The sequence below is a fragment of the Lathyrus oleraceus genome, chromosome 1 (assembly GCF_024323335.1).
Source record: "Lathyrus oleraceus cultivar Zhongwan6 chromosome 1, CAAS_Psat_ZW6_1.0, whole genome shotgun sequence".
Taxonomy (NCBI): domain Eukaryota; kingdom Viridiplantae; phylum Streptophyta; class Magnoliopsida; order Fabales; family Fabaceae; genus Lathyrus; species Lathyrus oleraceus.
Window position 1 is genome coordinate 380,467,502 of NC_066579.1, and position 72,089 is coordinate 380,539,590.

Genomic DNA, 72,089 nt, shown 5'->3' on the forward strand with positions numbered 1-72,089 from the left:
ATCTTTCTTTTGTTTTTTTTTTCTTTTGATTTTGCTTTTGACTTTGCTTTCTTTTGATTTCTTTTGATTTCTTTTGATTTTGCACCCTCCTCTTTCTTTTTCTTTTTTCTCTTTTTTTTTTCTTCTTCTTTTTTTTTTGATAATGCCTCAGCTGGCTGTTCTGCTGATTCTCGAGATGCAGCTGAGTGTGATCTTCTTTTCTCGCTCAAGAAGTCGGGAAATCTCGTCAGGAATCCCTTCAACATCATCTTCTTCCGCTTCGAATACAGGGATTCAAAATTGGGAGATGACGTCCGATCACTATGTTTAATGGGTTTAAGAAACAACCTGCATAATGATTTTGATATGAAAAGCTTTTTGAAAATCAAACAAGACAATCGTTATGCAGATGAAAAGATTGCTTTTATTCTTGTTTTTTAAAGGTTTTTTGTGATCACCAATTTCATGCAAAAAAGCAAAAAGGGAAAACAAATGGAAAAACAAATGTTTAACATGAATTTATTTGAATGAAAATATCATTGCACAAAATGTTGCCAACAATGTCATCACTTCTCCTTTGGCATGGGAGAAGGGTTTTTAAACAAAGTGATTGTTACTCTGACCTAATGAACAACTGTAGGAAAGCCCACAGTGACCCAATTGTGATAGATCCCATCGGGGATGACAACTGTCAGTATCTTTTGCATCAGCAGCTTCTGTTTTCTGAACAACCCTCTTTATTGAAGACCTCAGAAGAAAAGTCAATGCCGGCCCAGGATCGGCTAACCAGGAATAAATCCATCAACAGTGTTTTCTGAACAACCCTCTTTATTGAAGACCTCAGAAGAAAAGTCAATGCCGGCCCAGGATCGGCTAACCAGGAATAAATCCATCAACAGTACAAAGTCTGGCAAATATCTCTCTGAGTTCACAATTCTCTTGCTCGGGATGATCCATCAATCTGGCAGAGATGGCTCTGGTATAACACTGGCAAAGTGCGTCTTCAAAATAAATGAAGATCGCAGGGTCAGACCACAGGACGGGAGACCGGAACAAAACACCCGCTGATGCAAATGATGCATGAAGTGTTTATGCATATGCTTGTTTTTTGTTTCAAAGGAACTCGAGGGTTTTATTTGCAAACTTTGAAATATTTAGCATTTTGATCATATATGAGAATATCTCATCATATATATCAGGTGAAAAAATTTTCCCGGTTTTTTCATGTTTTGAAAATTTTTGCAAATAAACTCCTTTGAGTTCCTTGAAAATTTTCTTTTTTTCTGATGATATGGATGCAGATGAATGCATGAATGCATGAATGCAACAAACACACTCAAGGATCAAACAAGGCACACCAAACAAAGGTCGTGGGAAAGCTCTATGTATCCCTAATATCAATCATCCATTTTGGTGGATTTAGGTTTTCACCTTATCGACACCCAAGTTCCATTGATATTAACGGTACATGAACCGGCTCAAACATCCTTAATATCAACCAGCCGCTTTGGTGGATTTTAGGTTTTACCCCTGATCCGGGATCCATTGATATTAACAATGTTTGAACGACTCAACCACGAATCATGGGTTTGTTGAGAGTCACGAGCATGGAGTCTCGGTTAAGAACCACCCAAAGGGAGTGTACTAGGGTTTAAACCTGCCAGACATGTTCTACCAGAGGTTCCCATAATCATCGTTCCATCTTTCGAATATTATCGGAGGAACGAATACTCGCATTCCAAAAATATTCTCAAGAGAAACTCTTATGAGTGTAGTATCGCGTAACAATCGTATCAGAACTGACATCTGAACGACCTCCGCACTACGGTCCTAAAAATAGGCCAAGATGGGTTTGGTAAACTAAGGTCCTTGGCTTCTGCGGCACATGATTGAAAGAATAATGCCTAACCACAAATAACTTGTGTGGCATTATTAGTTCAACATGACCTCCACCAAGTGAATGGTCTCGCAAGTCAACTGGCTAAGGAATACTCCACACCAGTCAACAAGACTATGCCATTCTCCTATCCTAGAGTGCACTCGAGTTCGGGTATAGAACTCATCTCAACTGACTCCCACCCCACAAAGAAAAACAGACAACCAGCCAGGCAGAATGAATAATGAATATGAATGCAAACATAAGTGTACACAATAAATGCAAACAATAAATGCACATATATACAATGAATGCAATAAATAACAACACAAAGCAACCAAAACCCTAACCTAGAGAGCGCTAGGAGAGACTCGCTCAGGGAAGATGGACCAGCATAGGTCAACTTCTCTAGTATCCCCAGCAGAGTCGCCAGCTGTCACATCACGCGAAAAACCGGCGGGAAAAGAAAGAAACAACAGAGCCGCCACCGTGCGTTATTTATCCCAAAAGAGGGAAAGGAAACGCTCGAAGTAAACCTAGGAAAGAACATGGTCTCGCGACCAAAGAGGATGGGTTCGGGAGTCGGTTATGCGAAGGGAAGGTATTAGCACCCCTACGCATCCGTAGTACTCTACGGGATCCACGCACAAAAGGAAGGAGAAATTGGTTGCTAAAACACTGCTCAAACACACACACACTGGCTGAAAGAGACAAAAGAGACTGACTGAAACTGACTCGGCAGGATGTCGCATCCTGGGCCTACTTAGTCTATCAGGCATAGACATCAGAGTCGAAGTAGTTCGGACCGGGGAAACGACACATGCTCGCTAGGATATCGCATCCTATGCATACGTATCTTCTCGGACGAGAGAAGAATCAGAGCATTCGTAGCTCGGCTGACACGCACACAAACAAACGCAAACAAAGGCAAACGTGGAGCCTGAATGCCAATCGATGGACTTACATCAGCATCCGAACCTAAACACACACTGGAACCCAAATGCCACTCGATGGACTTACATCGGCTTCCAAGCACACAACAACATAACAAGTTAATAGGGAGTCGGGGACTCGAGCCTATAACTGTCAAGCACACACTCAAACAAACAGACAACAAATTGCTAAGGAGTCAGGCACTCGAGCCTAGCAACTGTCAGACAACTCACACAAAAAGAAAAAAAAGGCGCCCGGAGAGATCAGCTCAATCTCCTGCCTACATACTTCATCTGGTATGAAGATCAGGGCGATGTAGTTCCCCTACGCAGGGACAAAGGATCTAGCCTAACCAGATAACAGAGGGAGACACAACTCTAGGGAGACTACGACTCGAGCCTAGATGTTGTCATGCAAAAGTCAACCCTAAGTTAAGGTTTCTAGCTAAATGGCACAAGGGCCAACCTATCCTAGACAAGGCTTGCACAGGAAGCAAGGGTCTCGATTGCAACTAGGGCAAGAGAAAGGGGAGGTCTCAATCGCAACGCGGGCGAGAGAAAAGAATTAGTGTTAGTGGTTAGTCAAACTCGACAAGACATCGCATCTCGTGCCTACGTATCTCATCTGGACATGAGAATCAGAGTTGCCGTAGTTCGGCTAAACAACTCTAAGCATGGCTCACACAGGATGTAAGCCACACAGACCTGACTTGCACAGGAAGCAAATCAAGCACAACCTACCTTGCACAAGGGCAAGTCCAAGCTACACCTAAAGAGGCAAAGCAAACCAGCAATCACAGGAAGTACACTCTATATGCATACAAGAGGCTCACACAAGGGTTAGGCACTAGGGCCAACTGGAATAGGGTAAGTGTGCTCTTAACCTTGCCATTGAGAGGCTAAGGTGAAGCAGATGAAAGGAGATGAGGGGTGTGCCTCATTGCTTCTATCCCTGGCCTGGGAGAGCATTTGACAAGAATGTGTGGGTTCAGAAAGTGGGAACCCTTCTACACATTTGATACTGACTCAACTGTGCAATTGCACAAGATCTTGGGTTTTTATCTGAAATGCATCAACACAGTAGTGTGAGCAAGACAGAAGACACACTGAATAGCAGGGGATAGATTGCATATCCCTTGGTTCTGCCAATTGCCTCTTCACTTAGGAGGTCTTTGACTTTGTACAAGGACAAATTAAACATACACAAGCATTGCCTCTTAAGGAGGACTTCAGACAGTTTGCCCGGCCAAGTAACAGACCGGGTCTCCAGACTACATGAAGAAGAAGTAATTATACCTCAAGCAATTTGCTAAATAGCAAAGCAAAACAAGTTCAGAGAACTTAAGCAACTAAGGGTACCTGAAATAGTCAAACCAATCAGTAAACAGTTCAACAGTTTAAAGCAAAAAGAATTGGTACACAACAGTCAAAACCAATAACCAACTGTGCCAAGCACAAGACTCAAGCACATGAGTCAAGCCACCTACAAAACAAGGGTTAGCTTAATGACACATAACCAAACTCAACCAAATTAAAATGATCTCAATGGTCATTTAGTGCCCAACCTGAAAACACAAACTCAACAGTAAGTAACTGGACCACTAGGGCAAGCCTAGGGTCAAAAGTGAATGAAAAAGTCAAAACAGCAAACCGTATTCAATCAAAATCAAATTCAATCAATCAAGAAGTAATTCCAATTGGGTTCACATGCATATCAATCACTATCATCATTTCATGAACATTTGAAGTCAAAGTAAGGCAAATGAAAGCACAAAAAGTCAACAGAATGACTTGCATCAAAAGTCAACTCAAACAATTTCAAAAATCACCAAATAAATCACACTCAATCCTAACATCTAGCATGGTAAGCATGTCAAATTTCATGGCATTTGGATGAGAGGAAGGCAGTCAATGAAAATCAAGAAGTCAAACCAAATTTAAGCATGCACAATGAAGGTCAACAAACATGAGTCAACTTCAAAAAATCATAACAAAATGAAAACAGATGAGAAATGAATGAGATTAACACCAATGCAAAGCTTGAGATGTCTAGTATGCATATGCAAAATTTCATGATCATACAATAAGGCATGAGGATTTCCCAAAGGATTTGGCAACATGTATCACATAAAGTCAACAATTGACTAGGCAGGGAAGAAAAATCTCAAATAAATGGAAAGCAGCACAATTAATTCCAAGAAAACTCACACATGAACTAGACATATGAAATGAGGTTCATGCAAAATTTGGGGTCAATTGGAGGCCAAGAAGCAAGTTAACAAAATTCATGAAAATGCACATTCATGTTGTGACACCAAATGTCACACCCTAGTTCAAAAATTCATACCCCGCAAACCACATATGATAAATGCACAAACTTTATATCAAAATGAAGATAAATGAGTCTAATTTCACCACAAAAAATTTCAGGGGCAATGGATGCATCATCATTATTTCACAATTGTTTTGGCAACATGTACAAGATATGGTCACATTTCACAAACTCTAAGGCCATTTGAAAACCAATGATCAGAAAAAAATATATTAAAAATAATGATAAAAAACTAGACAATCTCATGATCATAATGCAAAAATTCCCACTGGATTTGGAATTGAGATGAGTGAAACATGATTTTTGTAAATTGAGGTAACAATTTGAATGATTATTGAAGAAATGAATAAAATAGCATATAATTAAATGAAAACAAATAAACACGGTGGCATTTTGGTAATTGTTGAAGAAAAATAAATGAAACGGTGCGTGTAATCAAAGGCGTGGCAAGTGATAAGTGGAACATGGCAATCACTCAGTAACAATTCCATGCAATATACAAAACCACAACAGCCAACGCGTTTCCAATGTTCTGGGAATTTTCTAGGGTTTTCTAAACAACAACAGTATTCATCATCCCTTCATCCAAACCGAAAAATCCAATACACCCAGAAACAACAATTGAGCACGGCATTTGAAACAGCAAGCAACAAACATCAAACATCCAGCATCCATTATCGTTAAAACAAACTAAATAAGGAGCAACAAACAAGAACAACCATGAACATCAACTTTCAAATCGAAATATCTTCACCCATATCCAACCATTTTCAAGGACTCATAGCTCAAAACAATCAGTGAAGGAAGACCTACGTGGTATATAGCATGGTTTGAAAAAACAAAGAGGTCGAAAAAACTCACTTGATTTGAAGAAATCTATGAAACGGTGTTATTCGGATGATGCAGGCCTAAACAGATCTCCACAATGCTTTAAGATGATGGATTCTTGAGGGAACTTGGCTCAGCACGGCTTAGAGTTCTTCAAATCTCCATTTACCATTGTTGGTGCATGAAGAAAAACAGAACATGGAATGTTGTTCCAGCAAGGATTTGATGCTTGAAATGAGTTTAATATTGATGATGGATGATGAAACAGCAAAGGGCAGCTTGAATCCTTAGAGTTTGTGAGCAGAAATTGCAATATGGCCAAAATGCAAGATGAGAGCATGAGATGTATTCTGATGTTTTTAGGCTGTGGCTAGGGTTCATTTGTGCAGGAAATTGGTTATATATACTCTGTTTAAGTAGTGCTAAGTGAATGGTAAACATGTTTAACTCCAATCAATCAAAAATGCCATTTTGCTAATTTTGTCCAAGTGGAAAGGAGGTGTATGGTCTGCCACGATTTGGGCCTTTGGACAGGCTGTAAATGACCTATATGCTTGCTGTTTTCTGTCTGTTCATGAAATGCTAAACATTGTTTTCACTTATGAAGCCATTTGCAAAAATTACCAAGTTTGCACCTTTGGCCAAAATGGTGATATGATGGTATCATGAGCATGAATTAGGGCTTGGAACATGTTGCAAACATCATTTAAAACAGGTCCCAAATGGCCAAAGTAAGTGAAAATGTATATTTCAAAAAGTCAAACTTGAATTTTAAATGGAATAAGTCCAAAAATGCCATTTTGATTGGCAAGGTTTTGGGGCATGAAACTTATATTTTTGGAAAGAGGAGGAAAAATGTGGTTTGTAGGAAAAAACCCCACCAATTTTGGCCAAAGGAATCATGAGATATGGCTTGTTGAAGTTCAAAAAATGGTGAAGATGAAATGATCATATCTTGCAAACCATTCATGGGATTTGAGAGTTCTTGGACTTTTTGAAAATGGGAGAACAAGATCTTCAACTTTCATGTTGGGCAAAAATTCATTTGAAGCTTGTATCATGATGCAAGTTGAGGATCAAGAAGTTTCCATTTTTGGCAGTTGAAATTACAGGTCCACTTTCTATTTTTGGAAATTTTCTGATGGGCTTCAATTTCTTCAATGATGTTGATTGCCATGACACATGAGGCCTATTAGGACATGAATAAACTCTCTCAAACCATTTCCATCCATCAAAACCATAGAATCAAATACAGTTGACCAACTTTGACTTTTCTAGGGTTTTTGGATGACTGAAGCACTTCTGATGAATTCCAAACCCTGATTCCTTGAGACCTTGACTTCAAATGATGTCCCAAGTTGTATGGACTCTTGATTATTGATCATGGTGCCCAAATTCCACAGGAATGGCCACCATCCACTGCTTTGACTGACTGTTGACTGTCTTTGACTTTCTGACTGACTGTGCATGAACTGATGACTTTTGAACATCCAACCCTTGACTTGAACACTTCAAATGGACCTCCAAGTCATGTGAACTTGTTGGACAAACCCTAAGGCCTTTGCTCCTTGAGAAACACCTTTGCTTGATTGGTTGACTGATCTCCTGATCAGTTTGACCTAATTCTTGATTTGCTTGCTCTTGAGGCAAATGGGGACAATGCAATGCTATGCAATGTATCATGATATGCTATGACCTAATATGAGATGGTATGTACAATGATAGGTGCAAATTTGAGGTGCTACAATATTCACGGACGACTTATTATATGGAGGCATTAGATTGTTGTTCATATTTGGGCCGTTAGGCGCAAACGTGATTTCCTTTGAGTCTATCAAATATTGGACTTTATATTTCAAGGCTTTGTAGTTTTTGATGGAATGACCAGAAGCGCCAGAAAGGAACTCGCATCGGGCATTTGCATCATATCCGGGAGGAAGAACCGTAGGTGGAGGTCCCAACTCTCTTAACTGCACCAATGAGCCACGTAACAAGTAAGGAAATATACGACTCTTCGGTATAGGAATTGGATCAAATCTTCTTTTGGGACGTCGTTGTCGTTGTTGTTGTTGTTGATGATAAAGTTGTTGTTGTTTCTGTGGTGGATCATATGAAGCAGGTTATTGTTGTACCTGTTGATCATTTGGAATTGTAAACAATTGTTGTTGTTGAACTGGCACCACGGTGGCCACTTATTGGTAAGGTGCACGGTATGTCAGCGCCCTTCCTCTAACAATGGCGGTTGCATTTGTTTCACCTCCGCGCTTCTTCCCATAAGCTACAAATGGTTTCTTAACAACATCATAGGTGCTTGCAGAGTTTTGAATCTTACCCATCTTGATCATATTTTCTATTCTCTCGTCTGCTAAGACTAAATCAGAGAAACCGAAGGACGTGCTTCCTTCCATCCTGTCCAAGTACGGGCCTTACGAGTTTCCATAAACATGTCTACCAATGCATGCTCCAACAATGGAGGTTGTAGCCTTGTGAAAAGTTCTCTCCACTGTTGTGCATACTCTTTAAAATTATCTTCATACTTTTGAGTTAGATTTTGCAACTGGGTGCAATTGGGTGCCATATCAGTATTGTATTGGTAGTGTTTAAGGAATGCCTCGGACATTTCCCTCCATGTCCGAATATGGGTTCCTTCCAATTGCATATATCAGTCTAGAGACGCCCCACTCAATGAGTCTTGGAAGAAATGCATAAGAAGTCTGTCATCATCGAAGTAAGCAGCCATCTTTTGTCAATAGGCTCGAATATGTGTCCTAGGGTCACTGGCTCCCTTGTACTTTTCAAAGTCGGGGACTTTGAACTTGGTAGGTATGACCACACCAAGGACAAGACACATCTCAGCAGCGTCAGAGCCTTCCATTGCTTTTAACTTCTCTTCAATAGCTTGAACCTTCTTTTCTACCTCATTGGCTGGGGGACCAAAGGCGCCATAGACAGGGGAAACTTGTGGACTAAAGAAGGCATCTTGTTGATCGTTAACTTCAATAACCAGAGGGTTAAGGACAGGTAGAGGGACATCGCCAGTTGCACCCACAGGAATCTGGATAGGGATATTGCCATGAGAAGGCACAAGCTTCTCCGTAGGAATGACAGTAGGAATGGAAGCGGCAACATGGGCCTTTTCATTCACATCTTCTTGTATCTTGGCCATAAGTTCTTGACCACGAGCGACGACTTGGATAGTCTTCATCAGTTATCCCATTTGCGCTCGCACTTGGGATACCTCTTCACGTAGGGCAGCTTGGTTTTTCTCTAACTGGTCCATAATAGCTTGATGATTGCGGCACATGTTGTAGTGGTTCCGGGAAGTCAGTTTGTTGTTGTCGGCTTCTGTTGAAGAAAGGGTGAATTGTGAATTTTTGTTTTTGGTTTTGAAAATGCGAATGATACATGAATGTTTTTTTTTGTTTTATTAATACAAAGCTCTTTAGTTATTCTTGTTTTTTATTGCAAGAAATTCTTAATAATTTACTATTGCAATCAATAATAAAGAAGTACACATAGAGTGAATCATAATGAAACTTCATTCATCCTTTGAAGGGAATAATACAAGTACAAGTACATTGGAAATTGAAAAATACAAGTTGTTGAAACAAAGCATGCAAACTAGATGTCAACCCTAAAAGTAACCCCTTGAGACTTGTGGAGAGCCTCGGTGTTGGTGATAAGCTCCGCCATAGTCTTCTTGTAGAATTTGACGAAGTGATAGACTTCTCCAGGGGTGTTCTCAAGGCACATGATAAAATCAGCCTCTTTTAACTTCTCGAGAAAGTCTTGGAGAGCGTAATTAGTCAGGACAACCATGTTTGCATACTGGGTCTCCACTCGTTGTAGAGGGTTTGGAGGTTTTGGATAATGTCATCCCTTTGAGCCATTGAAGCTTCTGACCCACAATATATCTCCTCCCAATATCAGCAATCATTTGGAAAATTCCAAGTAGGCTTGATCGTAGATCCCCATCTTCAAGTTGTTAATTTGCTCGCAAGCTCTTCCATGGTTGAACTGCTCATGTAAGAAGCTTCGATAGACTTTCCCCCTTTCCAACTGCTCTTGGGCTAACAGATCCTTTCAATATTTGAGGGTGATTCTTAGCTCTAGGATTTAGGCCTCATAATCTTCTCGGGCCTCCTTCTTCATTGCGTTTGACCTCTCAACTATTTTCTCAAGGCCCTTGATAGTTCGGTACGCTTGATCCAACTTATTGTTGCAAGCGTCTAGCTCAGAATTGGCTCCTTGTAGAGCACCACCAACCCAAACTCTTTGGCCTTCTACCTCCCTTAGTCTCTTATTGCTGACCTCAAACTCCTTACAGACTTGCTTACCCTTATCCTCCAAGATGTTATTGTGTTTCTTGGTATGGCCGAGTTGGACTCATAGTTGAGTGTTCTCCAACTCAAGCTCTCGTATCTTGTTGGTAAGTTTTTCCATGTCTTCTTGCAATATGGGCTTGGGTTCATAAACCAAAGGAAATGGTAAAGAGTCATAAAGGAATGGCATCTTGGCAACCCTAGATCTTTCTCTCACCCACAAAAAGTAGGGTTCCTTATCCAAGATGATCTCTTTGCCTCACTCGTGGTCAATTCAGATTAAGTTTGTCTAAGCTTTCTTCACTCTCTTCACGGATGAATTAAGTGGGTCCACGGTGTTGACAACAAAAGGTAAAAGGCTTCGGTCCTCAGGAGGAATCAACATAGCATACCCCAATTGTCTCTTGAGTAATACAAGATTGTAGTTGATGCAATCACGTGTTCCTATTAAGGGGACATTTGGGAACCCTCCGTATCTTGAAACGATGTCCTTAGTCTCCCATTCTCTCTTATATCAAAGGATAGAATTGGCAGAGAGCGATATGAGTCTTTGGGGCCATGAAATATTGATATAGGTAAAGGGTCCTCTTTGAGGCATATGAGTCCTCATCCTTAAATGCAAGAGGAGAGAGCAAAAGAGAAAGGTTCCTCCTCTTTTCTCATACCTTGTATGAAAGGTATGATAGAAATCTGAAAGCAAGAATGACACTGGATTGCTGGTTAGGAAGATCTCCATTGCCAAGTGGTCTGCAAAATTGTCTATGTTAAGGAATAGAACAATTCCGTGGATCAATAGTGCTAAAGTCGTGCTACAGAATTCTACCATATATTCCTTAATCATTTTCCAAGCATGGTTTTCTAGGAATTTTTTCATCAGACCTTTGACCATACCTTTGGGTCCTCAATTGGACACTAGCTTGTTGGTGTTGACACCCAAGACTGAAGATAGTTCGGACAAGCAAAATCCTTCTTCCAACTTGGGGAAGGGGTTGTATTGTTTTATTGATCGGTTGAGAAGCCTCTCAATTTCTTCCAGAGTTGGGGATAGTTGAAAGTCGGGGAATGTAAAAGATCTTAATGGGACGTCATAGTACTGAGCTAGGATGGTAAGTGTTCCATAGTCAACCTTTTCAGTTATGAGGTCCAAGATATTGCCATATGTAGCTCGAAATATGTTATCTTTGACGGATGTTACCCTAGAGCATAAAACCTTCAAAGTGTCAGTTCCTGTACTTTTATATCTGAAGGAGAAAGTGATTTTCCTTGATGTAGGATCCATGATTGTGTTTGCCGACTGTCTTGTATTTCCTATGTTAAACAACGAGATGCTAAGAGATTTTCTTATTGATTAATGGTGTATGAACATTCATGAATGCATTGATAGATTAATGGTTTTTATTGGTTTCCACAGAACTCAGGCACAGGGTTCAAAATCTGGCATCATTGTAACGAGGAATATGGTTTAATAATGATTGCTTTCAAACCAAGGTTCTCACTTTGCAAGATCTAGGGCTTTTGAGAAATTAGGTGTAATACATTGCTCTTAGAGTCATGGATTCCCTTGATTGTCCAATGCTTATGTCAATTTACTTGCCAGGCGACAACTCCATCAAGGAAATCTACTCTAAGCGAGATTTTCGTATCGACCCTCACGAGGAAAGATCCTCAAGAACCTATACTACGCGACCGTCGGTCTAGGCCGACCAAGGTTAAATGTTCTAAAAACGGGGTCTTAGGGTCATGAACTCTAATGAAGATAAGGATGCTTATGGCGAAACTTCGATAATCATCAATACCTTTAAAAGAGTCTACCATTAAGTGAGGTTCTCATATGACCCTTCACAGGGAAACCTCCCCGGGGACCAATACTACTCAACCTCTCCTATCTCAAGCATACTCTCAGACTCGGGAGGAGAGTCTTTTACACAAGGTTTAATTGCAATCATCACGTACCATTTTTGTTCTTCGTCACAAAGTCACAAAAACCAAACAAATATATATACAGTTAGTAACAAAAGAATAAAAGAATAAAGATAGAAAAAATAAATAAGTAGATAAATCCCCACACATGCAAAAGGGACAACCTAAACTAGGCTAGACTTGATTAGGGAAACCGGGTCCCCAACAGAGTCACCAGTTGTCGCCATCGGGGTTTCGAGAGCGAAGAACCAGACGAACTAAACAAAAGAATGCGCCCATCCTAGAGAGAGAAATCACAAAACAAAAGAGTCACCACCAAATTTTATTTATTCCTATAAGAACGAAAGGGGAAATAGTCGATAAAACCCTCGGGAAAAAGAGGTGCACACAGGAAGTGCAATACAGATAAAGAATCGGTATCGCAACCGAGATTGGATTCAGAAGTCAATTACGCAAGGGGAAGGTATTAACACCCCTCACGTCCATGATACTCCATGAGAACCATTTAAGTTGTCTACGTGTGTGGGTATTTATCTCGTTTATTGCTTTATTTTCAAAAGAGTGTGAAAGAATATGATTTTGGGTTTTTTTGTTATTGTGCTTACTAAGGATAGTGGCTCTTGTGCATATGTATCATTCATCGAATGATGAAGAATCAGAGCTCCGTAGTTTGGAGTAAAAAAAATTTGTGGGTTGGTTGATTTTACCTTTGAGAAAAAGGTTTTATGAAAAGAGATGTTTGCGATTAGTTTACACTAAATTCTATGGGCGGAGGTGAATATTCTAGACAAACAAGCCAAGCATCTTGTGTCCAAAATAATCAGAGTAGGGGTAGGAAAGCTCCATTCTTACTCATTCTCTACCACTTAAGGCTCGTGGCACATAATACTAATCGTAGTTTTATTGTTTTTTGTATTTGATTATGAAAATTCCGCTTGACGTTGGATCAAGGGTTTGTTGATTTTGGTTACAAAATTGGTGATGGATAAAGAATATACAAAGTAACCAAGAAAGAAAGTAAAGGGTCTCATTATAAGGTAGCCTAAGAGAAAGCCTTTGTGTGCAAAAGTGACCTAAGCTAACAAAGGGTAGTGGTCTTACAGTCATGTCTCCCTAGGGTAGTGTCATGATGCCATTCTTACAATAAGTATGTAGGTTACAGATGAAATCCAAAGTTTAAACCAAGTGTCACAAGATGAGGGCAAGGTCTTCCAAGCAAATCTCCTAAATGAGATCCTCTAAGTCCAATGCTTGATTACAAGTTGAATGCATCTTTTTGGTCTTATCACTTTATTATGTTTTTGTTATTTTTAATTGTATGATGACAATGAGGTAGATTACAATAATAAATATGCATGATGAGTATATACAATGATTATGATGATGATGAATACTATAAAATAAATTATAACGCAGTGGCATAAAAGTAAATCATAAGGTAATAACATTGACATAAAAATAAACCATAAGACAATAATAATAGAATCACAACAACAAAGGTTAGTGGTAAACAAGGTTAGTGAAGTATAGTTAGTGGTTAGTAAAAATGTACAAGGTAACCACTTGAGGATTATCTATCCATAGGTGAAAAGATTCAAAATATGACACGTCAAGGGATAAATTATCACTGATGCAAAGTATTGGAGATGATCAATGATCAACTAACAATAGATTTGTAAAAATGAAAGTTACACAACCCCAAGTCCATCTATCAATAGTTTGACAAACGGAAGATCGTATCACTCAATGATTAAAGATTAACAAGTAGATCAATGGTTAAGTTAAATAATGATATAATGATTTATGTACAAAGTAAGCAAGGAAACATAATGGTTAGAGGGTTAGTATCCAATGGAATCAAAATAAACAAGATGAAACAACAAGTCATATATACAAACATGGCTTCATCAATGTGTCAAATGACTCAAGCTTGGTTGAAATAGAGGCAACCTATCAATGCCTTAAAGTATCATGAATGATCCCTTGATCATTCATTGATAGATTTGAAATAATGAAGGTTTTATCAACCCTAATCAACCTTAGTCATAACCTAATAGACTTCACCAGCCACTATGATTCAAGACATGAAAAGTCAACCAAAAATACCCAAAATAAATAAACCAAAGGTGTAATAAAATAAAAGGGAGAAAAATAATGAGGGTTTGTTTTGAAAATATTTTAATCAGAATTAAAATAAAGGGTGAAAAAAATAAAATGAAAATGAAAATAAATAGGTTTAAAAATAATAAAAAGAAAAAGGAAAAAAAAAAGAGAAAACATCACATAGGGGGCGTTGGGGTTGAACCCCTGACCTTGGGGTCGTGGGGTCAACCCTCTTACCAACTGAGCCAAGCCCTATTGGTGTCAAGGAAGCGCCTTGATGAAATAAAATGTTAAACTGAATTCTAAAATAAAACACGTGCGCGCTTCGGTCAATCAAAGTGAGACAACAAACATTTTCAAATTTTCAAACGAGCGAAGAAGACTTCGTCCTCAACCTCCAACAATCCAAAATAAAACTTCAAAACTCATGTTTTCAGAGGGATTTAAACATGGAATCATCCTCCCAACACTTTATCATTCTCATGTCCACGCTCATGAGTCGTTGATTGGCTTTGTGTGTGTAGTATTTCTCAAAAGTTCAGAAATTTGATTTGTCCTAAAATAAAAATTAAATGGTTGATGATGGATAATCGAGGTTCAAATCACGGGGTTAAGCTTCAGTGAATGATTTCGAGCAAGAGGGTAACTTGTTTAAGTGAAGGAGATGAGTGGAACTACCTGACTGTAATCAGTTTCAGAAGTGAACTCTGATGGTTATGGTCAGCTCAAGGGAGGTGTTTGTAGGGTGAGTTAGTGTTTTAGAAAGCTTCAATGATGTTCAGGGATAGATTCTGGGTGCTTGGTTTAAACTGAAATAACTTAGAACTTGAAAAGAGGAAATCTGCTCTTAGGGAAGAAACTTGGTTTTGCATTAGGGTGATTTTTACTTTTGAAGCTTGGTTCTCAGATGGAAAACCTTCCCCTATTTATTGGGAAGGGCATATTTAGGTGAGAGAATGAGGGAGATTTAATCAGTGTTTGGATGTGGCTTGAAGAATGCTTGAAAGTGGGATTTTCAGGACAAGACTTAGCATGTTCTAACCTGGTTTTCACTCCCAACCTTCTGGTTTTGCTCCTTAGCATCAAACAAGTGCAACAAAGTGCTTTTATTTAACATGTTATGGCTTTGTCATTTTATCATTTTGGGAATTTTCTAAACTTTGCACATAGCTCGAGTTCCTCATTTTGTGACCTCCTTGCATCCAAGGCGACTTCCAAACATATCACATAATGTTATGCAATGTGTTAGGGGTCAAAAGGAATCAAATCAATGTGGTTAAATGACTTGGTACACAAAAAATGCAAATTCTAACTGGTTTGGTGCATCATGATAAAATCCAAACTTTGAACTTTGGGCAAATGAAATTGGCTCGTACATTTTGCATGAAACTTGTGCCAAATACTCTTTGCCACATCCTTGATTAAATTCGAAAAGAACCAGGTCAAAAGGAGTTGTTGTTTGGAAATAGAAATGTGGTAAAGTGGGGGTCGTGGGCATGATTTTAGGTCTTGCTAGGCATTTGGACCAGCTTGGCCAATGTAAAAAATGAGCTTCTTGCTTAATGAATTAGGTATTAGACCTTGAAAAAAAGTTGAAGAGGGACTCAATTATGACATATTACATGAATGAGATCTTGAAAATCTTGAAAGTTGAAAAAGTTATGGACTTTTGACCAAATGGTAGGCCATTCTTGCCAAAATGTGACTAACCAACATGACCTAGAAATGTCACTTTGTGATTTCTTGATTTTTAAGGTACAATGATGGATGTTTGAAACTCATATAATAATATCATGATTTAAAATGAAGCTTGGAGCTTTTTGAGGTGATTTTAGGTCAAATTCATGGGTGAATTCAAGACATTGAAAGTTCAAAGTTCATGATCAATCCAAGGACTTGCACCATGAATGCAATGGGTGTTTGATTGGTGAATTGTGGTTGAAATTGACTTGAATTTAAGGTGAGTGAAGTGTGTTGTGATGGAATGATCAAATGAGGCAAGGTATGGAATCAAAGGATGCACAAATTAGGGTTTCTTGAATCATAAGTTTCATCAAGAACCATGGCCAGTCAAATTAGGGTTTTGAGGTGCAAGGGATGTATTTAAGTGATTCAAAGGGTTTTGGCATGAACAATATTTGGATATTAGGGGTCCTCAATGGTATGGTCAAGGCTCAAGGTGAACCATGACTCGTACAAGCCATTGACGGTCAAGAACTAGGGTTGAGGTCCTTGGGGTGACCAAATGAATCTTCACATGTCTTCAATGGGGACTTACCATCCAATTAGGGGATTGGAGAGTGAGTGAGATGTCTTGAGTAATGATCCAAGGTTTTGATATGCTTGAGGATGAAGATTAGGGTCAAGGTGACTTGGGCACCTCAACATGATCAATGAGTCTTGAGGCTTCATAGATGAACCCCGTGCCTTAAGTTTATGGAACATTGTGGGAGTAAATGCACATGAGATGATATATAAGGGATGCATGATTATGAATCAAGTTTATAGAGGATGATATAGAGGTAGGATAAATTTGAGGGTGTGACAGGAAGGAATTGACTTCGATGAAGTTTTTGCACCTGTTGCTTAGATCGAAACAATCAAGTTCACTGTGGGTCTAACAAACATGAATAAATGGCACATATGTATGATGGATGTGAAATGTGAATTACTGAATGGCCCCTTAGATGACGAAATATATGTTACACAACCATCTGAATTTGTGAAGCATGGCGAAGAAAGAAAGGTATACATGATGCATAAAGCCCTGTATGGATCTAAGCAAGCTCCAAGAGCTTAGAATAAGAAGATAGACAATTTCCTAAGGTAGAAGGAATTTATGAAGTGCACAAGTGAGCATGAAGTATGTGTAAAAATAAGAAATAGTGAGTGGCTTATACTATATCTCTATATCGATGACATGTTGATAGCTAGAAGTTGCAAGGAGGAGATCGAAGATTTCAAACATGACCTAAGTGAGGAGTTTGAAATGTAAGACTTGGGAAATCTCTCATATTTCATTGGTATCAAATTATACAAGAGTATTAGATATTTGATGATGCACCAAAGAAGATATGCAGGAAAAATACTCAAGAGATTTGAGATGTAAGATTGCAACCCAACTTCGACTCCAGCTGAGCGCAAATTGCAACTATCAAAAGACATAGATGAAGATGATGTTGACCCAACACGGTACAGAAGACTCATTCGATCACTTAGATATCTTTGTCACATAAGGCCTGATGTATCATACAATGTAGGTATGATAAGTAGATTCATGCAGAAGCCAAAGGTATCACACCTAGCAGCGACGAAGAGAATACTAAGGTATCTGAAAGGAACTCTCGACTATGGCATTTTGTTTTCTGTAGGTGATGAAGGAAAATAATGCAAGCTAGTGGGATACACCAACTCAAGTTGGTGTAATGATGATAAGGATAGAAAATCCACAGCTGGTTATGTGTTTATGCTAGGCGGTGCATCAGTTGCTTGGAGTTCGAGAAAAGAACCAGTAGTAGCATTGTCTTTGGGTGAATCAGCGTACATAGATGCTTCACTCTGTGCATGTCAAGCAACATGGATGGTGAATTTGATCAAAGAGATTACAGGGAAGAATCATGGAGCGATTACCATGAAGATAAATAACATGTCTGCTATCAATCCGGGGAAGAATCCGATAGTGCATGGTCGAATCAAGCATATCAAAATGAGGTTCCACTATCTTCGAGAGCAAGTAGAAGAAGCGAAGTTGAACTTGGAGATGTAAAAATGAGAATTAGATTGCAGATATTATGACGAAAGGAGTGCAGGTCGAAGTGTTTAAGAAGTTAAAGTCTACGATGAATGTAGATAGCTTAGACATAATGAATTAGGTGGTGTGTTGAATTGTAAATCCTTGTGTTGAAGCAGGTTGCTCGACATAAGCAAGGATGTGTCGAAACACCTAGGTGTTGAAGTTTCAAAGTGTCCAAGTGTAGAAGTGTCGACCTATTGAAGTTATGTTGAAGCTAGCTGACAAAATGGTGTACGCATCGAACGCATCGTGTAACACCCTTCTAAAATACCCCAAAAGTTTAATTAAAATAACAACATATATCAATCAGAGTAAATATGCAATTAAGGGTGTCACACAATTACTTCACACCATTCACCATGATAGCTGTCATGCTCTTTTATTAATTCAAAACATAAAGCATTTGCACAATACGCAGCGGATAGAGATTAAATCAATCATGCAAAACATGTAGCATATTACATGTAAACTGGTTCACAACTAACAATAAAACATTTAAAACATCCCATCCCGATGTTACATCTACCAGAGCATGACCCATTAAGGAACTACACTAGACTTCAAGCACTAGCTCCTACTCAATCACTGCTCGTTACCTGAAAAATAGTTGTAAGGGTGAGTTCCTCAATCGATATAATAAGCATTATAAAATATCATGCAATGTTAAGTAATTTAACACATTTCATCACCCTAATCATAACACACATTCAGTAACGGCACATCAACTCAAACATCATACTCAACACCAACATAAAGCACACGTATAATCTCAATTCATACTCAACACCAACACAAAACACACGTATAATATTGGAATACATCCATTCATATTATACGCCATACATACATTATGCAATGAGACTCCATGCATGCGGTACCGACTATTCGTGAACATATAGTTCAACTTCACCGACCAAATCCAGGTACGGCTACCAAGCTCACTAGTCCCATTCATTCGAGACCTAGTGACTCACATCACTAATTCCTCACCATGGGAATTAGCTACCACCCCAAGGGCCATGCTATGCACGCTAATCACCTAGCATGCAAACATCAACAACAGTCCAAAATGACTAACATCACTAATTCCTCACCATGGGAATTAGCTACCACCATAAAGGCCACATTATGCTATGCCAAATCACCTAGCATGCAACATCAACAACAATCCACAATGGACATATGCTCACACTCTAAGCCATAAAACAGTCCATCCACAATTACATACATAATATATACATTCACAACATTATGCATATTTTCACACATCATCAGCATATTTATCACATAATCATATTATGTCATGCCAAATAATTCAGTCACAGTATTAGCACACTCTACTAATACCTATCCTACTCAAAACAACGGGAAATAATCCCTACTATATCACACACCGATATAGGCCAATCACCAATTATGTTCAAAACATTAAAATATCAATTTTTCCAATTTCCAACAGTGTTAACCGGTTAACGCCCTGGGTTAACCGGTTAACGCAGGACAGAACACGCTTCCTGGCCAATTTTAACAGTGTTAACCGGTTAACGCCCTGGGTTAACCGGTTAACGCAGACAGAACAGCAATTTCTCAGAAATCACAACAGTGTTAACCGGTTAACGCCCTGGGTTAACCGGTTAACGCAAGCAAAACAGCAATACTTCACAATTCCTAACAGTGTTAACCGGTTAACACCCTGGGTTAACCGGTTAACGCAAGACAGAAAGTTGTTCCCGCGCTAACACGAAGCAGAATGCAGAATTCTCCGCATTTTCCGCCGTTGGAGGACTTCCGGACCTCCGATTCCGATTCCGTAAAAAGCTACACTTTTGGAAAATCAAGACTCATCCAATTACAGATTCAATTTCAGTTTTAACACAACTTATCCAACACAATTTTTCAGCATTCAACATCCCAATTAGGGTCAAATCAACGGTTCATCACTACCCATTACATGTTAACCCATAATACCCATTAAACGACGATAAACCCCCCTTACCTGAGTTAATCCGGCGAATCTTTAAGCTTCAAGCTTTTCTCTTCTCCAACCTTCTTCCTCTTGCTCTGTCTCTTTGCCCTTTTCCTCTTTTCAGCCGCTTCTCTGCTTTTCACGTGAAACCCTTTCTTTACCAAATGGGACTCTTTTTCTTATTTCCAACTTATATATATTTTCCAATAATTATTATTCCAATAATAATAATAATAATAATCCAATAATTCCAATTATTTAATTAAATTAATAAATATAATATTAACTTAAATTAAATAATTATCTTATTTTATCGGGGTGTTACAACTCTCCCCCACTAAAAGAGTTTTCGTCCTCGAAAACATACCTCAAGCGAATAACTCCGGATAAGACTCCTTCATCTGACTCTCAAGTTCCCAAGTCACATTGCCACCTGCTGGTCCTCCCCAAGCTACCTTTACCAAAGCAATCTCTTTACCCCGCAACTGCTTCAACTCTCGATCCTCGATCCTCATAGGTGACGTTTCAACAGTCAGGTTATCTCTCACCTGTACATCATCTACTTGGACCACATACGACGGATCAGGAATGTACCTCCTCAACTGAGACACATGAAAAACCTCATGCAAATTCGCAAGTGACGGCGGTAAAGCGATACGATAGGCTACCTCCCCTATCCTCTCCAAAATCTGATAAGGACCAATAAATCGAGGTGTCAACTTCTTCGACTTCAAAGCTCGACCAACCCCAGTTATCGGAGTAACACGAAGAAACACATGATCTCCCTCTTGAAACTCAAGTGACTTCCTCCTCTTATCGTGATAACTCTTCTGACGACTTTGAGCAATCCTCATCTTCTCCTGAATCATCTTAATCTTTTCCGTAGTTTGTTGAACAATCTCCGGTCCAACCACAGCACTCTCACCGGACTCATACCAACATAAAGGTGTCCGACATCTCCTACCATACAAAGCTTCAAACGGTGCCATACCAATGCTCGAATGAAAACTATTGTTGTAGGTAAACTCAATCAAAGGTAAGTAACAATCCCAAGCACCTCCCTTTTCCAAAACACAAGCCCTCAAAAGATCCTCCAGTGATTGAATTGTCCTCTCAGTCTGACCATCAGTCTGCGGATGATATGCAGAGCTCAATCTCAGCTTAGTTCCCAAAGCCCTCTGCAAACCTTCCCAGAACTTCGATGTAAATCTAGGATCTCTGTCCGAAACAATACTCGACGGAATACCGTGCAAACTCACAATCTTCTCAATATACAACTCAGCTAATCTCTCTAACGGATAATCCATTCTGATCGGAATGAAATGAGCCGATTTTGTCAATCTGTCAACAATCACCCAAATAGCTTCAAAATTCTTAATTGTCCTCGGTAAACCAGAAACAAAATCCATACTGATATTATCCCACTTCCACTCTGGAATAGCCAACGGTTGCATTAGCCCAGACGGCTTCTGATGCTCAATCTTTGACTTCTGACAAGTCAAACAGGAATAAACAAAACTCGCAATTTCTCTTTTCATTCCCGACCACCAAAATAACTTTTTCAAATCATGATACATCTTCGTAGCTCCAAGATGAATACTCAGGCCACTACGATGTCCTTCCTCAAGAATACTCTTCTTAAGTTCGGTAACATCCGGAATACACACCCGATTACCAAATTTCAAAACACCATTCTCATCAACTCTGAATTCACCACCTTGACCTTGATTCACTAGAGTCAACTTATCAACCAAAAGCACATCGGATTTCTGACCCTCTCTAATCTCATCCAGAATACCACTCGTTAACTTCAACATTCCCAATTTAACACTATTGTGAGTACTCTCACACACCAAACTCAAGTCTCTAAACTGCTCAATTAAATCCAATTCCTTAACCATTAACATAGACATATGCAATGATTTCCGACTCAATGCATCAGCCACTACGTTTGCTTTACCCGGATGGTAATTCAAACCAAAGTCATAATCCTTCAGAAACTCTAACCATCTCATCTGTCTCATATTCAGCTCTTTCTGATCAAACAAATACTTTAAACTTTTATGGTCACTGAAAACCTCAAATCTTGACCCGTACAAGTAATGCCTCCATAACTTCAGAACAAATACCACAGCTGCCAACTCTAAATCGTGTGTCGGATAGTTCCTATCATGAACCTTCAGTTGTCTCGAAGCATAAGCCATAACCTGCTTATTCTGCATTAACACACCACCTAAACCCAACAATGAAGCATCACAGTAAACCTCAAATGGTTCCGATGGACTCGGTAATATCAGAATAGGAGCAGTAGTTAACCTTCTCTTTAACTCTTGGAAACCTTCTTCACACTTTGAGTCCCAAACAAACGCTTGCCCCTTTCTAGTCAACATCGTCAACGGTAACGCCAACTTAGAAAATCCCTCAATGAATTTCCTATAATAGCCTGCAAGTCCAAGAAAACTCCTTATCTCAGAAACTGACTTCGGAGCTCCCCACTTAGATACCGCTTCTATCTTAGAAGGATCAACAGCAACACCACCTCTTGAAATCACATGACCAAGAAAACTAACCTCTTCTAACCAAAATTCACACTTAGACAGTTTAGCAAATAACTTCTTTTCTCGTAGAACTCCTAATACCACTCTCAAATGTTCAGCATGCTCTTCTTCAGATTTCGAATATACCAAAATATCGTCAATAAACACCACAACAAACTTGTCTAGGTACGGATGGAAAATCCTATTCATATACTCCATAAATACCCCAGGCGCATTAGTCACACCAAAAGGCATTACAGAATACTCATAATGTCCATACCTTGTTCTGAAAGCAGTCTTCTGAATATCCTCAGTTTTCACACGTATCTGATGATACCCTGATCTCAAATCTATTTTGCTGAACACACTCGCACCAACCAACTGATCCATCAAATCATCAATCCTCGGCAAAGGGTACCGATTCTTGATCGTCACTTTATTCAGTTGCCTGTAGTCCACACACAACCTCATAGTACCTTCTTTCTTCTTAACCAATAACACTGGTGCACCCCACGGTGACACACTCGGACGAATAAATTTCTTATCCAACAGATCTTCCAGCTGACTCTTCAATTCAGCTAACTCAACAGCAGACATACGGTACGGAGCCATCGATATCGGCCTAGTACCAGGTACCAAATCAATTGAGAACTCAACTTCACGCTCTGGCGGTAATTCATTCACTTCTTCAGGAAACACATCAGGAAAATCACACACCACGGCTAGATCGCAAATCACCAGTTTATCTTTAGCCTCCAAAGTCGCTAACAGCATAAACAACTCTGCCCCATCTGCTACTGCCTCATTCACCTGCCTTGCAGATAGAAACAAACTCTTCCCTTCCTCAATCTCAGGAAAGATCACAGTCTTATCAAAACAGTTGATATAAACTCGGTTAAACACCAACCAGTTCATACCCAGGATAACATCAATCTGCACTAGTGGAAGACACACTAGGTCCATCCCAAAGTCTCTACCAAAAATACTCAAAGGACAATTTAAACAAACTGAAGTAGTAGTCACTGAACCCTTCGCAGGAGTATCAATCACCATACCCCCATGCATCTCAGATATCTCTAATTTAAGTTTCACAGCACAATCCAAAGATATAAAGGAATGAGTCGCACCTGTGTCAATAATAGCTACAAGAGGAAAGCCATTAATATAACACGTACCTCGGATCAAACGATCATCTGCAGAAGTCTCAGAACCCGATAAAGCAAAAACCTTGCCTCCCGACTGGTTCTCTTTCTTCGGCTTAGGACACTGTGGACTGATATGACCCACTTCTCCACAGTTGAAACAAGTCACAGTCTTCAACCGGCACTCTGCAGCCAAGTGACCACCTTTTCCACACTTGAAACACTTCTTCTCAGCACTGGTACACTCATGGATACGATGTCCAGCCTGACCACATCTGTAACACTTAGCAGGGGCACTGGAGTCTCCCCCACTAGGCCTCTTCGTCCCACTCTGTCTCTGGAAACCTTTGCCAACTGCATACGGTTTCCCACGATCATTCTGATTCTTGCCTTTCCTATCAACCCTTTGCTGATAGCTCTCTGCTCTAGCCTTGGTATCCTGTTCAAAAATCCTGCAACAATCAACCAAATCAGAAAACACTCTGATCCGCTGATACCCAATAGCCTGCTTGATCTCAGGACGTAACCCGTTCTCAAACTTCACACATTTCGAAAATTCCCTAGTAGCCTCATCATAGGGAGTGTAGTACTTCGACAGCTCTGTGAACTTAGCAGCATACTCAGTAACAGACCGGTTGCCTTGCTTCAATTCTAAGAACTCTATCTCTCTCCTTCCTCTGACATCCTCTGGAAGGTACTTCCTCAGAAATCTCTCTCTGAACACCGCCCAAGTGACCTCAGCACTCCCGGCAGCTTCCAACTCAGTGCGGGTAGCAACCCACCAATCATCTGCTTCCTCTGACAGCATATGCGTACCGAACCTGACCTTCTGGTTATCGGCACACTCAGTCACTCGGAAGATCCTCTCGATCTCCTTCAACCACTTCTGAGCACCATCTGGATCGTATGCTCCCTTGAACATTGGAGGATTGTTCTTCTGGAACTCACTCAGTTGACGAGCAGCTCCCATTCCCACAACATTCGGATTTCCCCCAAGTACTCCAGCTAGCATACCCAGAGCCTCAGCAATCGCAGCATCGTCTCTACTTCTTCCAGCCATCTCTATTCTGAGAACCCAACAAGATAAAACAATAAGTACTGATAGGGTTATACAACACCTATCCCGTACAGGGGAAACAGAATAATTACGACTCGACTCGACCGACTATGCTCTGATACCACTAATGTAACACCCTTCTAAAATACCCCAAAAGTTTAATTAAAATAACAACATATATCAATCAGAGTAAATATGCAATTAAGGGTGTCACACAATTACTTCACACCATTCACCATGATAACTGTCATGCTCTTTTATTAATTCAAAACATAAAGCATTTGCACAATACGCAGCGGATAGAGATTAAATCAATCATGCAAAACATGTAGCATATTACATGTAAACTGGTTCACAACCAACAATAAAACATTTAAAACATCCCATCCCGATGTTACATCTACCAGAGCATGACCCACTAAGGAACTACACTAGACTTCAAGCACTAGCTCCTACTCAATCACTGCTCGTTACCTGAAAAATAGTTGTAAGGGTGAGTTCCTCAATCGATATAATAAGAATTATAAAATATCATGCAATGTTAAGTAATTTAACACATTTCATCACCCTAATCATAACACACATTCAGTAACGGCACATCAACTCAAACATCATACTCAACACCAACATAAAGCACACGTATAATCTCAATTCATACTCAACACCAACACAAAACACACGTATAATATTGGAATACATCCATTCATATTATACGCCATACATACATTATGCAATGAGACTCCATGCATGCGGTACCGACTATTCGTGAACATATAGTTCAACTTCACCGACCAAATCCAGGTACGGCTACCAAGCTCACTAGTCCCATTCATTCGAGACCTAGTGACTCACATCACTAATTCCTCACCATGGGAATTAGCTACCACCCCAAGGGCCATGCTATGCACGCTAATCACCTAGCATGCAAACATCAACAACAGTCCAAAATGACTAACATCACTAATTCCTCACCATGGGAATTAGCTACCACCATAAAGGCCACATTATGCTATGCCAAATCACCTAGCATGCAACATCAACAACAATCCACAATGGACATATGCTCACACTCTAAGCCATAAAACAGTCCATCCACAATTACATACATAATATATACATTCACAACATTATGCATATTTTCACACATCATCAGCATATTTATCACATAATCATATTATGTCATGCCAAATAATTCAGTCACAGTATTAGCACACTCTACTAATACCTATCCTACTCAAAACAACGGGAAATAATCCCTACTATATCACACACCGATATAGGCCAATCACCAATTATGTTCACAACATTAAAATATCAATTTTTCCAATTTCCAACAGTGTTAACCGGTTAACGCCCTGGGTTAACCGGTTAACGCAGGACAGAACACGCTTCCTGGCCAATTTTAACAGTGTTAACCGGTTAACGCCCTGGGTTAACCGGTTAACGCAGACAGAACAGCAATTTCTCAGAAATCACAACAGTGTTAACCGGTTAACGCCCTGGGTTAACCGGTTAACGCAAGCAAAACAGCAATACTTCACAATTCCTAACAGTGTTAACCGGTTAACACCCTGGGTTAACCGGTTAACGCAAGACAGAAAGCTGTTCCTGCGCTAACACGAAGCAGAATGCAGAATTCTCCGCATTTTCCGCCGTTGGAGGACTTCCGGACCTCCGATTCCGATTCCGTAAAAAGCTACACTTTCGGAAAATCAAGACTCATCCAATTACAGATTCAATTTCAGTTTTAACACAACTTATCCAACACAATTTTTCAGCATTCAACATCCCAATTAGGGTCAAATCAACGGTTCATCACTACCCATTACATGTTAACCCATAATACCCATTAAACGACGATAAACCCCCCTTACCTGAGTTAATCCGGCGAATCTTTAAGCTTCAAGCTTTTCTCTTCTCCAACCTTCTTCCTCTTGCTCTGTCTCTTTGCCCTTTTCCTCTTTTCAGCCGCTTCTCTGCTTTTCACGTGAAACCCTTTCTTTACCAAATGGGACTCTTTTTCTTATTTCCAACTTATATATATTTTCCAATAATTATTATTCCAATAATAATAATAATAATAATAATCCAATAATTCCAATTATTTAATTAAATTAATAAATATAATATTAACTTAAATTAAATAATTATCTTATTTTATCGGGGTGTTACACATCGCACGCTAGAATATACAATAGAGTCTCCATCAAACTTTATTTATCCTAAAATAGGTAGGGAAAATAAAGATAAAACCCAAAGGGAAACAAAGAAATGGATAAGGAAGTCAATTATGCAAGGGGAAGATATTAACACCCATCACATCCATGGTACTCAATGGGAAACATTTTGAATGCTTGCTTGGACGGGTGTTGCTATCTTCATGTACCTGTAAAATAAAAAAGGAGTTAGGGAAAAGTGTTAGAGGAGGATTGTAGCTCTCATGCCCATGTATTCTCATGGTACAATGAGAAAGTCAGAGTCTCGTAGTTCGTGGAATTTGAGAGGACAAAGAAAAGAAAGGAAGGTGCTCGCCAAGGATTCGTATCCTCGTGCCTACGCATCCGTATAGTGCAATAAGGAAGTCAGGGTTCCGTAGTTTGGAGGATAAATATTATAAAAGATATGATTAGGGGTGGTGTTTAAACCGGAAAGAAAATTCTTACCAAAGCACGAGGAGTGACATGGTAAGTGAATGGTGTTTAAACCAAAGAGAAACAAAAATGGTGTTTAAACCAAAGGAAAAATCTTACCAAAGCACTGGGACTAACATGGTAAGTAATGGAAAAATGAACCATTCGAAGAACTGGGTCTAACATGACAAGAGTCTTACCAAAGCACTAGGTCTAACATGGTAAGGAAATGGTGTTAAAACCAAAAGGACAGGGGTTAACCATGAAGGTGGTCCCTGAATTATGGTGTCAAAACCAATAGGATAGGGAGTTAACCATAAAGGTGTGTCCCTAAATTGTGGTGTCAAAACCAAGAGATGGAGTTAACCATAAAAGTATGTCTCTGAAAGGTGACTACAATGGTGTTTAAACCAAGAGGAAAGATAAAAGGAGTTGCAGGGCTAGTTGCATACTTGATAGTGAATTGATTGGAATTGCACTAAAGTCTATGAACATAGGAAAATACTTTGGGCAACTAGGGCATTCGTCCGGTACTCAGAGATATTCTAGACAAGTGTAAGGAAGACCCCCTCTCATTATTCTCAATTGTTTACGGATCAGGGCATGCAAGCCTAATCAATGACTGACAATTGGTTGAAGTGTGTTCCCAAGGATGCTTGTGGAGATGATTCAGATGATTGTGATATGTTGAGGAGATTTGTGATCCACTAGGAGTCTTGTATTTGTTGAGAGGCTAAAGCTCTAAAGTAACAGAGACAAGTACCATCAAGTGACCAAGGAACTTATGGTCACTTTGACAAAGACAAAAGAGGAATGTATTAGATGAAAAGATCTATTTGATCAAACCAAATAAAAGGAGTAGAATTGATGAACAAACAAAGATGCATGATCATACAAAACTGGCATAAGGTCTCATTGTTAGGTAGCTCAAGAGAAATTCATGTGTGTGAATGTGTGTTGAGCTATGATTGCAAGAGGCAGATGAATAAACCACAAGCTCAAAAATTCAACAGGAGCAAAATAAGTCAAAGTGTCCATAAGGTCCAAAGGTCCAAGGTAACTCCAGGTCAAGCAAAGGGTCTAAACCTAAGTCAAAGTCCATAGTCCAAAAGGTATTCAACACTCCAAGTTAAGAATAGGTTTAAGGTCAAGTCACTTTATCATGTTTTGATTTTTTATGATTTAACAAATAGATCAATCAAACAAGATAATAAGTAATAGATGAATAAGGCAATATGAATAAAGTATGAAGTGAGATGATGATTAATGAGACATAATATTAAAGTTTATTAAGTAAATGACATAAACTAAATGACTTGAATTAAATGGCAGGAAATAAATCGCAATAATGTAAGTAGCACACAATAATGTTAGAAGTTAATGATCAATGAATTGTGTCGGGACAATTTAGCACTATGTTAAGCAATCATAAGTAGGCTTATGTAGAGGCATTACCTATCTGAGGCCAATCAATAACAATGTATGTTTCAGACAAGTTACAGAATTAACACAAAGTTAATATCCCACAACATTGTTACACAATGATTAAAAGAAGATAATAGCTAAAGGTAGAAAGAATGAAGAGGAGAGCTAAGCAATCACATAGGGATCATTTTATCCACAAATCAAAGGACTCAAAATATGACGCATCGAGGGATAACCTATCACTAATGTAAAGTGTTGAAGATGATTCATAATCATCTATGAACAGTTTTGAATCAGAGAAGGTTGAATCAACCTCAAGTCCATATATCAATGATTTGAGATGTGGAAGAACTCATCAACCAAGCAATCGACTTAATTAAAAACATCAAGTAAATATCTAAAAGAAATAAAAAAGATTAAAATGAATTAATAATTATTAATAAAATAAAATAAAAAAAGAAAATGTCAAAGAGGTATCAAAACACCAAATAAAAGTCCACAAAAAATGGAGAAGGTCAACAAAATTAGAAGTAACTTGACCTCAAAAGCTGGGATGAAAAATGTTTTAAATTGATTAAAATCAAAATGTTAAATCAAAATTAAATGGAAAATAAAAGAAAATATGAATTAAATGCAAAAATGATTTTAAAAATGTGCAAAAATTATATATGGTAGATAACATTTTTACGAAATTATGGAAAGAAAATTGGACTAAAAAATAATAAAAGAGCTAATTAAAATGAATCTTGGATAAAAAGGAAATAAATGAAATTAAAAAAAACATTTGAATCCAACGGCTAGCTGCGTGTCACGCGCTGATTGGACATAAGATTTGAATTTGGCACGGAAACGCGCGAACCAAATTTGTCTTCAACCTTGGAAATGTGATTTTGTAGATTCATGAACTCTTGTTTTTAACACGAATCAAACATGGATTCAATTTCCAAACATCTCATCGTTCATGTTTCCCTGCATCAAAGCCATTGATTGGCTCTGAGCAGGGAGAATTTACTCAAGAACTTGAAGAACCCTAGTTCTTCAAAGTAAAATTAAATGATGGATACTGAAAATGAATTCCAAGTAAGTGAGGGATTTTGATCAGAGGAGTAAGGGAAAAGTGTGGTAACTTGTTCGCTTGAAATGGTAACTCGTGTCTACCTTTTCGATTGAAGCTTCTGAAGTCAACAATGGTAGATTTTGGTGCAATGTTCCAAGGAGCTTCAAGCTGAAATAGTGCTCCAGTTAGCTTTAGAAGGTGCCAATGAAGGATTATGGGTGGAGATTTGAAGTTAAAAGAGCTTGAATCAAGGAAATGGTTGACTGGTTATTTAAGGTATCAGACTCCAATGGTTTCAGAGTTTCTTTGGCTTTCCAAGTTTAGAAATGAAGGCAAAAGCTTACTCTAATTATAGGGAATGTGTTAGGATTCAAATGCGTAGGGAATGAATCTTAATTCGTGTGAGTCAACTCAAGAATTTTCAAATCCAAACCGTGTGAAAATTTGGTACCTAACTCGTGATTTTGGAGCTTTGCATGTCGTTTCATGTTGTGGTCAAATGCGTTTAGTCATGGGAAACAAGTTTTCATGTGTGAGAAGTGGTCCCAAGTTGATTTTGGCATGATTTCACATTATAGGTCACAATGCAAAACAAAACTTAGGTCACCATGTTCATGCTTAGGCCAAATCCAATCTACTCGTGCGTTTTCTGATTTTCTTTAAGTCAAATGATCAATTCATAGAGTAGAACATGATGCAAAAATAATCAAGTCCAAAGGAGATTTGAGGTGAAAGTTACATGCTTGTGAAGTTAAAGCCGTGACCTGGTTTTTTGGGTTAGGCAATTGGTCAAGCACTTTGCAGCATGTATAGTCATTTTGAGGTTCCAAGTTGGTGACACCATAAATTTTGATTCCCTCGTGCATTTTGAGCCAAAATTGGGTAAAAGTATCTTTGGCATAAGCTTTACAATATTAAAAAATAATGGGATCAAAAGAGTGCTTGAGCTTAAAATGGCAAGGGTGAAAAGTAGTGGTCATGACAAGGTTTTGGCCCAAATTGGCAACTTGGTCTTTTGCACAAATGAGGTCCTTAATGGATGAATTGATGTTTGACCCTTGAATCATTATAAAGGATCCCAAAAGGCACATTTGGCTCAAAGAATCTTGTCATTTGGATAAGGATTGAAGGAGGTATGGAGTTTGGACTAAAGGCATAACCCACTTGCAAATTAGGTCAAACCAACTTGTACCCCTTTGTGCAAACTTGGTGTTTTATTACTTTTCAAGCCACAATGATGATAGAATAAGCATACCTTGATGGAAACTTGATTAGGGCTTGAGTGATATTAAGAATAGTTTTATCATTTGAGTAATGTGGCATAGAAATAAACACATGAACCACCTTTGAATCAACATGAACAAACATGCATTTCCTTTGATCGAAAGGCCTTTGTCTTGCCTTGATTTGGAGCATGAGTAACAAGAAAAATAATTACCATCTCTCCATGAATTTAGGGTTATTTGTTAAGAAAAACAAGATGAAACCCTGATGTTAAGATACAAACCAAGATATGGCCATGCTTGTGATCCCATGACCAAATGCAATGGTCATGCATGATATGATTGTGTGTATGCAAATGAATTATGCAAAAGGATAAAAAAGAGGGTAAATTTTTGGGTATGACACCTGCCCCTATTTAATCATCTTAAACCTGAAGGTTTGAATTGCGCTTAGATTTTCAAGTGTTCAGGTGGAAGAGGAGTAAATATAGAAATGTTTGAAAATTTTCCCGTGATAAAAAGGGTTGTGAGGAATAACAAATAAACTTGTTGGTTTGGCCTGCTGGTGGTTGACTGAAATATTTCACTGGGGAGATAGATCAGTTGCAAAGCAAAATGCTTGATATGCATGGTGTATGCAATGCAATATATGCTTGTTTGATTATGATGCATATGCAATGTGAATATGGGGTAGTGATATGAGGATTGCTGGTGAAAGTTAGACTTTGACTCGTCGGTATCCACACCAAAAAACTTGCAATGAAGAGCTTCCAAGTTACCACCGCTATTGGGGAAAACCTGTTGACTGAGGACTACCATTTGGCTCCACTGGGGATGAAGGATGCATGACCTTATTGAGCAGTTGTTGGGATACAAGCATACAACAAGTGTTTAACTGTAAGCTACTGAGAAACCACTGGGGAGTTTTCATCAATCTAACAATGCATAGATTTTTCCTTTTTATTTAGATTTTTATTATTCTCAAAGTTTTATCGCATTATACAATCAAAATTGACAATTATTTTGCAAATAAAATGCGGGAAAAATAAAAAGATGAGAAGTTACTGAATAACGACTGATTTTATTGATTGTGGAAAATTTTGTACATGTAGGGTGTGTACAAGGATGCAAAAAACATTAAAGAGGAAATTGCAAAAATTGAAAAACAAATTAAATAGCAATGGGAAACTTGTTTGACTTTCCACTGATTACAACATTGGTTGTCATTCGCTGTAGCTCTGGGCTCCGATACTTTGCTTCTATTGACGGTGATTGGACTGGTCTGAGGTCGTCTGAGGTCAAGTTGAGGGTGAGAACATGCTCAAAAGATAACGTAAATATATAGTCAAATGCTTTTATCCCTAACTTTTACGTGGAATTTTTTATTCTTTTATCCACCGGGATGCCATTTTTTTTGCTAAATCGCTCTTTCAGGTTTTCATCTTAGCGGGCTTATATCTTTTTTTGTTTAATCCCTAACTTTTGCATGGACATTTATTTTTTTTGGGTCCACCGGATATCCATTTTTTCCTAGATTGGTTCTGACGGATATCAATCTAGTGGGCTTTGTATCTTTTTCTTTCTAGGCATAACATTTTTTTACTATATCTGAGTTCAGCGACATCGGCAAGTCATCCCCATCCATTATGGTGAGAATGAGAGCCCCTCATGAGAAGACCTTTTTGACAACAAAGGATCCTTCATAGTTGGGAGTCCACTTGTTCTGAGGATCCAGAAGAAAGTCTCTTGAGCACAATCTTACCGACTTGGAATGAGCGAGGAAGAACCTTCTTATCAAAAGCTCCCTTGAAGCGTCGTTGGTACAACTAACCATGGTAGACGGGCGTCAAGTGCTTCTCTTCAATAAGATTCTACTAATTATATCTTGACTGCACCCATTCAACTTCATCGAGGTCTACTTCCATGATGACCCTCAGAGAGGGGATTTCAACTTTAATAGGCAGAACAACCTCCATTCCATATACTAATGAATAAGGAGTTTCCCCAGTTGAAGTACGTACTGAAGTTTTGTAGCCGTGCAAAGCAAAGGGAAGCATCTCATGTCAATCCTTATACGTCATGACCATCTTCTGGAAAATCTTCTTGATGTTCTTGTTAGCTGCTTCTACAATGCCATTCATCTTGGGCAAATATGGTGAAGAGTTGCGATGCTCGATCTTGAAATCTTTTCATAACTCAATCATCATCTTATTGTTAAGGTTACTTGAATTATCAGTAATAATCTTGCTAGGAACACCGTAACGATAACTTATTTCTTTCTTTATAAACTTGGTAACCACTTGTCTTGTAATGTTTGCATATGAAGCAACTTCAACCCACTTTGTGAAGTAGTCAATGGCGACAAGGATGAAATGATGACCGTTGGAAGCTTTTGGCTCAATTATACCGATTATGTCAATGCACCACATAGATAAAGGCCAAGGATAAGTCAAGATGTTCAATGGAGTCGGTGGAACATGGATCTTGTCATCGAAGATTTGGCACTTTTGACACCTCTTGACAAAGTCGTAACAGTTGACCTCCATTGTAGTCTAATAATGCCATATCAAAGGATCTCCTTAGCCATAGTAGACCCCTTAGCATGTACACCTTCACAACCCTCGTGTATGGACCTTATGATGGTGATTGCCTTGAGTATATCCATGCATCTGAGCAACACGGAATCATAATTCCTCTTGTAAAAAGATCCCCATTCAAGAAAAAATTAGAAGAAAATATTCTCAAAGCCTTCTTATCTGTGATGGATACTTTCTCGGGATACTCCTGATTTTCCAAATATCTCTTAACGTCATAGAACCAAGGCTTATCGTCAGATTCGGCCTCCATTGATGGACAGTGCACTGGTTCATCCAAGTGGTCAATACGAATGGGAGGTGCTTCGTTCTTCCACTTGACTTTAAACATGAATGAAATAGTAGCTAGAGCATCGGATAACTGATTCTCTTCCCTTGGGATGTAATGAAAAGTGATTTCATCAAAATAGGGAATCAGTTTTACGATGTGTTCTCTGTACAAAATCAACTTCTTATTCTGAGTTTCCCAATCTCCTCAGACCTGATTGATTACTAAAGCAGAGTCTCCAAACACTTCAAGAACCTTTATTCTCAAGTAGATGGTTGCTTCAATACCGCATACACACACTTTATATTCTGCCACATTGTTGGTGCAGTCAAAGCATAATATGGCGGTGAATAGAATGTGAAATCCAGTCGGAGATGTAATAACTGCTCCAATTCCATGTCCTTTTGCATCAGAGGCACCGTCGAACACGAGCGTCCATCGTGCTCCTGCTTCGGGTCCTTCGTCCTAGCCTGGAATATTGCAGTCTCTGATGAACATGATGTTCTCATCGGAAAAGTCAAACTTGATCGGTTGGTAACCCTCTACAGGTTAATGGGCAAGGTAGTCAGACAAGACACTTCCCTTGATAGCTTTTGACTCACGTACTGAATATCATACTTGGTTAACAACATTTTCCACTAGGTGATTCTTCCACTGACAGCGGACTTCTAAAAAATTTACTTTATTGGATCCATTTTGGATATCAACAAAGTTGTATGGAAAATCATATACTGTCTCAAGCGTCGAGCTACCCAAGATAAAGCACAACAAGTCTTCTCTAACAATAAGTATCTGGTCTCACACTCAGTGAACTTCTTGCTCAAGTAATATATTGCATGTTCTTTACGGCATGTGTCGTCATGCTGACCCAACACGCAGCCCATTGATTCATCTAGCACGGTGAGATACATGATTAATGACATACTAGGAACCAGTGGTTTCAAGATCGGTGGTTCTTGCAAATACATTTTTATCTTGTCAAATGCCTCTTGACAATCATCATCCCACACGACCGCTTGATTTTTCCTTAACAATTTGAATATCGGTTCACAGGTAGCCGTCAAATGCGAGATGAACCTGTCATATCCCAAAATTTGCCCTCCCCTATTCATCTTTTCACTCAACCCTTGACTTGAGATCCATCTGTATGCATTCATCTTTCATTCATGTGCATCATTCATTCATTGATACTTGATAACTGATCATTATAGATTCAAAGCTCTATGGCTTGCAAAACTAGGGTTTGTGTGTGGATCAAACCTTAGAAGTGTGACTTGGCTCTTCATCTTATCATATTGGGAGTGAAACCCTAATTTGTTGGATCTTTGAGATGTGGATTCAAGGAGACCTCATCATGGCACTCCTCAGGTCATTCGAACCCTAATTGTTGATGATGTAGTTATGGGACCTTGTGGCTACTCTTTGGGCCTTGTCTTGGCCATCTAAACCCTAATTGGGGGCTCATACATTGGAGACTCGCTTGTGGAGCATCATGATTGATTCAAAGATCTTGATTGAAGGGCATACCTCATGAAACCCTAATCAGGGAATTTTTGATCCTAATGTGCCTTGTGGTTTGACTTGTCACCTTGTGCTTATTGGAAACCCTAATTCATTAGGGAAAGGTGTTTGACTATCATATCATGCATCATCCATCATCAAATATACATTCCTATATGGTTGAGACCTCATCTGATTCAAGTCTTGGCTCAAGCAGCCATATGTGCATCATATTTAACTTTTCCTAGGCCATTTATTTAGGTCTTTTGGTATTTGCAAATGCATAGGCCCATATGTCTTGATTCACTCCATTCATGTGGTACAGATGATCAAGGATGATTGATCCATTCAAGTATTGATTCCATTGATTCATGCATTATTGCTTAAACATTAATCATTGTTTCATTTCAATAATGTCTTGTTTACATTACAAATCATATGAAAACCCTAATTCAAGATCCATAGTTGACTCTAGTCAACTATTGACTTTTTGATCAACTAATTGACCAAAGCAAACCATCCATTTATAGGTCCAATATACTTTGTCATTGATAATTCACATTTTGTTTAGCAAGCATTGAAATCTATTAACCATTAATCTCATTCTTCACATTTATTTGGTACATCCAATTCAATTAACTTTCAAACACATTTTTGACCATTTCAAACATTTTAACCATTCAAAATCAATCTTACTAACATTTAAATTTCCATTTCAAGCTTTTACTAACACTTAAGTCCATTGTAACTTAACCTTTAAAACCATTTTGAATTTAATATAAATCAATCAACAATTCAAAACCACGATTAATTCAAATCCATCCACATTCATTCATGCTTAGCTTTACATTTAACAATATTCAAACATCTTTCAATTCCATAAACTTTCAAACTTTCCTTTACTAATTTCAACATTTTCCATCCAAGTGCATAAACTAACATTTTGCTCAATCGTTCAATTTCTCATTTTTCAATTCAAATAACATTCATCAAGCAACCCCATGGTAGTTTTTAACAAATCATATATATCATTACAATCCTGTTATTAGCATCAAGTCCAAAACCATTTATCTTCACAATCCATTTACACTAATTATTATTAACTTTCATCACTAATATTCAATTAATACCAAGTTTCACAATAGTCCTCAAGCAATTAAAAACGCATAACAGAAAATCAGAACAGTCCCACCTGCTTAGTTTTTTCAAACAGAACGGAACTAAGGACTCCAATGTAACTAACCTAGCTTGGCAGACATAGAATCATAAGCTTTCAACTAATTTGTGCAATGCTAACTAACAGAAATCAACTCAGTTAACCCTAATCTAACAGAGTTTGAGATCTAACTAACTTACACCTCTAAGATTTAACAGAGTTTCACTCTATTAAATTGAGAAGCCTATATAAATAATCTCCCTACAATTTTCAGATGAACCACAGTCACATTCACATAATCACCATTCCTCACAATCTCATATTCAACTCTCTCCCACTCGATTCATCACTCTGCATCACTTCACAAATCTCAATTCTCTCAATCTCTCCACAACACCACAAGAACGCACGCTCAGAAGGAAGAAACGAGAAGAAGAAGAGTTCAAGCAGTATGAGAAGAAGAAGAGGAAAGAATGAAGCATGCTTGTTGATTTGCCAGAGGTTCACCGCGCTGGAGTTAAAAAACGGTGAGCTCTCTTCTTGACTCAATCATAATTTTTGATTTGATTCCCCTTGATACACCAATTGAGTTTCACTGTCGATTGATCCTGGTTCAGTGAAGATGACACTTCGTTGAAGCTGCGTTTTGAATCCGAGCTTTGTGTGAATCGAAGAAGATATATGGAAAACGAGATGAAAGTTGAATCCACATATGCGACGATGAGGAGGAGGAGGCGCTGGAATCCAAGACTGAATCACGCGTTGCAGGATCGTTCTGAATAGCATCATGGCAGCTTATTTGAAATTTTGAATAAGCGCTTTCCCCAATTCCCTTCTGCAACACACATGAATAACAATGAAGAGAAAAGGACTTCCAAATCGGTTAAGTGCCTTTACTAAGATCGGATGTTTGGGCCTTATGCCCGAACAAATTGTTGTCCATTACACTGGTTTTTGAGCCTTACACCCCCTCATCTGATTTGAATTTCACCATTGGGCCTGGCCTTCAAGGCCCAAGCCAGAATTGATTTTGCACCACAGTTTTGGGGCCTATACTCCTGTTTCATTAATCATGGTTGATTATTTAATTAATTTTTGTTTAATTTGTTAAATCTCTAGTTTAGTATAATTAGAATTAATATAATTAATTTTAGTTAGTATATTAATTCTTTGATTGTGATTAATGAGGTTAATTATTTTGATTAGTTATGTGTGATTTAATTAATTAATTATGATTAATAAATATTTGTTAATTAATCGACTAATTATTGTCTTTACAAATTTTAGGTTTTAGTTAACTTAACTTAGCCTAATTTCTTTTCATCACATATTCATGTATTATTTCTAGTTGATTATTTGGTTTTGACTAATTCTAAATAATCTTGATTTTTGTTTCCATTTAATCAACTTATACATTTGATCATTTTGCTCCTAGGTAGAAAAATCTTGATTTTGGCAGTTCCAGACTCTCTTCCTTGATGTCCATACATCTTTTGGGATCATTACCTTAGGGTCACACACCCATTTCCTAATCAATTGCCTCATGCAATTCCTATACAGTTACAGACTTTGACATCCTTTATTCTGCCTATACAATTACAAACTTTGGCATCATTTCTCTTTTCCCATGGAGTTACAGACTCTGGAAACCTTTGACATTGCTTACACGGTTACAGACTTTGGCATCATTTTCCTTTGCCCTTATTGAGTTACGGACTCTAGCATTCAATTCCTTCCGCCTTGTATAGTTACAGACTATGGCACATCTTTGCGCTCTCGCCTTATATAGCAATAAACTATGGCAATCTATTTTGCCCTATAGAGTTACATACTTTGGTTATCTCTCATTCTTCCTTGTGGGGTTTCGAACCCTGGCAAATATATTTTCCCACCTTGTGAAGTCACAAACTTTTGTACCATCATTGGTTCATATCATGCCTTCACAAATTCACTATGGTTGGTTACCATCATCAGTTAATGCCATACTCTTTCTATTCAAGCAATTTGCTTTACCTCTGGGCAATCCAATCAATATACCTTTCTTTGTTTTCGTGGTTCCATGAACTACGGAGCTCTGACTTTTTTATTGCACGATGAGAATACGTATGCACGAGGATTCGAATCCTCCGTGAGCATATTTATTTATTCTTTCTCTATCACTCCATTCATATCTGCAGATCATTATTCACTGCGTTCATTCAATACCTACTACCTTCATTCACTCCATGTGATATACCTCTTTCTTTGAGCCAAATACATTATTTCTTTGAGCTTCATCCAGTGTCTGCTTGTGAACCAAGAGATGTTTTCCCTGATATCAAACACTTAATTCTCTTTATTTTCGGTTGTACCATATAGTGGTTAATGCTTCAGGCTATACCACATATTGGTTAGTGCCAAATTTACTATTGGGTTCAGATTTCATCCCTTTTTGGAGTCAAACAATATTATTCTTTGGTTCAAACCATATTTGTTATCACTCTCCTTTCATCTCCCACCACTAGTTTTATGAACTACGAAGCTCTGAATTCCTTATTGCACTATAAGGATATGTAGGCATGAGGGCCTTAATCCTCACTGAGCACTCTATCTAGTTTATTTTCGTTTTTACCTTATTCTTTCGCGAGTAATCTTTAGATATCACACTCATTCAAGTAAATAACAATCAAAATGGTTCCCATTGAGTACAATGGATGTTAGGGGTGCTAATACCTTCCCCTTGCATAACCGACTTCCTTACCCAAATATCTCTTTCCCCAGGGTTTTATTGATGTTTTACATTTCCTTCGGGAATAAATAAAGTTCGATGGTGACTCTATTGAATGTTCGAACATGCGATGCATTCGGATATATTTCCACTAGCTTTAGAATTGTGATATGTAATTAAGTCATCCAAGGAATCCTCAGACTTCTTTCTCTGTTTTAGGAGCTAGCATGTCTTGAATGGCTATGAATTTGTCAGAATCAACCTCAATACCTTTATGACTCACTAAGAACCCCAACAGCTTGCCGAAACAGACTCCAAAGGTACACTTAGTAGGATTCAGCCTTAGCTGGAATTCTAGAGTTTGAAAAATAGCTTCCTCAGATGGTCCAAGTGATCGTCTTCAGTCTTGGATTTATAAATCATATCATCTACATACACTTCAATATCCTTGTGGATCATGTCGTGAATGAGAGTTATCATAGCGTGTTGATATGTTGCTCCTGCATTCTTCAAACCAAAAGGCATGCTTTGTAGCAGTAGGTTCCCCAGGTTGTGATGAAAGTTGTTTTCCCCATGTCATCTGGAGCCATCTTGATTTGATTATACCCTTAAAACCCGTACATGAAATAAAAGATTGAGTGTTGAGTGTCATACCCCAAAATTTACCCTTTCCTTTTCTTCTTTTCACATACCTCATATGCATACACCAAATCATATCATGCATGACCATTGCATTTGGTCATGGAATCACAAGCTTGGCCATATTGTGTATTGTATATTAACCCTAGGTTTTGTTTTAATTTACTTATCAACTAACCCTAACTTCATTTATATATGGTACTTGTTTGTTCTTGTTACTCATGTAGGTGATCATGCTTCAAATCAAGGCAAGAACAAGGTCTTTTGGTCAAGAGAAATGCAAGTTTGCTCCATATGATTCAAAGGTGGCACATGTGTTTATTTCCATGCCACATACCTCAATCTTGAAGATATATTCAAGATCACTCAAGCCCTAATCAAGTTTTCATCAAGAGATGTTTGTTTCATCATCATCATGGTTTAAAATGCAAGAACACTTCAAATTGGCAAAAGGGTGCAATGTGGTTTGACCTAATGCCATGCCTTTGGTCCAAACTCCATAACTTTTTCAATTTTTATCCACATGCCAAGATTCTTTGATCCAAATGTGCCTTTTGGGATCCTCTACAACTTTTATTCAAGGGTCAAACATAAATTCATCCATTTAAAACCTAATTTATTCCAATGTCTAAGTTGCCAAAATGGTCCAAAACCTTGTCATGACCCCTACTTTTCATCCTCTCCATTTTCAGCTCAAGGACTCTTTTGATCCCATTCCTTTTGCATTGTGTTAAGATTATGTCAAAGATTATTTGGCCCAAGTTTAACTCAAAATGTATGAGGAAATCAAAAGTTATGTTATCATACACATTGGGCCTCAAATGACCAAACATGTTGCAAAGTGCTTGACCAATTGCCTAGCCCACAAAACCAGGTCACGACGTCAACTTCACAAGACAATAACTTTCACCTTAAAGCTACTCTTGGATTGATTCTTTTTTAATCTTATTCTAATCCCTTAAGTGATACCTGGCTCAAATAAAATCATAAAACACACGAGTGGATTGGATTTGGCCTAAGCTTGAATTGGTGACCTAGCTCTGTTTTGGTCTGTGACCTATAATGTTGAAACTTGCACAAGTCACTTTGGGACCACTTCTCATGCATGCAAACCAATTACCCATGACCAAACATATATGAGTATCACTTGAAACGACTTGTAAGCATCCAAATTCACGAGTTTGGCACCAAAGATTCACATGCTCGGGATCTAAAAATTTCCTACTAAACTCACACAAATTCGAGCCAATTTCACACGTATTTGGATCCCAATTCATTCCCCATAAATAGTGGAAGCTATTGCATTCATTTCTAATCTTTGAGAGCCAAAGAAACCCTGCCACCATTGAAGCCTGATACCACTAAAAACCAGTTAAGCTCTTTTGCGTTTCAAGATTTTTTTCCTTCCATTTCATTGCCCAGAATCTTTCATTGGCATCCTCTAAAGGTTTTTCAAGCTTTACTTTGGTCTGAATCCTTCTGCAACCTAGTTCTCGGATCCACCATTGTTTACTTTTGAAGCTTCATTCGAATAGGTAGCTACGAGTTACAACTTGGAGCAAACAAGTTACCACACTTTTCGCCTTGTTCCACTGATCAAAAGCCCTAACCTAGTGGTCATTTATTTTCAGTATTAACCATTTAATTTTAATTTGAAGAATCAGGATTCTTCGAGTTTTTGAGCAAATTCTCCCTGCTCAGAGCAAATCAATTGATCTGATGCAGGGAGACATGAAAGGCGGAGTGTTTCGCATCTGAATCCAAGTTTGATTCAAGTTAAAAACACGAGTTCATGATGTTGCAAAATCACAAGTTCTGAGGTTGAAGATGAAGTGTTTCGCGCATGTTGGAGCCAAATTCAAATGTTTCAGCCAATTAGGACGCGCCACCTTGCTAGTCGTTTTATTCAAATTATTTTCTTTTTCTTTTTATTTCATTTAATTCATATTTATTTCAAAATTATTTAAAAATAGCTCCCTTATTATTATTTTTATCCAATTTTTTCCATAATTCCATATTGATATTTTCTACCTCATGACATTTTTTGCATTTTTTAAAAATTATTTTTGCATTAAATGCATATTTTCTTTTATTTTTCATTTTATTTTCTTCTTGAATTTTTATTTTAATGATTCTTAAATATTTTTAACTCCAATTTATGAGGTCAACTTCTCATATTTTTGTTGACCTGCCACATTTTTGTTGGACATTTGTTTGATACTTTGACCCCTCTTTGACAATTTCCATTTTATTTTCTTTATTTAATCAATATTAAATCATTATTAATTGAACTTTAATTTCTTTTAATGGTCTTTTCAATACTTTGAATTGAGCTTGATTACTTGGTTGGTGTCTTCTTCCTCATCTTAAATCATTGATAGATGGACTTAAGGTTGATCAACCTTCTTTGATCCAAAACTATTTATGGATGATTGTTAATCATCCTCAATACTTTGCATCAATTATAGGTTAACCCTCGATGCAACATATTTTGAGTCCTTTGATTTAAGGATAGAATGATCCCTTGTGTTTGACATGATTCCCTTTTTCATTCTCTCTCTCTCTCTCTCTCTCTCTCTCTCTCTCTCTCTCTCTCTCTTGTTTTAAACATTGTATTGCATGTAGTATGAGATTAACTTGGTGTTAATTCTCTAACATGTCTGATACATACATGGCTATTGTCCCGACATCATTGACTAACCATTAACTTCTAACATTAATCATTGTTATTTACATTATTGCCTTTACTTCAAATCATTTGAATTCAAGTCATTTAAGTTCATGTCATTTACTTAATTCTCTTTTATTTTATGCCTTATTGATCATTACATCATTCCATACTCTATTCATCATATATTCATCTATTGCTCTTATCTGGTTTGACTTTGACTTGTTCAAACTTAATGAATCAAAACATGATAAAGTAACCTAGACCTAATCCTAATCTCATGCTTGATATGGAGTATTGAATACCTATTGGGCTTGGACTTAGGATTTAGTCCCATTTGTCTGACTTAGAGTGACATTGCCTTAAACCTTATGGACACTCTGACTTGCACTCGTCCTTATTTGAGCTTTTAAGCTTTTGTGTTTTTCCATCTACTTTATACCTCTTGAATGCATCTACTTAGGTTTAGTACACTCTTACACACACATGGATTTCTATTGGGCTACCTTAAAATGAGACATATGACATTACACTTTGCATCCACATGGCTTTCTCTTGGGATACCCAACAATGAGATGCTAAGTTAGTTTTGTATGATCATGCATCTTTGTTTGTTCATAAATCCTTTCCTCTGATTTGGCTTGATCCAATTCACATTGGATCTAATAAATCCCTTCATATGCTATTCTTTCCCTTTGTCTTTGTCAAGTGACCATAAGTCCCTTGGTCACTTTATAGGACTTTCCTTTGTCACCTTGGAGCATCCAACCTTCCAACAAGATAAAGACCTTCAATGGATCACATCTCTCCTCAATAGTCAATCATCTGACTCATCCCCACAAGCATCTTTGGGAACCTAATTCAACAACTTATCAATCATTGACTAGGCTTGCATGCCATGATCCTTAAGTAATATAAGATAATGAAATGGGATATTCCCTACCCTTGTCTAGAGTACCTCTATGCACAACATGTAAACCCTAGCTACTCAGAGCATTCGTTTCTATTCATAGACTTTAGTGCAATTCCATGTCAATTCAATGTCAAGTCTGCAAGCGGCCCCTGTGGATCTTTATCTTCTTGGTTTTGACACCATTAGGGTTGACACCTTTGTGATTATTACCTGGGTTGACACCTTTATGGTTATTCCCTATTCCTTAATATACCAGTCTATGTACTTTGGTAAGACCCTTGTCATGTGAGTCTCCGACTTTTACAAGTTTCCTGCTGGTTTAAACATCATTGCAATCATTTTCCCTGGGTTGACACCTTAATGGTTATTCCCTCTTACTTACCATATCAGTCACAATGCCTTGGTAAGGTCCATGTCATGTGAGACCCAGTGCTTTGACAGGTTTATGCTTCCCTTTTTACCATGTCAATCCCTGTGCTTTGGTAAGAGCCATTGTTATGTGAGTCTCCGACTTTGACAAGTTCCTTTTTCCTTGGTTTAAACATCTCTCCTTACTATATTAGTCTCAATGCCTTGGTAAGATCCTTGTCATGTGAGACCCTGTGCTTTGACAGGTTTCTGCTTCTCTCTTTACCATATCAGTCCCAGTGCCTTGGTAAGACCATTGTCATGTGAGTCTCTGGCTTTGACAAGTTTTCCCTTTCTATTGGTTTAAACACCATTGAAATTCCTTTTCCTTTGGGACACATATTTATGGTTAACCCCTTTTTCTTTTAGTTTAAACACCACCCCAATCTTATCTCTTTTTCAGTCTCTGTCCTCCAAACTACGGAGCTCTGACTTTCTCATTACACTATGAGAATACATAGGCACGAGGATGTGAATCCTTGGAGAGCACTCTTCTTTCTCTCTCTCCTTTTCAGTCTATATTCTTCGAATAACGAGGCTCTGACTTTCTCATTACACCAAGAGAATACGTAGGCATGAGGTCCCCAATCCTCTTCGAGCACCCTTTTTCTAACCCTTTTCTGTTTTGCATGTACATGGAGATTACAACACCCATCCGAGCAAGAGCATTCAAAATTGTTTCCATGGAGTACCATGGATGTGAGGGGTGTTAATATCTTCCCCTTGCATAACCAACTCCCGTACCCGTTTCTCTGTTTATTTTTCCCTTGTGTTTTATCGATATTTTCCCTTCCCTATCTTTTGGAATGAATAAAGTTCGGTGGCAAATCTGTTATACCTTCGAGCGTACGATGCGTTCGGTGGGCATATTTTAGCTAGCTTCAGCTGGCGACTCTGCTGGAGAATTTTCTTAGTTGCTAGAGAGAGTCAGGCCTAATTTTGTTTGTTTTCTTGGAGTTAGTCCTCGTTTATGGTTGACATAAGATGTCATACCTAGAGTAGATCCTTGTGAGAGCATCATTGTTAGACGAGTCATTCATTTCAGGAAATGGTTTCTCAATAGGGATCCATGACTCTAGGGACCTTTTAGGGTTACCTTTGAAGAATAGTCCACACCTATGAGTGGGATATTGGGTCCTTTTGTAGGAAACCAAGACCCTACCTTCCTTTATTCTCATGTGACGTCAGACTTTTGAACCTGTGCAGAGTAGTGTTTTGCCGTTTATCTAGAATATGTGGCCCTTGTGAATCCATGATACTTGCATCATCATTACATCATATTAATTTTTAGCATTTTTCAGAAGACCATCAGTCTATCACTTGAGGTAGTTCATTCAGTTATGGAGAAATTTGACCTAAGGAATACATATCAATACAAACTTAGAGAGTCCAAGTTTGAGGAGTTTAAGAAGTTGGGTTCCCTATTGATTGGTGAGCAGAAGGATGTCTTCAAGAGGGATTATGGTAATCTGTTGGGGGTTCTGATGACTAAGATAGATCCATGGTTGATCCTTACTTTTGCCTAATTCTATGATCCCATGTTTCATTATTTCACGTTCCAGGATTTTCTCTTAGCTCATACTCTATAGGAGTTTGCTCATATTGTACATATCCCAATTAGAGATCATATTCCTTACATGGGTGCTATTGGATTTATAGAGGTTGCTTTGGTAGTTCAAGCTCTTCATCTTGAGAAGAATCTGGTTGAATCTAACCTTCCTACAGAGGGAAACGTCAGGGGTCTTACTTCAAATTTTCTTTTTGAGAAGGCCAATTTGTTTGCTAGTAGTGGGAGTTGGGATGCCTTTTATGATGTGGTTGCTCTCCTTATTTATGGTTTGGTACTCTTTCCAAATATTGAGGGGTTCACTGACAAAATTGTTGTTACTATTTTCACCTCCAGAAATCTGGTGCCTATGCTCTTAGCTGATGTTTTATTTTCTTTCCATTGGAGAAATCATAAAAGAGGTGGGACAATTAATTGTTGCATTCCTTTACTCTACAAGTGGATTTTGACTCACTTACCAAGAAGAAGACCTTTTGTAGACAACATCGGAGCTTTGAAGTGGTCCCAGAGGTTAATGTCTTTGGATTCTGAGGATGTTGTTTAGTATTGTCGTGACTATGATGAGGTAGAGCTTATTTACAACTGTGGGGATTTCCTGAATGTTCCTCTTGTTAGTGCTAAAGGTGGAGTCATCAATTACAATCATGTTCTCTCACTTCGTCAGTTGGGTTATTAGTTTAAGGAAGAGCCCGAAGCCAGGCTGATAGAGGAAGTTCTTATAGTTGAAGGGGTTGAGGATGCATATATTATGAAGAGGATACATCGAGCTTGGGGAAAAGTTCATCGTATAAGGAAGAAAGAATTGGGCAAACAAAACTGCACCATCATAGAGTCATATACAGATTGGGTAAGATCTATAGCCAAGAGTATCAAGCTCTCATATCCATGGGAACCTTCCATGAGTTTTAAGGAACCCAAGTCTTGTGTTGATATTATTCCTGAGGAGGATGTTCTTAAGAAGACTATCAAGAAATTAGAGAAAGAGAACGCTGATCTCCGATCTAATCTTGGTAGGCTTACTAGAGAGAAGGAAGACACGAAGTTTAACCTCAACCAGAAAAGGGTCATGGCATCCCAAGCGGTAGAGGAAACCTAAGAAGAGCAGTTCAAGAGGATAAAAGTAGGTGATGCTTTGAAGGGGACTATTGATAGCTTGTTCATCAATAAGAAATAGCTCGCTGACACCCATTATTAAGCTTTGCAAAAGGGAGATCAACTGCCAAAATCAGCTTAAGAAGTTTCATGAACAATTGAAGAGTTGCAAGAAGGAGCTAAAGGAAGAAAAGAAACGTACTAAGAAGTTAGATGTTTCTTTATCCCAACACCATACAAAACTTGACCAACAATTTAAGGAGATTCGAGAGTTGAATGGTTAAGCACACCAAAGTCATAAAGAGAATGATCAACTTCAACAAGAAGCCACGCATTGGGAGAGAAATAGTCGTCACCTGCAGGGTTCTTTTAGATCAGAATGAGGTTGTGTTGCAGAAGCTGTTGGAGGGATCTAGTCATATCTCATAGCTCACTTTGTTCAGTGTTATCTATTGCTTTGTATTTGGATGCCAATTTATTGTAGCTCATTGAGCAGACTTCTGAGTTGTATTAATTAATGATTTTCAGCTATTTGAATGAAAGAAGATTCATAATCCTATTTGTGTTGTTTCTGTAATTGAATGACTATTTTACAATTGATGGTTTCATGGAAAATTAATTTTTTTGCATACATATCATTCATTTATTCATACATATATTTTTATCCTGAAAACCAAAAATACAAAATGCTTATATTTGTCCTCCTCTTCTCCAGAAAGACGAAGACTCATTGGCACTTCACCAGATTAAACAAAATGAGAATTATGTCTGACTTCGAACAAGAGAACACTGCAACAAGGGAGGCTCTAGCTCTTTTTCAGGATAGGTGGGTACCATTTTGGAACATCTACAGACTCAGAGAGACAATGTTGTTGTTATTAATCAAGTTGATGCTACTCAAGTGACTTTTATTGCTGACACAACTCTGGTTGTGATGGATCATGTTGATTCAATTGTTCCATCTGCTACTGCTAACCAACCTTTGGCTCATGTTGGTCCCAGTAGGCTCGCTGTTGCTTACCCATGGGGCATGCCCAATGGTTATAACCCTCAGTTTGCTACTGGGAAACCATTCATGTCGTACCAGCCTTTTGTTGTTGCTCATACTACTATGAATTCGGTTGCTTTCTCGTGGGGGATGCATAATCCATATTCTGCTCAAGGGGTCGAAATAGAAGAGACACATGTTGTTGATGATACTAATGAATAGGGAACCTGAATATAGGGGTCCTCACCTCAACTTCCGCATCACCGTTGCACCTGTCCAGCCAAACCCATACGCTTATGCTACTATGATTCCATCATTTTCCAATAACCCTGCACTCCAATATGCCCATTTTGGGGCGCCTCTTTCTCCGAATGTGAAACCTAGGGGAAGATCACTCAAGATGACACTCTATCTTCCCCGAATTGGAATCCATCTTTGATGCATCAAATGTTTCCTCAGTTTATGCCTCTTATGCCTGCTCAGAGCATTGCGCAACCCCCTCCTATTATTTCTACTCAGAGGGTACCTATGATTAATCCACTTAGGCCTAATGAATATCAGCTGATGGAGGAGTGAATCCGTGCCATGGAAGGTTTCTCTGCTCTTGGTCTATACACCAGAGATTTGTGCTTGGTGCCCAATGTAGTATTTCCTTAAAAGTTTAAAGTGCTCGAGCTTCCCAAGTATAAAGGTTAAGTTGTCTGCGTAGTCACATCACCATGTACTGTCGGAAGATGGCTTCTTACATAAACAACGACGAGTTGTTAATCCAATGTTTCCAAGATAGCCTGTTTGGGGCATCTTTATACTAGTATATGGGTTTAGATTCAGGAAAGATACGGACTTGGAAGGATATATTTGATTCCTTTTTGAACCAATACAAGTACAGCATGGACATGGCACCCACCAGACTTCAAATTCAGAACCAAGCTCAGAGGACAAACGAAATTTTTAAAGAATATGCGCAGAGATGGCGTGAAATGGCTTTAAGGGTAAGGTCGACCTTAACAGACACCGAACTAGTAGACATTTCCATGGGAACACTTCAAAGTATATATTATGAGAAAATGGTTGGGAGTTCGTCTTCCAACTTTGTTGACATAGTTATAATTGGAGAAAGGATTGAGAGCGGGCTGAAAAACAGGAAAGATCGCTGGTGGTAGTAGTCAATTGTCTGCAAGTCGAAGACCTTATGGTGGATTTACCAAGAAAAAATAAGGAGAGACAAACACAATGACAACTAGTGTTCTGAAGTATCAAGTTCCCATGGTTCCTCCACCGTATTATCCATATCCATATGTGGCAGTAGCACAACTCCAACAAGCATTTCAGTACCAACCGCAACAACAACAATAACAACGACAGCAGCAACAACCTCAGGGACAAGCTCTCCAAAGGAAGAATACAAATAATAGAGACCCTAATCAGAACCGTCAAGGTAATTAAGGGAAGAATCTGAACTAGAGGCCTTCTCAGTATACTAAGATTCCAGTACCATATTCTAAATTACATCCTTATCTTGTGCACATAGGGGAAATTTCTCTTAAGAAAATTTCACCAACAGTATATCCCTTTGGCCCACATCATAACCCTAATGCATCTTATGCATTCCACGCAGGATATATCGGGCATACATTTGAAGATTTCTATGTGCTTAAGAACAAGGTACAAGACCTCATTGATCCAAACATTTTGTCCTTCATCGAAGAAAAACCGAATGTTAAGGTGAATCCTTTGTCGAATCATGGTAATTAAATGGTGAATTCTATTATCGAGGAGGATAGTTCAGAAGTGATCCATTTGGTTAAGGATGTGAGGACCCCGTGGTCGGTCATCTCTAAGAGTATGCATAAGCATAATGCACTGGCAGGTGTGCACGATAATTATGAAGTATGCGAGACTGAGCCTGAAAGATGCGAAGAACTCAAGGATTACATCCAAGATTTAACGGATCGGGGTGTCTTGCAATTTTCCAAAAACAGAGGTATGGGTAAGTTTCAATAATCGAGCCTATTGAAATTATTTACCGTAAGAAACAAGTTGAAGCTCCGATCAAGAAGGTTCAGCCCATTGTATTCCATGTTCCTTCACCATTTCCGTATCAAAATTCCAAGGCCGTGTCGTGGAGGTATAAGGAAACAATATCAGTTGGTGGGAAAGAAGTTCAAGTTCCTAGTGCAGAGATAGTCAACATATCCAGTCCAAGAGGGATGACCCGCAACAATCGAGTGTTCACACCAAAATATGCTCCAACAGTGGTTCCTACAACAGTTTTTTTGCCTCAGGTGGGGGAATTTATTGGTGTTCCTACCACTCTGGTTGAGACACCTGATTCTTCAAAAAGGGATAATTCTGCATAGGTAGCAAATTCGAAAGGGAAATAGGTAATCAATGAGAAAGAGCAAATGATAAGATCATTTCTGCTGAAGAATGGCAGGAGTTCTTAAAATTGATCAAACGCAATGATTTCAAGATTGTCGACCAGCCGGGTCAAACTCCCTCAAAGATATCAATCTTGTCCTTATTGCTTAGCTCAGAGGCTCATGTAAAGGCTCTTCTAAAGGTGCTCAACACGGCTCATGTAATGCAAGATAGTTCTATGGATCAGTTCGATAATGTGGTAGCCAATGCGAGGAGGTACTTGGGTTTCAATGAGGCCAAATTGACAGTTGAAGGGCATAATCATAACAAAGCCCTGCATACTTCTGTAACTTGTATAGATACTCTAATCTCAAGGGTCCTAGTTGAAAATGGATTTTTACTTAATGTCTTTCCTAAAAGCACATTAAGGAAACTGCAATATAAGGGACCAGAGATGAGAGCAAGCGTTTTGATTGTTCGTGCCTTTGATGGACCTCAGAGAGAAGTTATTGGGGAAGTTGATTTACCAATATGCGTGGGTCCCCACCAATTTATTGCCACCTTCCAATTCATGGATATCCATCATGCCTATAGTTTCTTATTAGGGAGGCCATGGATCCATGTAGCGGGCGTCGTCACTTCCACTCTGCACCGAAAGCTGAAGTTCTTGTTCAAGGATAAGCTTGTTATAGTTTATGTGAAGAGGATACCATAATCAGTGAGTTGTCTTCCTTCAGATATGTGGAAACCGATGAGGGAATAGCTGAGGTTCCGTTCCAAGGTTTAGATTTTGAAGAAGTTAGCATCGACTCTACCAATCAAAGCCAATCAACAACCTTAGTTTTGTCATCAACCAAGAGCGCCAAGCAGACTTTGGAGAATGGTCCTCTTCCTAGGTCGGGCCAAATTGTGAGAGTCTCTGAGAATCATGATCGTTATAGGCTTGATTATCGTCCTACTTCCCGTCACCCATCTTCAAGGAGAGGTAGGGGGTTCAACCCAATAAAATTCAACAGTGCAGGCTGCCTATGGGATTCTTCTGTAGCAGTAGTGGAGGGAGAAAACTCCAGTCAACGTGCAGTTTTCGGACTCATTCACAAGTGTCCTCAGAGATTTCAGCTTGATAATTGGACGTCTATTGTGGTTCCTGTGGTGTTCTCAAAAGAAATGTAATGTATTTTGTATTTTTCTTGACCTTTGCCTTCGCCCGAGGCATGTGGTCAGCTTGTAAGGGCCTCTCATGTTTTTAAAGTAGTATTCAATCAATGAAAGGCATCTTTTATACTCAAAATCATGATCCATTTTCTTTCTTTTACTTTTCACTTAAAAATAAATGGCAAAGTTTCTTTTTCTTTATTTTTACATCTTTTTCAAAAAAAAAATCATATTCTAAGAATAAACTCATTACATGCAGAATAAATGATTCCACTGAAGTTCGTTGTAGATATGGGTTTCCAATTAACCAAGCCAAAGACAACGGTGAGGAAGATTATGAAGTGATGCTTGAGCTTGCAAAACTTTTTGAGCATGAGGAAAAAGAAATTCAACCGCACCAAGAACAATTGGAATTGATCAATCTGGGCTCTGAAGAAATCAGAAGAGAGGTCAATATTGTGGCATCCCTTGCTGAGCATGTACACCATGAGTTGGTAGAGTTACTTTGTGAGTATGTTGATATTTTTGGATGGTCTTATCAAGATATGTCAGGCTTGGATACCAACATTGTTGAATATTGCCTGCCACTCAAGCCTGAGTGCCCTTCGGTAACGCAGAAACTTCGTAGAACCCGACCTGACATGGCTCTGAAGATCAAAGAAGAAGTTAATAAACAATTTGATGTTGGTCTCCTAACTATCGTAGAGTATCCTCAGTGGGTTGCCAATGTTGTTTCGGGTCCGAAGAAGGATGGGAAGGTTCAGATGTGTGTAGACTATCGTGATCTCAACAAATCCAGCCCAATGGATGACTTTCCTTTGCCACATATTAATGTTTTGATATATAACATTGTTCAACACTCATTCTTTTCTTTCATGGACGGTTTCTCAGGGTATAATCAAATAAAGGTGGCTCCAACCGACATGGAGAAAACAAATTTCATCACACCCTAGGGGACTTACTATTATAAATTCAATGCTTTTGGTTTGAAAAATGCAAGAGCAGCATATCAACGCACGATGGTGACTCTTTTCCACGACATGATCCACAAGGAGATTGAAGTGCATGTTTATGATATTATTGTTAAGTCCAAGACTAAGGATGACCACTTGGACCGTTTAAGGAAGTTATTTTCCAAACTCCGAAAATTCTAGCTAAGGTTGAATCCTGCTAAGTGCATCTTTGGGGTCTGTTCCGGCAAGCTGTTGGGGTTCATAGTGAGTCAAAGAGGTATTGAGGTTGATCCAGACAAAGTACGAGCCATTCAAGACATGTTAGCTCCCAGAACCAAGAAAGAGGTCTAAGATTTCCTTGGATGGCTTAATTACATATTTTGGTTCATCTTGCATTTAACAGCTACATGTGAACCAATATTTAAGTTGTTAAGAAAAGATAAAGCAGTTGTGTGGAATGATAATTGTCAAGAAGCCTTTGACAAGATAAACAATTATTTGCAAGAACCACCGATCCTGAAGCCACTAGTTCATGGTAGGCCTTTAATCATGTGTCTCAATGTGCTAGATGAATCAATGGGTTATGTTTTGGGTCAGCACGACGACATGGGCCGTAAAGAACATGTAATATATTACTTGAGTAAGAAGTTTACTGATTGTGAGACCAGATACTCACTGTTAGATAATACTTATTATGCTTTGGATTGGGTAACTCGACGCCTGAGACAGTATATGATTTGCCACACTACTTTGTTGATATCCAAAATGGATCCAATCAAGTATATTTTTAAGAAGCCCGATATCAGCGGAAGGATTGCCCAGTGGCAAATGCTGCTAACCGAGTATGATATTCAATATGTGACTCAGAAATCCATCAAGCGGAGTGTCTTGTCTGACTACCTGACCCATCAACCCGTGGAGGGTTACCAGCCTATCAAGTTTGACTTTTCTGATGAGGACATCATGTTCATCATAGACTGCAATGTTCTCGGCCCAGACGAAGGACCCAAACCATGAGTGCGACGGACACTCGTGTTCGATGGTTCCTCTAATGCTAAATGCCATGGAATATGGGCAGTTATTACATCTCTGACTGGTTTTCATATTTCGTTCACTGTCAGACTTTGTTTTGATTGTACAAATGATATGGCAGAATATGAAGCGTGCATTTATGGTATTGAAGCAACTATCGACCTAAGAATTAAGATTCTTGAAGTATTTGGTAATTCTACTTTGGTAATTAGTCAAGTCCAAGGAGATTAGGAAACTCAGGATAAGAAGTTGGTTCCGTACATATAACACATCATAAAGTTGATTCCCTATTTTGATGAACTCACTTTTCATTACATTCTGAGGGAAGAGAATCAGTTGGTTGATGCTCTTACAACTCTTTCATCCATGTTTAAAGTTAAGTTGAGAAATGAAGCACCACCTATCCATATTGACCACGAACCAACACATTGTCTAGCTATAGAGGTTGAATATGAAGATAAGCCTTGGTTCTATGACACCAAAATATATATGGAAGGACAGGAATATCCCGAGAAAGAATCCATAACAGATAAGAAAGCTCTGAGACTTAACCTCTAAGTTTTTCTTGAATGGGGATGTTTTGTACAAAAGGAATTATGATTATGTGCTGCTCAGATGCATGGATAGACACGAAGCGAGCATAATCATAAAATCCATACATGAAGGTTGCAACGGTGTACATGCTAAGAGGCCTGCTATGGCTAAGAAGACTCTTCGAGTTGGATACTATTGGACAATAATGGAGGTGAATTGTTACAACTTCTTCAAGAGGTGTCACAAGTGCCAAATCTTTGGTGACAAAATCCATGTTCCTTCAACATCATTGAACATCCTGACTTCTCATTGGCCTTTCTCTATGTAGGGCATTGACATGATTGGAATGACCGAGTCGAAAGCTTCTAACGATCATCGTTTCATTCTTGTTGCCATTGACTACTTTAAGAAATGGGTGGAAGTTACTTCCTACATGAGCGTCACAAGATAAGTGGTTACAAGATTTATCAAGAAAGAGATCATTTGTCGCTATGTTGTCCTAGCAAGATTATTACTGACAATGCCAGTAACCTGAACAATAAGATGATCAGTGAGTTGTGTCAAGAGTTTAAGATTGAGCATAACAACTTTTCACCATACCGGCCCAAGATGAATGGTGTCGTGGAAGCAGCTAACAAAAATATCAACAGAATCATCCAGAAGATGGTCAAGACCTACAATGATTAGCATGAGATGCTCTCATTTGCTCTACATGGCTACAGAACTTCAATACGTACTTCTACTGGGGAAAATCCTTATTCGCTAGTATATGGAATGGAGGTTGTTTTTCCTATCGAAGTTGAAATTCCCTCTCTAAGGGTTATCATGGAAGCACACCTCGATGAAACCGAGTGGGTTCAGTCCAGATTTTATCAGCTGAATCTTATTGAAGAAAAGCGCTTAAAGGTTGTTTTCCATGGTCAGTTGTACCAAAGACACCTCAAGAGATATTTTAATAAGAAGGTTCTTCCTCGCTCATTCCAAGCCGGTGAACTTGTGCTAAAAAAACTTTTAATATCGGTCGTTATTCAGTAAATTCTCATCTTTTATTTTTCGCATATTTTTTTTACAAAAATAACTGCCAATCTTGATTGCATAATGCCATAAAACTTTGAGAATAATAAAAAGCTAAATCAAAATAAAAAAACTTTATGCATTGCTTTGATTGTGGAAAATATCCCAGTGGACTGTCAGTAGTCTACAATAAAACACTTGTCGTACAATTCCATGTCAACTACTACTCAAGAAGGCCATACATTGTTTGTCCCCAAGTGGAGTCAAATGGTGGTCCTCAGCCAGCAGGATTTTCCCCAATAGCATTGGTGAATTGGAAGTTATTTCTTTCTAGTTATCCGATATTGATACCGACGAGTCGAAATCTATCTTTCAACCTTACATTGTTATCCAATACTTCATTACATGCACATCATAAATAAACAGTCATGCACTGCCAAAGGTTCGAAGTCTTGTGCCTACGTATTCTCATCGTGCAATGAGAAAATCAGAGCTCCGTAGTTCGTGGAACTACAAAAACAAAGAAAAGATATATTTGATGTAAGTGGTGAAAAGTATAACTTTCACCAAAAGACAATGGTAGCATGGGAACCCATAAAGGTAAATGACCTTTGAACCAAAGAGTAAACAGGCATATTGGCAAAAAAGAAATGAATAAAATGTTCGTCGACGAGACAAACAACTCTTGGTTCATGTTGATTCCTTAGGATTGGCATTAATTTTAGAAAACAAATAATGTAATCATCTCTGTTGTTTTAATATGTTGGGTTGAAGAAATTCAACATCTGGACCAACATGTCATGTACGATGTCACGACATCAGGTCTGTGACATCGCACATGGGTAGGAAACTGAATTAATTAATTCAGTATATGTCAAGGGATCAGCAAGGATATCTGGTGAATATCCTAACTCCCTTGTGGAGGACTTGAAGACTAATTCAGAATATATATAGGCTCAAAATATGGAGATATACATGGAGAGAGATTAGGAACTTGAAGACCTTGTTTTTAGCAGAATTTTTCTGCTGAAGTTGTAACAGCAAAGAACAAGTCTGCTGCAGCTTTCTGAAGGCCCAAATCCAGTTGGGTGATTAGGTTATAAATAGCTGATTGTAATCTAGTTTTTGTAAGCCTCTTAGAATGAATTTTTAGGGGTGTGTGTAAGGTAAACCTCCCAATCTGTGGGAAGGTTACCATGTGTTTCTCAGTGGTAAACCTGAGAGTGTTTGTTACTCAAAGCCTGTAGGCAAGAGTAATTATGTTCTTGAATGAAGCTGTGAAGCAAGTTCAAGGTGTTTGCACATTACATTGTATTTGTAGTGATAGGAATGGAAACTGGAGGTTTCTATCTAGGAGTTCCTAGGTATAGATTGCATTGGGTAAGGATTAAGTGAGGAGTTGTAAACGGGGGAGTTTAACTCTGAATTGATACTACTAATAGTGGATCTTCTTCCTGGCTTGGTAGCCCCCAGATGTAGGTCATGTTGGACTGAACTGGGTTAACAATTTCCTGTGTTTGTTTACCTCTGCATGTTATAATCATGTCTGCCATAATTCAGGTTGTGTTACATTCTGCCAATCAAGTTAATAACAAACCTGATACATAGCCTTCTGTTGGAATGTCAATCAGAATGTTTTGACATTCATCAACAACAGCACATACTGTTTAATAAGCTGATGAATTCAGTTCAGTATGTAGTGAAGTCTGGTTTTCAAAAGCATATCAGACAAGGCCAAAAGAGCTGTGGGAAACTGTCAAACTGGATGTCTTGACAGTTCTTCCAGTAAGCTGATACTGAAGTAGAGACTGGTTGGTCTTTTACAGTACAGCAAATTTAGCAGTCTGTGTTCAGGAACTAAACAGACTGAGCATATGGTTCTGGGCTTGGATGTCAGACGGAATGTTGTGACATTCATTCCTGACAGCATATGCTATATTGTTGGATGGTTAGTTTATCTGTTTCAGGATTTTTCTCAGGCTATTCTTCAGGAATCCACCAGCTGTTCTAAAATCTAGGAAACTAACAACTAAGCTACAATTAATGAACCTAACAAATAATCTATTTGTTAGCTCCTTAATAAGTGGAGATTAGTTTAACTTGTTACAACCTTTAATCTAGGAAATACAAGTACATGACCAACAAACTGGAACCATGTAACAGATGATGTTCAAAACAGGATTGAGACATCATGATGGCAACTGTGCAGGAAAACAACAGTGGTGAATGTTATGGTGCCCATAACAAAGTGTTCCTCCTCTATAGGATGACATAGAAGGAGAGGTTGTGACACTGTGAAAAGGTGCACAATAGTACAGAGTGTAATAACTGTCTTGCTGTAATAAGTACAATGTTAGATCAGATGTCATGACTTGAAGTAGAACATCTGAATACTGACTACACCAGAATTTCAATTGGTATCAGAGCAGGCATCCTGTTCTGTCTCTGGATGAGATCCATGGGTGATACTTTCTGGTAGCTGGCAAGGAGTTATGTTAGTACTGAAGCTGGACCCTGTGTAAGGTTCTGCAATTCCCTGAATGGTCCCTTGAAGTAGGTGGATGGACTGTTCATGACAGGAATGGTGTGTTCCTGTCTCTGGAGATTGGCAATTGGCCTGAGTGTGAGACAGCTGTGCCAGTACTTAATCACATTCAAACCTGGTATGGTCTTGGAGGCCAATCTGGTGAAGTGTGTGTTCACAGGTTGAGTTGTATTATGATTTCCGCTGCATAATACCTGGCAGAACTCAAACTCTGATGTAGTTTCCCCTCATGTGGATGAAAGGCTGCTGTGTTCAAGATCTCATCATAATCTACTGAAGATGTCAAAGATACTTGAGTCTCCTCAAGTCCACTCATCATGACGTTCTCACTTCAGGATGGTAAGAGTCACTTAATTACTGATTCTCTTACTCTCTTGAGTAGTGTATATGAAGACCTTGAAGACCTTCAAGGAAGGTTTGTTCCAAGGAGGTGGAACCAATGTTCTATGTGATGTTAGAACATGTTGTTCAACAAGTATGCAGCTACTGGTTGAAGAGCAGATGTATTAGGGGTCAAACAAAGGGATAATTCTGTTTGGAACCTACTCCTGACCTGGAAGAGGAGACATCTGTGTGTGCTAAGTTGACAAGAGCAGGGTCAACTGGGTGTGTGCTCAAGAAGGTCATCCCTAGAAGTTGAGCTGGTTGAGATGTGACATTGTGCAATCTCCTGCTGTTAGGCATCTTCCTGCAATTTGATCAGGATTGGATTGTTGGTCCCTGAAGTACTATGATGTGTTGGAAGACAAGCCTCCTGGATGTTAGCAGTCAATAATGGGGTAACCTGATTGTGATATCATTTAAGGGGATTGGAACCATGAATCTTGTTATTCAAACACCACGTTCAGAAGTGGCAGTTCTTACTAGGAGTGAGAATATGAAGATTCAGAGGTTGGTTGAGGTAATATGCTCTGGCAATGCATACCTACTATTGACTGGTGTGTGTCTCACAAGTACTTATGATCAGCTGAAGCCTGATTGGTGTGATTGGAGGAGTTAGTTGCCACTGGTAAGGGATGGTGGATGTCATGTTGAGACATTTGTGTACAATGCATGGATATTGGTGTGGAGTTTCCATGATTGTTGATTTGAGGGGGAGTTTTGGTCAACCCCCTCACGTGTGGTCAGCCTAGGGTCAGGTTGGCTGTTGACCTGTGTCACATGGGTTCTGGTTGATGTGTGACACATTTGCAAGGAAGGATTCATCTCTCTCATTCCTAAGGGTGAATCTAATCTGGAAAGAGTCTCAAGACTGTTGAGGTGCTTGCAAGCAGAAGATGTTGACACTAGAAGAGTATTTTCAAAGTATTCTTATGGTGGAAGTATCTGAAAGGATAATTGGGAAAGGATTTAAGATCAATGTCTACTTGTGCCAAGTGCAAGTGTTTAATTGATTATCCTTGGAGCTCAAGATAACTGATGTTCTTAAAGATGTTGGAACATCACTTCTTCAAGACCCTGTGCAGAATCACAGGAAGGACAGTACACTGGCGTGTGATCTATCTCTTTGGTGGCAGCAAAAGCATATGATCTCTGAAAAGGTTTCCTGGCAAGAAACATGTTCAGCCTTGGTATGTACAAGAAGAAGAAGACATCATAGTCTTGATGGTGGTTACTTGGATCAGTTTATTTCTGATCTAGGTAAGGAAGTGCATTAGCTTATGCATACTGTGAAGTCAAGAACAAGTGGCAGCAGTCTTGACATCATGGAAACAGCCTTGCTTTAGGAAGAGGAATCCTTGGCATAGCTGAAGGGATAGTTTCTAACTGTTCCTTTTGAAGACTCATACATCAAAATGTCTGATGTCTTTGGAGAAGAAGCAGGGATTCATCTAGGTGTGAGCTTGGATGACTTAACTGCAAATCTACAGGATGGAGGTTGTTTGCTCAAACTTGGTTCCACAATCAAGTCTATGAGAACATTGAACTCTTGTTCTGTGAAGGGAGGAAGTTCTTTCAAGTGGCAGAAGAAGGAGCTGAATTCAACAGCTGGATGTCAAGCACAATGTTGTGACATTCGGTTCTGCATCAGATTCTTAGTTGATGAAGTGGCACATCAACTTGAGATAGAAGGATCTACAGGGTTGTAGATTGGACTCTTCAAGTTCAAATCTCACTTGAAAGGTCAGAATATCTTTGGGAGAAGTCTGATAAACTTGGGAAGGTCAAAAGGCAGCATTTGACCTTGTCATATGAGAATTCATGAAGGAGGTAATCAACCAGTGGCATTTGGTCTATCTCAGAAGTGAGTTCGAAGAATCAAGATAATCAACATAAGGCAGCTGATTATTCTTGAGGAAAGTCTAAGACAAATTACTTTTGGGCAGAAAAGTATTAAGTTGAAGACAAAAGGAGGTGGTTCCCATTCATCCCTTGGAGCTTGTGGTAGGAGTTCTGAGCTATCTATGGAAGACTGTCTCTGGTAGTGGGATGAGAGTGTATATCCCTATGTATGTCTGGGTTCCTCTGGCCCAAGCTGAGGACTCAGTAATATCTGAAGTCTATCAGATAGTGCTCCTTGTGATGCTGTGAAGGAAGTCTCAGCTGATGTTCAAACATCTTGTGAAGTGATCTTCTGTTCTGGTTAGAAGAGAAATTGACACAGAGTGTGGATGTGTTCAGCCAAGAGGGTTGGACAGAGGGTGCGCTCTTGAAGACATGAAGATGCGTCTTATGTTTTCCTTTCATCAAGTGGTCTGGAATCTCTTTGAATCAGGAAGTATGTGAAGGTCCAACCTTGGGGTGTTGGATATGATCATGTGTGACCTCCAAGAGAGTAGGTTGTCCATGACAGGGGGAGTTGTGCCTTTGTGCTGCAAGCAATCACCAAGCTTGTGGTCTATGTGTTCCCAGATGACTAGGTAGTTATCAGGATGCTGTGATGTGCAGCAAGGCTGAGTGAGCAGAAGAATGTCTGACCGGATGTCATGACATTGCCCTGGACAGTGCTGTTAATTCCTTCTGAATCTTAAAGTCATTAGGAATTATAAGGGTGATGTGGCTAAGTCTGATAAACCAGAATAAGCCTGTTGGCTACAGCTGTGTGGTACAGGGGGAGTAACCATCAACTGAAGTGTGAAAAGTTGGCTGTAGCAGTGCTAGGTGTCAAGTATCTACTGGAGGTATGACAGAGGTCTTGTTGAATACTGGCTGAATGCAGGAATGTTAAGACATCGCGTGCAACGTGTCTGACTGCATATATGGAATGGTCTCCATGCACTGGAACGGCTGTTTTGGAAAAGAAACAGTCAAGAGCTATAAAAGGTATTCAAAGATAGTCTGAGATTTTGTTGGTGATTCTCTGACTGTTTCTCAGCAAAAATAAATGCATCTTGACCAAGCATTTATTTCTACCGGAAATTCCTAGGCACGGGCTGGACTATTTAAAGGATGCAATAGCCCTCTTCCTCTCTCAAGAAAAACACTCCATTCTCAAAATCATGGGGTATGTTAAGGTTTGGGCAAGCTGCGCCTGGATCTGGTTTTGTGAAGGGTGCCTTTACAAATGTTTAGCTAAAAAGGGGGAGAGAAAATATAGTCCTAGGGTTGAGAATGTACCAGAAGAAAGCCAACTGTGGATGTGGCAGCAAACAGAAGTTGGCATCAGGCACAAAATCCACCAACTGGGTTTACCACTTGTGTCTTGTGATCTGAGTTAAGAAGACAGTTGTGCCTTGTGATCTGAGTTACATTGTCTATGTACTCAGCATTACATATTCTTCTGGAAGCTCTCCGGTTGAGGGGAAGGGTTCTGGTACAACTGAGTATTGTCCCCCTTCTTCCCCATGTACACCAACTTTGGTGTTTGTGGTGGTGGAGCCAATGACGGAGATGAAGAGCATTCCCAAATTGGGATGTTTTGTCCAGTGTATTGTTTATTTGTTTTAGCTAAAATTTGCCAAAGGGGGAGATTGTTGATTCCTTAGGATTGGCATTAATTTTAGAAAACAAATAATGTAATCATCTCTGTTGTTTTAATATGTTGGGTTGAAGAAATTCAACATCTGGACCAACATGTCATGTACGATGTCACGACATCAGGTCTGTGACATCGCACATGGGTAGGAAACTGAATTAATTAATTCAGTATATGTCAAGGGATCAGCAAGGATATCTGGTGAATATCCTAACTCCCTTGTGGAGGACTTGAAGACTAATTCAGAATATATATAGGCTCAAAATATGGAGATATATATGGAGAGAGATTAGGAACTTGAAGACCTTGTTTTTAGCAGAATTTTTCTGCTGAAGTTGTAACAGCAAAGAACAAGTCTGCTGCAGCTTTCTGAAGGCCCAAATCCAGTTGGGTGATTAGGTTATAAATAGCTGATTGTAATCTAGTTTTTGTAAGCCTCTTAGAATGAATTTTTAGGGGTGTGTGTAAGGTAAACCTCCCAATCTGTGGGAAGGTTACCATGTGTTTCTCAGTGGTAAACCTGAGAGTGTTTGTTACTCAAAGCCTGTAGGCAAGAGTAATTATGTTCTTGAATGAAGCTGTGAAGCAAGTTCAAGGTGTTTGCACATTACATTGTATTTGTAGTGATAGGAATGGAAACTGGAGGTTTCTATCTAGGAGTTCCTAGGTATAGATTGCATTGGGTAGGGATTAAGTGAGGAGTTGTAAACGGGGGAGTTTAACTCTGAATTGATACTACTAATAGTGGATCTTCTTCCTGGCTTGGTAGCCCCCAGATGTAGGTCATGTTGGACTGAACTGGGTTAACAATTTCCTGTGTTTGTTTACCTCTGCATGTTATAATCATGTCTGCCATAATTCAGGTTGTGTTACATTCTGCCAATCAAGTTAATAACAAACCTGATACATAGCCTTCTGTTGGAATGTCAATCAGAATGTTTTGACATTCATCAACAACAGCACATACTGTTTAATAAGCTGATGAATTCAGTTCAGTATGTAGTGAAGTCTGGTTTTCAAAAGCATATCAGACAAGGCCAAAAGAGCTGTGGGAAACTGTCAAACTGGATGTCTTGACAGTTCTTCCAGTAAGCTGATACTGAAGTAGAGACTGGTTGGTCTTTTACAGTACAGCAAATTTAGCAGTCTGTGTTCAGGAACTAAACAGACTGAGCATATGGTTCTGGGCTTGGATGTCAGACGGAATGTTGTGACATTCATTCCTGACAGCATATGCTATATTGTTGGATGGTTAGTTTATCTGTTTCAGGATTTTTCTCAGGCTATTCTTCAGGAATCCACCAGCTGTTCTAAAATCTAGGAAACTAACAACTAAGCTACAATTAATGAACCTAACAAATAATCTATTTGTTAGCTCCTTAATAAGTGGAGATTAGTTTAACTTGTTACAACCTTTAATCTAGGAAATACAAGTACATGACCAACAAACTGGAACCATGTAACAGATGATGTTCAAAACAGGATTGAGACATCATGATGGCAACTGTGCAGGAAAACAACAGTGGTGAATGTTATGGTGCCCATAACAAAGTGTTCCTCCTCTATAGGATGACATAGAAGGAGAGGTTGTGACACTGTGAAAAGGTGCACAATAGTACAGAGTGTAATAACTGTCTTGCTGTAATAAGTACAATGTTAGATCAGATGTCATGACTTGAAGTAGAACATCTGAATACTGACTACACCAGAATTTCAGTTCACAAGGTGGTGTAGCGGTAAAAAATTTGAGATTAAGTTATTGATTAACTTAACTCACAAAGCAAGAGTCTCCACTATAAGACCCCGATTTTGACCTAAGATCCCTCATGTCATCTCATCAATTGCATTGGCTTTGGGATCACATCTTGGTATCCTCCTCACCCTCATTCATTGGGTTTGCATTAGGAGAGATCACCAAGAATTTTTGATTGTATCATACTTTGTTTTTATTTGTTTACTAACCAAAATACCAAAAATATGTCTATGTGTAGCTTTATTTCTTTTGTAGGTGGTGTGTGCATCCACCTGTGCCTCATCAAGCTCACATCTAGGATTGTAGACCCTTAATATAAGGGATCAATCAAGGAAAGGATCATAATGTTTATAAGCATAATATATGGATCCCCATGTTCTTTATTTGTCAATTTGATCAAGAATTCGTCAAGATTTTGAAGCTTGTTTGCCTTGGAAGCCCTAATTCATCTAGGTATCTTGTGTGACTTCCTCGACAAGTTTCTTCAATAATTGGTCAAAGATATTATAGTATACTTCATTTAAATTCATTTTAAGCATATATTATTCTCCATGATCCCCAAAGAGCAAAATAACTTCAAGTTTGCAAGTTGGTACAAGGAGGTTGACCAGAAAACTCAACTAGTCAAATCTAGGGTTCCCTAGACCCTATCTCCTACACTTTTTGTCATATGAAAATGATTCCAAGATAAAAGTTACTCTTTATTAAATTCCAAACAACTTTCATGCTGGCATCAAGAGCTAATTTTGCTTAGAAAGTTACTTTTTATGGTGAAAGATTATAGGTCATTTTGTATGTGCCTTAGATAGAAGGTCAACTTCCAAGGACAATAACTTGCTCAATTTTTATGATATGAAGGTCATCCAAGTTTCATAATCAATTTAAATATGTCTTCTACAAATTTTTATCTTTGATAAAGGTCAAATTTCACTTGAAAGGGCATGTAACAAGAGGAAACATTATAGGTCATTTTGGGCCATCATCATTGAACAATCAATTTTCCTCAACTTCTAAAATCCATAAACCCCTCATGCAATATTCAAATGGTGCAAAATTTGTGACTAAATTGAAAAGGATTGAAATATATACAACTTTGAAGAAGTAATAAAAGTCATTTGAAGCTCATAGCAAAAGTTATTCAAGGTGGAAAAAATGGTCATTTGACTTTTAACTTAGAAAATTTTCAACTATGTTTGATTCTTCCAACTTCCACCTCAAAGTTCATCATGATACAAGCTCCAAATGAAAAAAGTTTCAACATCAAAGTTGTTCCCCTTCATGTTAGCTTTCCAAAAAGACTAATATCATGGCATTTGAATTATTTTTTAGTGACTTGCGCATGGGTGTAAAGCATGGCCCCATTTGGAAACTATCATGACCAATTTTCATTTTACAATGCATGGCTTCATGTTAAGGTTTCAGCATCATTAGCACACGAATTTGGACTTGTTAACATAATTGTTTGGGCCTTCTACATGCCCATGCAATCATGCAACCACATTACTATTTTTGGACAAAATTGGAAAGTGTGTGGAAAGCAACTTGCCATGCTATAAATACAACCCCTTCTGCTCAAAATTAAAGACCCCTGTGTAAGAACAAAAAGTGTTCTACAACAAATTCCTTGATTTTGATGATAACAAAGCATGAAACCAAAAATGGCACCCTAACGAAAAGTTTCTAAGTGTGCAGGGTTCTAAAGAAAGAAGGAAGAAATCTGATGACATCATCAGATACAGAACCAGATCAGATACAAATTATCAAATGATCAGAAGCATCTGAAGTTGAAACACGTTCAAGAAAGTCTAACTCTGAGCAAAACAGCAAAGTATCAGAAGCATCTGAACTAGAAGTAAGCTCTAGAAGTTCTGACTCTGAACAACGGTATGTCTAACTCCAGAAACTCTCAGCGCTATCTGAAGAATCCATCAGAACTCAAAAGAGATCTACATCAGAAGCAAGATTCCAAGATTCTCAGATACACAAAGACTCTGATCATGGAATTGCTAATTATGAAAGAGTAACGTTAAAGTCAAGTAAAGTTTTGCAAATGGATTTCCTAATACAGAAAGAGACGTTAATCTCCAATTTCAATAAAGAAGGTACCATATGTGGTAAGTAGTCATTTCAAGGAGAGAAAGTTATCCTGCAGAAGCTATTTATGTTATGGCGTAAATTCATTTTATTACTCATCAGTTTCAACTACTACCTCACTGATCTATATAAAGGACTGCAAATCAACATTCAGTAGTGAACATATACACAAGCAAAAATTATACTGAAACATCAACGCTCAAGAAAACTCTCTTACTCTCTAAATCTTCACGAAGCTTTTGCTTATAACGTGAATCACTTTGTTCTTACTATTGTAATATTTGCTTTCTTAGAAGCACTCTAGATTACATAAATCTTTCATTTATTGTTTGTTTATTTCCTCAAGTGACTCTGTGTAGTCTGTATACTTGAGAGGACTAAGAGATCTTTCTCTTAGACGTTGTTTGTAATCAATCTTTCAAGATTAGTGGATTAAGTCCTTGTTGAAGGCGAAATCACCTCGGTCGGGTGGACTGGAGTAGTTTTGTGTTATAAGCGAACCAGTATAAAATCCTTGTGTGTTTTTCATTTTGAAAAAGCGCTTATTTTTCCAAACAATTCAAACCCCCCCTTTCTTGTTTTTCTCACCTACAATTGGTATCAGAGCTCCGGCTCTGTTATTGATTTTCTAATCAAACACTTAACAGTGTAGAGAGATTCAGTACGAGAAAAACTATGGCCCACTCAAATGAAAGAGATAGTTACAATGCTAAGCCTCCTGTTTTTGATGGAGAGAAGTTTGACTACTGGAAAGATAGAATCGAAAGTTTCTTTCTGGGTTATGATGCTGACCTCTGGGACATTGTCACAGATGGATACACACCTCCAGTCTTAGAAAATGGAGCTGAAGTTCCCAGAAATAAGATGTCAGAAGATCAGAAACGTGTCTTCAAAAATCACCACAAGGCCAGAACCATACTTCTTAATGCCATATCGTACAACGAATATGAAAAGATCACCAACAGAGAAACAGCCAAAGATATACTTGACTCTCTGAAGATGACACATGAAGGAAACTCCCAAGTCAAAGAGACAAAGGCTCTGGCGCTTATCCAGAAATATGAAGCCTTCAAAATGGAAGATGACGAAGCTATAGAGGCAATGTTTTCTAGATTCCAAACTCTTATTGCAGGTCTCAAGGTTCTAGACAAAGGGTATACAACTGCAGACCACGTCAAAAAGATAGTCAGAAGTCTACCAAAGAAATGGAGACCTATGGTTACTGCTCTGAAGCTGTCAAAGGATCTGAACAATATCAGCCTTGAAGAACTTGTCAGTTCTCTCAGAAGCCATGAGATAGAACTAGAGGAAGATGAGCCTCTGAAAAAGAACAAGTCTGTAGCATTAAAGTCCAGACCTGAAAGACGCAAACCTGACAGAACCAAAGCTCTCCAGGCAGAAACTGAAGATGCTGACGACTCTGAACCAGAAGACTCTGATGAACAGGCCAACGTGGCACTTATGGCTACCACATCCGGGAGTAGCTCAGATGAAGAATCTGAAGAGGTATTTTCTGAACTTTCTCGATCTGATCTAGAATCTTGTTTGTCAGAAACTCTTAGCTCATATCAGAAATTAAAACAAAAGTTTAAAAACATTAAAGGCTGTCTTAAAGCAAAATTTGAAGAATGTAGTGAACTTGAGATGACAATTCTAGCACGAGAAGATGCAATCAGATCTTTAACATTAGAAAGAGATGGAGCAAAGAGAAAAAGCTTAGAATTAGAAGAAGCGTTGTCTCAAGCACCACAAACTTCAAATAAAATAATTTATGAATACGAAGAAGCCTTTCAAGAATTTTTGAAGAATGGGATAGATAGGAGTATTATGGCATCCATGATTTATGGAGTAAGTCGGAACAATAAAAAGGGAATTGGGTATGATCCTAAGGAAGATAAAACTTCTACCAGTGACCAACTTAAATCTCCCTTTTCATATCATTACACACACACACAAGAACACAAATTTAAAAATGCTAGAAAACCCAAAGTTATAAGAAACTCTGGGAAAACTAATCTGAAAGGACCCAAGAGATTCTGGGTACCGAAAGATAAGATTATCTATGTTGCAGATATCCTATGCAGCAAAGTTCAGACACCAGTCATGGTACCTGGACTCTGGATGCTCGCGACACATGACGGGAAGAAAGTCTATGTTCCAAAGTCTGGAACTTAAAGACGCTGGATTTGTAGGCTTCGGAGGAGATCAGAAAGGAAGGATCAGAGGCTCCAGAACTATTGGTAATGGTACTCTTCCCTCTATATCTGATGTCCTTTATGTAGAAGGATTAATGCATAACTTGTTATCCATAAGTCAATTAAGTGATAACGGTTATGATGTAATCTTTAATCAAAAAACATGTAAAGCTATTAATCAGAACGATGGCTCTGTCCTTTTCACAGGCAAGAGGAAAAACAACATTTATAAAATTAATCTTTCTGATTTAAAAGAACAAAATGTTAAATGTCTGATGTCGGTTCACAAAGAGCAATGGGTATGGCATAGACGCTTGGGCCACATTAGCATGAGGAAACTTTCTCAGCTAAATAAACTCGAGTTAGTCAGAGGCCTACCTAAACTGAAGTTTTCTTCAAATGCTCTGTGTGAGGCATGTCAGAAAGGAAAATTTTCAAAAACGTCTTTCAAAAAGAAAAATGTTGTTTCTACCTCTAAGCCTCTGGAACTTCTTCACATTGACTTATTTGGTCCTGTGAAAACAGCATCAGTCAATGGAAAGAAGTATGGACTAGTCATTGTTGATGATTACAGTCGCTGGACATGGGTAAAATTTCTAAAGCACAAGAGTGAGTCTCACTCTGTATTCACCAGTTTCTGTTCCAAAGTGCAAAAAGAATTTGACTCTAAAATTATTAGAGTCAGAAGTGATCATGGTGGGGAATTTGAAAACAAAGATTTTGAGGAATTATTTGACTCTAATGGAATATCCCATGATTTCTCCTGCCCTAGAACTCCACAACAAAATGGAGTTGTAGAGAGGAAGAATAGGACACTCCAAGAGATGGCCAGAACCATGATCAATGAAACTAATGTGGCAAAGCACTTTTGGGCAGAAGCTGTAAATACAACATGTTACATTCAGAATAGAATCTCTATAAGACCTATTCTAGAAAAGACTCCCTATGAACTGTGTAAAGGAAGAAAACCAAACATTTCATATTTTCATCCTTTTGGATGTTCTTGCTTTATCTTAAACACTAAAGAACATCTGAACAAGTTCGATTCCAAAGCACAGAAAGGTATTATGTTAGGATACTCAGAACGCTCTAAAGGCTACAGAGTATACAACACAGAAACCAAAATTGTGGAAGAATCTATTCATGTTAGATTTGATGATAAGCTTGACCCTGAAAAGTCAAAGCTAGTTCAAAGTTTTGCAGATTTAGAAATCACGCTTGCAGGATCTGATAAAACTCCAGAAGCAACTGTCACTCAGAACTCTGAAGAAATTAAATCCCCAGAAATCCCAAAGAAAGTTAAAAGTCGTATCAATGTATCTGAAGATTTGATTCTGGGAAACAAGGACGAACCTGTCAGAACCAGATCTACCTTCAGGACTTCTGAAGATACTCCTCTGGGACTAGTCTCTCTGATTGAGCCTACGTCTTATGATGAAGCACTTCAAGATAACGACTGGGTTTCAGCCATGCAAGAAGAATTAGATCAATTCTCAAAGAATGATGTCTGGGATCTCGTTCCTAAATCCAGAGGCACTCACGTCATTGGAACCAGATGGGTTTTCAGAAACAAGCTGAACGAGAAAGGAGAAGTCGTCAGAAACAAAGCTCGACTGGTAGCTCAAGGTTATAGTCAACAAGAAGGTATTGATTATAATGAAACCTTTGCTCCAGTCGCAAGGTTAGAATCTATTCGTCTTCTTGTATCTTTTGCTATTAACCATTCTATTAAATTATATCAAATGGATGTCAAGAGTGCATTCCTTAATGGTTATATATCAGAAGAAGTGTATGTCAACCAACCTCCAGGTTTTGAAAATCCAAACTTTCCAGAACATGTTTTTAAACTCAAAAAATCTTTATATGGACTTAAACAAGCTCCCAGAGCTTGGTATGAACGTCTAAGCAATTTTTTTCTGGAACAAAATTTTATCAGAGGGAAAGTTGATTCCACACTCTTCTGTAAGAACCTTAATAATGATCTCATGATATGCCAGATTTACGTTGATGACATTATTTTTGGTTCTGCTAATATCTCTGTTTGTCAAGAATTTTCTGAGTTAATGCAGGCAGAATTTGAAATGAGTTTAATGCAAGAACTAAAGTTCTTTCTGGGAATTCAAATTAACCAAACTTCAGAAGTTACATATGTGCATCAAAGCAAATATATTAAAGATGTTCTAAAGAAATTTGACATGGCTGACTGCAACTCTGCAAAAACTCCAATGCATCCAACATGCATTCTTGAAAAAGAAGAAGTAAGCGCAAAGGTTTGTCAGAAGCTCTATCGAGGTATGATAGGCTCTCTTCTCTATCTGACTGCTACTCGTCCTGATATTCTCTTTAGTGTCTGTCTCTGTGCCAGATTCCAATCAGATCCTAGAGAATCTCATTTAACAGCAATTAAGAGAATTCTTAAGTATCTGAAAGGAACTCCTAACCTGGGCCTGATGTATGAGAAAACATCAGAGTATAGACTCTCGGGTTACTGTGATGCAGATTATGCAGGAGATAGAATAGAACAAAAAAGCACTTCTGGAAATTGCCAGCTTCTGGGAAACAATCTAATCTCCTGGGCTAGCAAAAGACAGTCAACTATCGCTCTATCAACTGCAGAAGCAGAATATATCTCAGCATCACTGTGCACAACTCAGATGCTCTGGATGAAGCATCAGTTAGAAGATCTGCAAATCTTTGAGAGTAACATTCCTATCTTTTGTGATAATACTGCTGCTATTTGTTTAAGTAAGAATCCCATTCTACATTCCAGAGCCAAACACATTGAAATAAAACATCATTTTATCAGAGACTATGTTCAGAAAGGGATAGTAACATTGAAGTTCATTGATACAGATCATCAATGGGCAGATATCTTTACTAAGCCTCTAGCTGAAGATAGATTTCTTTTTATCTTAAAAAATCTGAACATTCAAAATTGTCCTGAATGAATTATGCCTCTGAGAATGTAAAATGAGACTCTGATGTAAACAAATGTACTTCTGCCTCTGACTCTGATACTTCTACCAAGTTAAGAAGATATCTGAGTTAGAAATCTTCAGAAACCAATCCTTTGGTATTCTTGAAGATCAGATACATCAACACGTGGAGCACTTAGCGTCTAACCCTAGAACTTCTAGACAGTTGTCCAGAAGAAAATCAAAGGTGAAACGTTTGAGATCTCCTCGAGCAGTGTGCGTACTGTTGGGATTAGACATTCATTAATTAGCCTTAATCATTTCTCCCCCAAGCGTGCTAAATTGATATTTGTGCTAACGCAATATTGTGTGTCGTTTTGCATGTATTTTAACTTAGGGTATTTAAACACTTTTCTCACTTTTCACACACTTATCACTCTCACTCACTCTCAAACCCTCTCTAAAACCCTAAACCTCTCTGAAGCATTTCTGCAAACTCTTCATCTTCTTCTTCAACCATGGACGCTCAACAACAAGAAGTTTTCAACTTTTCTCAACAAATGGAATCAAGCTCAACTGCTCAAACTTCAAGCATTCCAACTCCAACTGTTACAGGAGTCTCCATCACCCCAGTTTACAAAGAACCCCATGTTCTTGACCGTGAACCCTACATTAACCTAGCAACTCCCTTTGAGGGATTGGATGTGTTATGTGAAACACTGGTGGACTTTGACAACTTGAGAAGAAATGGCGTTGATCTTACTGAAGAACTTCGTCAACAAGGTTGGGGAAACTACTTCCAAAGGCTCTATGTCCCTGTTTACCCACTTCTCATCAAGGAGTTCTGGAGATTTGCAGATGCTGATGATCATTTCATCGTCTCCTTTGTTTTGGGTGTAAAGATAGTAATTACTGAAGAGTCAATTGCTTCTTTGTTGAACATGGAGAAAGATGGAGGAAAAAGGATTTACAACATCAACCCTAGATCAAGGCGCGTTGCTGAAGTAATCAATCCAACCATCTTCAAACCCAACACTGAAGGAAATCCTTCAAAGAACAAAGAGCTGCATCAGAACCTCAGAGTGTGGCTTAAGATAATTCTGGGAACTATTCACCACCGCCCAGCCTCAAACTCCTCTGATTACATCAATGCAGATCAGAAGTGCATTCTGTATTGCATTCACAAGGGTGTGAAGATCTGCCTTCCTGCACTACTCTTCAGATACCTAAGAGACTCTATCAGGGAGACCAGAAACAACATGAAGCCCAGATCCTACATCCCTCTGGGAAGATTGTTATCTGATGTCTTCATCGAGAATGGGCTGGTAGATCATCTGGAGAAGGCCAAGCTGATGCAAGATCTGGCAATAGATACTGGGAAGCCTCTGAACGCCAGAAATCTCAAGAGTATGGGAATAATAAAGAAGATTCAAGTCAGACCCACGCTGGACACATCCTGGGATTCCTTGAAAGATCAGAGGAAGCTGCCTCATGGTCTTGCTAGGTTCTACAAGAATGAACCCAGAGATGCGGTTGCTATCTATCTTAATCGTCTGCTGGATGAAGGTGTTGACATCTCTGACTTCAGCCTCGACGATTGTCTAGATTCAGAAGAAGACTTCGTCAGGTACAAGAGAGGTCTCTCTGAGAAGAAGATAGCATCACAGGCAAAGAAGGCAAGACTTGGAGAATCCTCTGGAAGCAGATCTCCAGCTCCTCTGCAAATTTCTACTGGTACGTCTGTTCCTCCTCTTTCCTCTGAACCTCTGATGGTTTCCTCTACTCCTTCCTCTAATCCTCTCCCAACACCACCCATTTATACAACCTCTAAAATCCCACCTTCTACAACCAGAACCTCACAACCTTCACCAATTTTAAATATCGCCCGTACATTCATACCTCCTTCTGAACCTGAACAAATGAACCAAAGCACTTCCTCTTCATCATCTTCAGAACCAGAATCACCACCATACCTTCAAATCTCCTCTGACCAAGAATAC